General features: G+C 39.8%; 2 long non-coding RNA genes across 2 annotated transcripts; one reads left to right on the top strand and one right to left on the bottom strand.

Moving 5' to 3' along the window:
• Positions 1-15,393: 15,393 nt before the first annotated feature.
• LOC120521771 lies at positions 15,394-20,213 on the bottom strand. The gene is made up of 3 exons (XR_005632189.1): positions 20,137-20,213; positions 17,843-17,882; positions 15,394-15,479 (listed from the first exon to the last, which is right to left on the bottom strand). It is a non-coding gene; the product is annotated as an uncharacterized LOC120521771 (long non-coding RNA).
• A 21,345-nt stretch (positions 20,214-41,558) lies between these two features.
• On the top strand, positions 41,559-61,157 carry LOC120521772. Its single transcript, XR_005632190.1, has 4 exons — positions 41,559-41,651; positions 49,392-49,419; positions 50,859-50,898; positions 61,076-61,157. It is a non-coding gene; the product is annotated as an uncharacterized LOC120521772 (long non-coding RNA).
• The last annotated feature ends 10,932 nt before the right edge of the window (positions 61,158-72,089 follow it).

Below are 72,089 nucleotides of genomic sequence, written 5' to 3'. Positions count from 1 at the left end.
TTAGCTGTTTTCCATGCATTGCACACTGAGGGGGTTTGTGACGACAAATCCTGGCCGCTTGGGGGGCAAAGACTCTTTGAAAAGAGACTCCCACCCCACCCGCCTGATTGGGCCTCCTTTGTGTCAAGAGCATTTTGATGAATGTCTTTTATTCAGGTCTGTGAAATGTACTTCTGCATAAAAAACCTAAGGTCTCGGGAGTATGGTCATCGTGAATAGTTAATACAGAAAAGAGAGTACAGAACACACGCCGCACTTGTCCTATCTCTTCTGAAAAACCTGAGGTGAATTTTGAACATCATGTCCTATGACTGGTTAACACTGCGGACACAGGATTAAAGATTATAGAATCTTTTGCACTCTCCATTACGAGATCCATAGCCCCCGCAGGAAGTTTGACAATTAAGTGAAGACCCTTTAGTTTGTCAGAATCACGGGGTTAGCGCCTAGGTCCATATTCTAAAATATCTTATATCTATTTAGTTAGCATGTCAGCAGCCCCAATTTCAATATATGTGGTATATTTCTTTGACCAGGGTCTTCTTGTCAAAAGGTTAAAATAAAACAGAGATCCGAGATACTCCTATTGAAACAGCAACAACATTTGTTAAATAGTGTAGAGGTTTTTCTTGCATTCTAATTCTGAAAGCTCTATCAAAATGCCACCAATCATTTTGTTTATAACTAAATTAAATAAACCTTATAAATAGATCCCGGTGCTTGATAAAACTTAACACTAATTGATATCATTAAATGGTACTTCTGTGTTTCATTCAGGTTTAATATTTTTAATTTGCCTTTTTAAGTTTAAATTAAAGACATATTCAGACTATTCTAGACTGCGCATGTCAAAAAAGCTAAATATTTATTTCAAAAGGTTTCTTTTCATGCTGGTTTTGTCACCTATCAATGTTTTTTATACATCACGGCGGTTTGTTAAATTGTAATAACTCCTTTATAACTCCACTTTTTCATGTGGTTATTTACTTCATAATTAACTCTTTATTTATTTATTTTCGCACAAATGTCGTTACCATCAAGACTACCAGTCTAGTTCCTATTCTAAACTCCAATATTTAATGCTCTTCCCGAATCAGGAGGAACACAAGCTTCACTTTTAGTGCCAGATAGGTTTCTAACAATAACAGGCTAATGTTAATTAGCCTCATACTAGCAGATGTTAAATAATGTTTTCCCCAACTCTGCAACCCCGTGGAATTGGCTAAATAGATGACAGTTTAGCTGATAATATACCTCCGAACACGTAGGTTCTGTTGTAGTGGGCTGTGAGCTTGGGGTGATGCCTTGTTGATCCGGTCTTAATATGTTTTTTAATCTCCACTGTGACTTAGTATTTGTAAATTTTAGTTTTTACTATCTTATATTTGTGATATGGGCGAGTCAAAGTTTCATTTTGGAATAATGATGTCTAGCTTAACTCTGCACCTGACTATGATCACTGCACAAACCCTGGTCCTTTGACTCGTATTCAAGACGTTTGCAGACACTTATTGACTCTTGGAATCATAACTGATGTAAAATGGAAGGCTATTACCAAGTATTAGCAGAATTTCTAAAACTTTGTATTATACAAAGCACCCTGAGTACCAAAGTGGTTATAGCCTGTTGATGAAAATGCTGTTTTAAATTAAAGCCTGAACAAGATATTTGTTTTCTATTCAACATATAAAATGTTTAGTAAATAAAGAGAGTTGAAATACAATTTATAACAAAAATGGAACACCAATGGACAGCTGAATAACCGAGGAAATCTAATTTAGCAGAGTGTTTTACAAATAACCCCCTACGTCAGTGGTTCTCAAACTGTGAGGCGGGCCCCCCTAGAGGGCACGAAGATATGAAAAAAGAAAACAAGAATCGAAAATATGAAAAATACATCTATTGAAACCAAAACAAATTAACTTAAACTACATTCTGATACTAGAAAAATAATATAGAGTTAGATAAATGTCGATAAAAGTTAAGTAGTTATAATAAAATATGCAAATAAAGTGCAATGAGAATCAAATCTGATTTTTTTTTTTTTAATTTATTTATTTATTTTTTCATGATTAGATTTGGCATTTGAGAAAAAATAATCGTACATTTATGTTGTAAGCAGAATCTGAATGACTTGGGATGGCAAGAAAAGATATATGGTAGAAGATATCTGATGTCTCCAGTTCCTTTATGGACTTTATACTGGCTATTATCATTTAAAATGAGTACAGAAATTAAGTTCTATGCTATGTTTGGGGTGGATGTGATCAGAAAGGCCCTGATGATTCCAAAAATCAGTCAAGTAAACTGTTAGAAAAATGGGCGGAACTCTTTTGGAAACAAGGATTTTTCTTATGATGTTTTAAAATTTGATCTTTACAAAGATGCTTTTAGATGCTTTATTTTCTAAAGATGCTTTATTTTCATGTTAAAGCAACTGGTCATTTTACTTGGCTACTGAAAATGCATTTTGTTCACTAATGCTTTAGTGTTTCATTAAGAATTACCTGAAAATGTGTCTGACACTATCTGTCAGCGGAGCTCCGGTTCATACAGTATGCAACTTCTTGCTATAGACCCGTGCAGGGCGATGGAGGGATTTGTCTGCTCCTCTGAGATTTCCGGTCAGCGTGTATTTCGAACTACAAGCCCTTGCCGGCGAGTACGCATAGAGCTTCAGCCGCCGGGGCATCTCGCAGCCGCGTGCCTGCCAGCTTTTTTCAGCACTGAGGCTGTCTGCTGTCAGGTGTCAACTGTGTAGAGAGAGAGAGTGAGAGAGAGTGCAGAGGTTACTAACAGCAGGTCAGCTTTTTAGAGCCCATGTATTCTGATGTATAGAGAGAGAAGCGGCACATTGCTTTCTGTGAGTTGGAAAATTCAACAACTGGACATTTCTGTGAAAGGATTGTCAGTGATAAGGTAAAAAAGATGTTTTGACTTAGATAAATCAAAGGTTAGATAGCTATTTTAAATAATAGATAGATACGTGTGGACTTACCCAAAGTGATATAGGCAGGAGCATGTGCGTCTGTGTATGTCCTCGGAAGAATTGTGCCTGGAAGTGAAGGCGTCAACCAACATGTGCTGTCCCCGCCTCTGGGGCTGCCTGATGGAGGGGTCCTAGGCAGGGTCTTGATGCCGGGGCACATGTAGCTTGGTCCGGCAGGGTCTGGGGCTGCCGACTGGAGGCCTTGGCAGGGACGGCTGGGTCTGGATAGAAACTTGCCCGGACGTGTCAGAACTTGTCTTCGGAAGAGGGGGGCAGGGGTCAAAGAGGGGGGCAGCCATCCATCAAGTCTGCTCTTGACAGTTTCCTGGGCCTGGGGCAAACAGGTGGGTGGGGGAGGGTTCAAAGAAGGGACAGACATCCTTCAAACGGATCTTAACCGTTTCCTGCGGAAAAAACAGGATGGGTGGGAGCGGGTTCAAGGAAGGACCAGACATCCGGCAATCGGATCTTTGCCATTTCCTGAGGAAAAAACAGGAAGGGGTGTGGGGGTGAGTTCAAAGAAAGGTCACATTAATGACGTCAAAGGAAAGAGGCGGGACTTCCAGTCTTCCGGTCATCCATCAAATTTGATTGACATTTTGATATTTGCCGCATGCATATAACTACTGACTTACGCTTCTTTTTATATAGCGAGGGGCCATAGCAGCTGCAGCACATTAGCCACGGCGGGAACAATCACGGATGTGGGCAGTTCCTCACCTGTGCACTCGGTGAGAAACGCCCACACCGCAGATCGCCCCGTGGCTTGCTATGGCCCAACGCCCCCTCGCTAAGGCACCACGAGAGCAGTGATTATTTATTTTAAAAAAATGGCCTTTGCTCAGCGAGCTGTGGACCCATAACACCACAGGGTTAAGACCAATACAGCATAGTGTTACTATGGGGTGACGGAATACAAATACTTGGGGTATGTAGTGGGTGGTAGGCAGATAAAGCTTCTGTGGACCAAAGTTGCTGCCATTCAAGACTGGCCCTGGCCACAAACCAAGAGGCAAATACAAGCTTTCTTAGGGCTTGCTGGATACTACCAAACATTTGTGCCCAGATTATCTGAAATGGCTGTGCTCTTGACTTTGCTAACAAAGAAAAGGGTACCCAGTACAATGGTATGGACCCTTGATGCTGAGGTGGCATGCAGTGACTTAAAATCGACCCTTACAGCAGCACCCTTATTAAAAGCCCCTGAATCCTCACTGCCTTTCTTTCTCAAGACCAATGCGTCAGAGATCGGTCTAGGAGCTGTGTTGAGTTAGATTGTCGATGGAGCTGAATACCCCATATTATACCTCAGCCAGAAACTGCTGGACTGGGAGATTAGGTAAGCATCCATCGAAAGGGAAGCCCTTGCCATAAAGTGGGTGATTACGCAACTCCGATATTACCTGCTGGGGTTGGAGTTCACCCTGGTGACGGATCACACACCCCCTCTGATGTTGTCACTCACGGAAAGATTCCAATGTCACGGTGAAAAGGTGGTTCCTGAGCCTTTAGCTCTATAAAGTTGCAGTGCTGCATTGAAAGGGTTCCCTACATGGCTAGGAGGGGGGCTGCCACTAACATGTTTGTCTGTTCTTCCTTCCACAGCTCTGAGAAGAAGGCCCCAGAAGCAATGTAGCCCTGCCTCTTTCAGCTCCCCTTTCATTGTTCCATAAAGGTTCTGAAGATTCGACGTTCTCAGCTCAGAGATGGTTTTACATTTATTAAAGAACTTATTGTGTGGCGATTGGTTACTTGGAGAAAGAAATGGAAGGACAGGAACTGGGGGTTAGTACGTTTGTAGGAGATATTACTGCAACAATAAATTATTTCATAGAGGGTCACGCATGGCACAGCAAGCAGGAGGCAGGAACAATCTCTGGACGGGGTGCCAGCATGTCGCTACCAATGTGCCACCATGCCCTCATGTTTAATACGTGCTTTAAATCCTATCATCACGAAAATCATGTGAAGTATACATCTTAGTATTTAAATTGTTCAGAGATCTGTAATATCATGAATGTAATATATTCTGTGTCCTATCGCATTTAAGAAGGACATAGTGATTCACATAGAGCACATAGAAGAACATATAGAATGTGAAACATTTAATGTGCTATTTTAGTTACGATGGGATTTGAGAAACTGGTAAATTAAATGATTTTAAGATTAAGTTTACGATGTGAAAAAATAAACTACAAGATTGAAGTGGACATTTTGACCTTTTCTTCACTGTGTCCTTATTTTTTTTCTTTTCTCTTTACCCCGGGGTCTCCAACACGTTACTCGTGAGCTACCGGTAGCTCGAGCTGCCAAAGGGTTAATGAATCCTACATAAATTTGAAAACTTGATTAGTCAAATTAGGGGTGGGCAATCTTTCCAAAAAATCAAATGGCGGTCCACAATCTGAATTGCAATCTATCTTTTCAATGTGGCGTACACTTAAGAGAATATCCGGACTCAAACTCATCAAGACCTAAGTAACACTTTATTTTAAATATCAAACCAAGTTGAATTCAATTGTTCTCTCGTTCGCTAGCTAACCGGAGTTTAGTTACATGCCCCAAAGATGGCGAATGAGTGAGGAGAGCCCTCCAAGTTGCGTGGATCTCAGATTCGGTACCACAAGTGAAATGAGAGAAGTCACAAAATCAACTGTAATGTTCAAGCAAATTATAGAAAAAAACTGATCTAAATCTGTTAAGAAGTTCTCTTGTGTAAAGTGGACATACATACAGACAGACATACACTGGATTTTATATATTATATATTAGTAAACCTTGAAAATAATGTGCAGTTAAAGTCACAACAGCATTCTCAGCATTTTTGGAGCTTAATAGAGCCAGAGAACTATAATAATCTTCACCAAGAAGCTCTGAAAGTGTCTGCTTTGTATGGGTCTCCATACCTTTGTGAGTCAGCCTTTTCTGACATGAATGTCATGAAATCAAAGTTCAGAACAAGACAGACAGATGAACACTTAAATGACTCCATAAGAGTAAACTTCAGTGGCTCCACTCCACCATACACCTCAGTGCCAGTCATCTGACTAACTAAAACGCACATCACACATGCAACTGGACCTGTGAATAAAGTGACACAGTGACATGGAGCAAAATGACAAATGAATAAGTAATATCTGTGTATATGTAATTGCATTGTTTTGTTTTAACAGCATTCTTGTTTTAATTCAATAGTGTGAGAAAATGCATATAGACATATAAAATGTACTTGCAGGTGAACAAAATATTTTTTGTGGTGTTTTAATGCAAAATGTGAGTTGTGGACACCAACATTTTGTAAATGTTCAGGCCAAACAAGCCCATTCAGTTTGTTTGAGTTGAAATAAGCTATGAGAATAAACATTAGAAAACATGAATAGCTCTTGCCCATTTTCATTTTGTAAAAGTAGCTCTCAGGGAAATAAAGGTTAGAGACCCCTGCTGTAGCCTAATACACCTCCGTATGATACTCGGACAACAACTCACCTTTTTATGGCGACTCTGATATTTGACCACTTCTTTTTTATTTCGGGCACTGTGTGACTTTCTGAACTTGAACTTTTGAGTTTATTCGCACTCTATATCACTCGAAAGACTTCCTTTTGTTGTTTATACCACTGCTTGAGCCAACAAATAGTACATTTTCTTTGTCTCAACTTCGCCTTCACTGAAATTCTGGATCTGGATTTTTTGTGTGTACACACCTTTCTGTTTTTGTCCGTACGCCATGTTTTAGTGTGAATTATAAGCATGGCATTATACATGAGGCCCCTGGTCCTCAATACCACCAAGAAAGTGGAAATGATCATTGACTGCTCTTATTGTTAATATCATACAATAAAAACATACATTTGATATTCGTCTGTAAATTTATAGTACTTGTCCAAGTTAGCATTTCTTTATTCACTTTTAATCTCTCACTCACGTTCACGCTCCCAAACTGCCTTCAGCTGTGTGTCTGTCTACGGAGAGTGTGTCAACTGTGTCAAGAGGTTTACTTGACTCGGCAGCAACATTTATGTCTCTGCTGACTCTTTCTATGTAGTCAGTAGATGGATTGCAAGAGCATGGGGGTCATGAGGACACTGGAAAGGGGTGCGTTCCTCTCCCAATATCTCTGCAAAAAGATGAAGGTCAATGTCCTTAGAGTCCTGGTTCTTCCTGTTTTGCTACATGGTTGCGAGACATGAGCACTTTACAGTGACCTGAGATGAAGACTGGACTCCTCCACTACTGTGTCTCTTTGAAGAATACTTGGATGCCACTCGTTTGACTTTGTGTTGCTCACGGAATTCCGAATTAGGCACATTACCTGCATTGTGAGGAGATCTACTCTAGAGAGGAGAGGAATGAAGATCAGTAGAAACAAGAAAGAATACATGTGTGCATGTGTGTAAATGAGAGGGAGGTCAGTGGAATGGTGAGGATGCAAGGAGTAGAGTTGGCGAAGGTGGATGAGTTAAAAATACTTGGGTTCAGTATTACAGAGTAATGGGGAGTGTGGAAGAGAGGTGAAAAAGAGAGTTCAGGCAGGGTGGAATGGGTGGAGAAGAGTGTCAGGAGTGATTTGTGACAAACGGGTATCAGCAAGAGTGAAAGGGAAGGTCTACAGGACGATAGTGAGACCAGCTATGTTATATGGGATGGAGACGGTGGCACTGACCAGAAAGCAGGAGACAGAGCTGGAGGTGGCAGAGTTAAAGATGCTAAGATTTGCACTGGGTGTGATGACGATGGATAGGATTAGAAATAAGGACATTAGAGGGTCTGCTCAAGTTGGACAGTTGGGAGACAAAGTCAGAGAGGTGACATTGCGTTGGGTTTGGACATGTGCAGAGGAGAGATGCTGAGTATATTGGGAGAAGAATGCTAAGGATAGAGATGCCAGGCAAGAGGAAAAGAGGAAAGCCTAAGAAAAGGTTTATGGATGTGGTGAGAGAGGACATGCAGGTGATGGGTGTAACACAACAAGATGCAGAGGACAGAAAGGTATGGAAGAAGATGATCCGCTGTGGCGACCGCTAACAGAAGCAGCCAAAAGAAGAAGAAGAAGAAGACCATAATAAGAATCAGAATCACATTTATTGGGCAAGTGTGTTCACATACAAAGAATTTTTTTTTTTATGATTACTCTCCAAGATAGTTACATCAGCGTTTCTCAACCTTTAAGTATTTGCGACCCAAGTTTTCATAACAGTTTTATTCGTGCCCCCCCTAACATTTTTTTGAAATGTAGGTGCATATTTTATTATACCTTAACTTTTATTGACATTTATCTAACTCTATATTTATTGTTCTAGTATTAGAATGTAGTTTAAGTTAATTTGTTTTAGTTTCAACAGATGTTTTTTTCATATTTTTGATTCTTGTTTTCTTTTTTTCACATCTTCGCGCCCCGCTTTTTGTTACTAAGGCGCGCCAAGGTTGAGAACCACTGTTCTAAAATGTTACTGATGAGACCCTGACAGGTTTAAAAGACATTTAAACAGATCTTGTAAGTGACAATTTACTTTTTTGCAATTTCAAGTAGTATATTACATCTGTTGCCCACTGAGATTAATGAGTTGGCCCGGGATTATTCCAACTTTGTAGCTATGTGCTAATAGTGAATGAATGGCAATTACAGTTTTTTTGCCCTTCTCCACTTTAAGTCCCTCTGTGAGCCCACCAAACACAGCTGTTAGTGGATTAGGAGGGATTGTGACACCAAGGATGTCTGAAAGGCATTTAATCCCTGTTGTGAGGCATCCAGTAAATTTAGTCTTGATACAAACCTTTAATTGCTTGATAACCAAAAAATAAGGTGTATAATTAGACCAAGGGATAAAACAAGACCCTCCACCAGGGGCATCTGTAAAAATATATCACCAGTTCAGAAAGAAGCATTCAGTTTTAAATGCTTCTTATTGAACATTCGCTCTCTTGGCAGTAAAGCTGTTTTGGTAAATGATATTATATTAAGTACAAAATCTGATCTGTGTCTTCTCACTGAAACCTGGCTTAGTAAATGTGACACTGTTCCCCTAGCTGAGGCGTCACCAGATGGATACTCGTTCCTTCATAAGTCTAGAGATTCTGGTCGAGGAGGAGGACTTGGAATAATTCATTGTAACAAAATGCAAATCACTTCTAAAATTTAGGAGAGGCATTCATTTTAAATATTAAAACAGATTCCAACACAATTATAGTGCTAGTCTACAGACCACCAGGGCCATATTCATTATTCATGACTGAATTTAGCAACGTTTTATCCGATTTGGCTCTAAATTATGATCACATAGTACTGATGGGGGATTTTAATGTACACATTGATGTGGAAACTGACACTTTTAGCAAATGTTTTACTTATTTGTTAAATTCAGTAGGATTTTGTCAGATTGTCAAAGGTCCAACTCATAATCATAACCACACATTAGATTTAATTATAACTTACAAAGTTGAAATTCAAAATGTAAATATTACACCATTAAATTAAGTTATTTCCGATAACTACTTAATTACATTTGATTTAGTTCTGCCCTTGCCAACACACTCACAGATTAAAACAAAGACAGTGCGACATCTAGATTGTAATTCTGCTTCAAAAATTTATAGATACTTTGAGTAAGTGAGTGGAATTGTGGAAAGCATTTAGATCAGTTAACATCAAATGTAAACGTGGAAAACAATTTAGATCAGCTAACATCACATTATAATGTGACCTTGAGTGGCTCTACACTGGTTAAAACAAAAGTGATCAAAGCACATAGAAACTTCCCTGGTTTAATGAAAACACTCAAGCTCTTAAATTAGAGTGTCAAAAACTGGAGCGCAGATGGAGAACAACAAAGCTACATGTCTTTCAAATTGCATGGACAGAGAGTGTTAAAAAATATAAAAAAGCCCTCTTTAAAGCTCGCTCAGAATACTATTCTACAATAATAGATAGCAATAATAAAAATCCTCGGGTACTTTTAGAACAGTGGCTAAATTAACAAATGGGAATTCAGATCTACAGTGCAAAATACCAACAGATATTAGCAGTACAGACTTTATGAACTTCTTCAATGAGAAAATTAAAAATATAAGATCCCAGATCTCAGCATCACAGTACAAACCAAATACTAGCTTAGCAGACCCTGTCTCACATTGCATTCAGCACTTTAGTAATTTTAATCCTGTAACTGAGCAGGAAGTCTTAACTTTAATTTCTAAAATGAAGCCCACTACTTGTTCCCTAGATCCAGTGCCAACAAAACTAGTAAAAGTGCAATGGATGTTCTTGCAGGCCTATTCTAACCATTATCAATAGTTCATTATTGCATGGCACAGTACCTGATGCACTAAAAGTGTCAGTCATTAAACCTTTACTTAAAAAGTCAGACCTAGACCCACACATACTAAATAATTATAGGCCTATTTCAAATTTACCATTTCTCTCTAAAATACTAGAAAAAGTAGTCACCAGTCAGCTTCAGTCACACCTTACGCATTACAATTTATTTGAGAAATTCCAGTCTGGTTTCCGCACTGGTCATAGTACAGAAACAGCACTAACGTGGGTTGTAAATGACATTCTGATATCCTCTGATGAAGGAAATTCCTAATTATGTTGTTGGACTTAAGTGCAGCATTTGACACCACTGACCATTCTATTGTACTGCACAGGCTAGAAAATAAAGGTGGGCTTACAGGCACCGTGCTCGCTTGGTTTAGTTCTTATTTATCAAATCGATTCCAATATGTACAGAAATGTGCTGACAGTACTCCATCATTATACACAGAAGTTTAATATGGTGTCCGCAGGGCTCAGTACTGGGACCTTTACTGTTTTCACTTTACATGCTTCCACTGGGATCTCTCATTAGGAAACATAATGTTAATTTTCACTCATATGCAGATGACACCCAGTTATACCTTTCATTTAGATCAAATGAAGTTTCTCCGATGTTGTCTTTAATTAGTTGTGTTAGTAAATTAAAGGAGTGGATGAATGAGAACTACTTGTCTTTAAATACAGATAAAACAGAGATGTTAATTGTTGGAGGGAATGACGCTGATAACAACAATATTTTTCATCATTTGACTCAGTTGGAATCCCCATTAATTTTACTGAATCAGCCCACAATCTAGGAGTTATCTTTGACTCTAGTATGTCATTTATAGCACACAGTATAAAGTTGTCAAAATCATGTTTCTTCCATCTTAAAAATGTTGGGAAATTAAGGCGCTTTCTAAATAAACAGGATTCTGAGAAATTAATTCATGCATTTATTTCTAGTAGGATTGACTACTGCAATGCGGTGTTCACTGGATGTTCAAACTGTTCTTTATACAGCCTCCAGTTAATCCAAAATCCTGCTACAAGAATTATTACAAGAACAAGAAAATACAAACACATAACTCCAATTATAGAGTCGTTACACTAGCTCCCACTTAAGTTTAGGGCAGCTTTCAAAATCCTCCTTTTACCATATAAAGCATTAAATGGCCAAGGTCCGACTTACTTGTCTGAACTTATCATGACTTACAAACCAAAGGGCACATTAAGACCTCAAGATGCCGGTCTGCTTAGGATTCCAAGGATTAATAAAATAACAGTGGGAGGTCGAGCTTTTAGTTACAGGGCCCCTAAACTGTGGAATGGTCTGCCTGCTACTATAAGAGATGCCCCTTCGGTCTCAGCCTTTAAATCCCGGCTGAAGACTCACTACTTCAGTTTAGCATATCCTGACTAGAGCTGCTGATTAACTGTACAGACTGCATCTCTGTTGTTAGTCATTAGCACTAAAACATAAGTAACATGATCGTTATAATTTGTTACTAACCCTCACCTATTCTGTTTCTCTTCTCGGTACTCAAATGTGGCACTTGGTGCCACGGCCCACCTGCCAAGTTGTTTTGCCTGCCTAAGGTAAAGTCATCCCTGATGGAGGATCGCAGGAATCATGGGAAAGAGGGGTCCTATCATCAGATTGGCTGGCTGAGCGCTGTTTTAGCTGTGGAATGGCCAGATGAGGCAGCTTGATGGATGAGGTCTCCAAGACTATAAACAAATCCAAATCATATTATGTGATATCATCTACTGTTAAATTCTGCTCCATACTTCTAAAAATGTTTATTTTGTTCTGTTCTGTGTATTGTATTGTATAGACCCCCTTCTTTTTGGCACCCACTGCACGCCAAGCCAACCTGGAAAGGGGTCTCTCTTTAAACTGCCTTTCCTGAGGTTTCTTCTTTTCTTTTTTCCCTACAAAGGTTTTTTTGGGAGTTTTTCCTTGTCTTCTTAGAGAGTCAAGGCTGGGGGGCTGTCAAAAGACAGGGCCTGTTAAAGCCCATTGCGCCACTTCTTGTGTGATTTTGGGCTATACAAAAATAAATTGTATTGTATTGTAATAAAGATTTTGGCCCAGAATGATGTTAATTTGGTACACACCCAAAACATATGTATAGCCCAGTGAGGCAGGAACTCAATTGAAAAGTATGCAGGTTGGATCTTGCCATGGAAAAATTTTGGACAATTTCAAGTTAGACAGATGTGCTCGATAGAAGATTTTAAGTTGAATAATTGTATGCTTTGCACATTTGTAGTTTGAGTGAATTCTGTGCATAGCTGCCTTCCACTCCTTTTCTGAACTATTGAGTGAGAAATCCTTTTCCCACTGCACTCTGGGATATTTGAAAGGAAGGGACTTTTAAATGCTTTTACTGTATATATTTCTTCCATATTACAAATGAAGTTGTTTTCTAAATATGCTGGATACTGAGAAATTAATTCATGCATATATTTCTATTTGGATTGACTACTTCAATGAGGTGTTCACTTTATGTTCAAATTGTTCTTTATACAGCATCCAGATAATCCAAAATGTTGCTGCAAGAAATATTACAAGAACATAACTCTAGTTCTTAAATCCTTACACTGTCTCACAGTTAATTTTAGGGCAGATTTCAAAATCATCCTTTTAACATACAAAGCCTTAAATGGCCAAGGTCCAAGTTATCTATCTGAACTTATCATTATTTACACACCAGAGCACACATTAAGATCTCAAGATTCCAGTCTGCTTATGATTCCAAGAATTAATAAAATAACAGTGGGAGGTTGAGCTTTCAGTTACAAAGTCCTTAAACTGTGGGATGGTCTGCCTGCTACTATAAGAGATGCCCCTTCAGTGCCAGCTTTCAAATCCCGGCTGAAGACTCACTTCTTCATCTTAACATATCCTGACTAGAGCTGCTGATTAACTGTCTATACTGTATCTCTGTTATTAGTCATTAGCACTTAAATATAAGGAATATGATCGTTATAATTTGTTATTAACTTTCACCTATCCTTTTTCTCTTTTCTGTACTCAAATGTGGCACTTGGTGCCCCTGCCCTACTGCCAAGTTATCTGCCTGTCTAAAGAAAAGTCATCTGTGATGGAGGAGCACTAAAATCATCGGATAGAAGGGTCCTATCATCATTTTAGCTGGCCCAGCTCTGATTCAGCTGTGCAATGGCCAGTAGTGGGAAGACAGCTTGACGGCTGAGGTGTTCAGGACTCTGAACAAATCTGAATCAAATTTTGTGATATCATCTACCCTTGCATTTTGCTCCGTACTTAAAATATTATGATTCCACTATTATATTGAATTGAGGAATACTTGTGTTCTGTTCTATGTATTGTATTGTATTTATCCCCACCCACTGCATGCCCGACTTACCTGAAAAGAGACCTCTCTTCGAAATATCTTTCCCGAGATTTATTCCATTTATTTTTTCCTAAAAGGGTTTTTTGGTGGGGTTGGGGGGGGGAAGGGATGGGGAGGTTTCTTGTCTTCTTAGAGAGTCCAGGCTTGGGTGCTGTCAAAAGATGGCACATAACAGCACTCCTTGTGTGGTTTTAGGCTATACAAAATTAAATTGTACTGTATTGTATAATTAGTCAGCCACAAAACACATGGAAAGGAGGGTCATCTATATAGACATATATACATAATGATGCAAAGATAATGATTTAAAAACAACAAGAATATCCATACATTGGTGGTCCCAAACTTTTACCATTTCCTAATTAATGAGTTTACTGTGGTCCTGGGAACTCTCAAAGGCAGGAGCAAGTTCAAATAGACTGTAGCATGGCTGACTGGAATCCATGAAGATTCTGGTGCCTTTCTTTAGGCAGCGTGTATTAACCAAAGTAATGATGCTAAAGTGGGTTAGATCTGCTCATATTTTTCTTTTCTGGTTAACTGAACTTATTGCCACTGATTGATGTCTTTCTTAGTTGGTTTGGAGTGCATTATGGTAATCTAGTCAGCTAAAGACAAAATCTTGAATTAACTTCTCAGCATCTTGCAATGTTAGGAGAGGTGTAAGTTTTGAAATGTTTCTTACAATGCTGTCAGTTCTGTGGTTAGTCATTGTGTGTATGATATTTCCTCATTTAAGTCCATACCACAGTGGATTTCTAACTGGCTTTTAAACACTCAAGAATTTCATGTAATGACCAAAAGATAAAACCTTGAACCTTGTGGTATAAATGCTAATAGTCTTTAAAAGAGACTCTGTGAAGTGGCTAAGGTCATTAGAAAATGGTTTGCTTTTCCAACACACGTGTGTTATATATGTCCTGAACTGAAGAGAGCTGGGTGCCAGTAATATTTTATGCCAGCTTCACCAGTTTTTATGATGGCCTGCAGCCTTGGGCTGAGCAGGAGCCTTACCGTGATATAATGGTCCTATTCCAAAATGCTTGTTAAAGCTCAATTGGCAAATCTAAATCGGTGCTGCTGTCTGGTTTGTACATTTTCCCAGATATGGACTGTCACCCTATGAAGGAGTCAATGTTGTTGTGCATCTAATGCTGTCAGGATAGGTCGGCAGTAGTCAGCATTCCTCCATGGGGCTAATAGGATTTTACGTGAAAACCCTGGTGTTAGAAAACATTGCCAGTGGTGTCAGGCTACGCTGCCATTACTGTGATTGTGGTGGACTTGATATTGAATTTTATATCTGTTGGTTTAAATATTGTTGACAGAAGCATTAATGGTTTAAATGCTGATGGGTCCATTACAAATGTATCACTAAGTAGAGTAAAATTACACATGTACTCTGTGAAAGAGGGAAAAGAAATGAGAAAGAACATTTGGTCCAACAAACAGAGAATTACTGAAGCACAAGGAAGACACCAACACAGAAGATAAAAGGTGAACCTTAAAAGAGCAAAACCAAAACTGGAGAAATCTAGAAGAGCAAACAAAAACTGAACATTACTGAGGGAATATGAGTAAGAATTGCTTATTTTTACAGGAGCCATCCAATTTGCTTATTGGCAGACAATTGTCAGAAATCAAAAGAATTGCAGAGAGTCATCATGGTGGATTAACCAATTTGTGATGAATACCAGAGCTGGAGTGATGACAGAAGACACAAGGAATAGAAATGCATGACTGTTTTATTTTAATGGATCACACAATGTCTGTAGTGGTTACAGGCTTCAGCAGATGTAGCTCATCACTTCTCCTACAAAAAAAGAGATAAAAAGATAAATGACCAGACTGCAGTGAATGTAACAATTAAACGTTTACTCAGATGACTGCAGGAGGTCGTATGGTAAAGGTCTACAGTTGTCAGAAGAGGAAAACAAAGAGTTTATATGAATAATAAGACACAAGAGATTTTAACAAACATACGACACTAAATAACCAACAAAGACTTTTTTGGTTTTTTCATTTTTGGAGTTACATTTTGAAACAATAGGGAAAGAATTTAACTATTTGAATTAGAGTGAGGCATAGAAAACATGCAGGACAATGACAGAGTCCTATTTCACATATTACCTCTAATTATCGGGGCTTATGCAACAATAAAACTACAGTCTCTAAAAAAGAAGTTCATAAATTCTAAAAATGAATTATAAATATCAGACCCATAGAAGACTACAGTTAGTTTAAGGGGACGTAAATGAGGAGTGTACAGAAACAACTAAGGGAACGGCCTGGTTAATACTGTAAATGGACGGACAAGTCATAAATTAAAAAAGCACGGAAATTTACAACCGGTTGTTAGCTGTGTAGGCCACCATACCTTTGTCAGTCTGTGTGAAAACAAACAATGAGCACTGTAAGCGAACAGAACTTAAAAACAATTAATAACTGAAATGTTTTGAGTGCACATGTATTCATCCCCTTTGCTATGAAACCCCTAAATCAGATGTTGTCAAACCAATTCAGTTCAAAACTCACATTGTTAGTTTTTCAGGGTCCACTTGTGTGCCATCAGAGTGCCACATGATTTGTCACATGATGTCAGTATAAATAGACCTGTTCTGACAGGCCTCTGACTCTGCTACACCACTAAGCAAGCAACATGGAGACCAAGGAGCACTCCAAATATAGTAGGTCAGAGACAAAGTTGTGGAGAAGCAGAGATCAAAATTGGGTTATTAAAAATATTCCACGGAGCATCATTAAATCTATTATAGCAAAATAGAAAGAATAAGGCACCACTGCAAATTTGAGAAGAGAAGGCTACCCGTCAGAACTCACAGACTGGGCAAGGAAGACATTCATCAGAGATGCAACAAAGACACCAAGGGTAACACTGAAGGAGCTGCAAAGATTCACAGATAACCCCTCAAAAATCCATTTTATTTCCCCGTTGCAATGCAACAAAACACGGCAACACATACCAAGGGGAGGTGAGTACTTTCACAAGGCACTGTAGGTATCTTCTTGTAAAGCGAAATGTACTTCATCAGGTGTACATAGTAATTAGATTGATATTAAGAAGCAAGTGTCAAGAACATGAAACTACAAGACATGTAAGTTATGAAAAGTAAAAGGAATGTGTGAAACATTTTTCCCAACTGTAAGGCAGACAATTCAAAAAAGCACCCTAAGGCAGCAAATACACTCACATTTCTGTAATTAAGAATTTAATTGGAGTAAAGCAGCTGGAAGTTCTTTGCGGAGTGTATCTGCACACTTTGATTGCTGAATGACATGCTTGGCTTTTAAAATTTTAGGTGGCACAATAGTTAGCGGTTCTAGTTTTGTGATCCTGCATTCAAATGCTAACTTGGTTGCTATCAGTGCAGATTTTGCAGGTCCTCCCTGTGTTTGTTTAGGATTGTCTTCCACATCCCAAATGTGTGTTTTAAGTTCCTTGTTGATTCTCAGTTTGCCTCGGGTGGTTTGAGTATGTGTGAGTGGGCACTGCAATGGCATGGTGCCCATCCAGGGTCATCTTGTTCTTTGAACTCCGTGATGTCAGCAGAGACTCTGCCTCTCCAAGACCCTGAATTAAATGAATCAGAATTAAAAGTGTTATGTTGTGGCATTTACAGACCTTGGAATAACACTTGTTTAATATTGATGCTCAAATTAAAATGATTTGTTTAAAATAATTTGTTTTCCTGTGACAAACATGTTTTTCTGTTTTGCTGTTTTAATTAGCGCACTGCTGTCTGCAAAGTACATGTTTTAATAATAAGGGAGCTCCCTCTTTGTCTGAGATGTTCTCTCTACATTATACAAGATGAGTCAAAGGTTTTGTGACGCGTGCTTTATGCTGTCCACTTGAACTTTCCTTTATAGGATTTATCTCCTTGTGTATTACGCCAGCGTTTTATTGAAATAATTCTGGTAATGGAGTTTTTTTCTCCTTAGCTTGTTTTGTGGTTGCTTCGTGACCGACTGCTGTCTGAGTGCCAGTTAAGAATCTTGTGAAATTTACATGGCTACACAGACTTAGAGGAAATCATTACAAAACACATCATGTTCACTAATTCAGTGTTTCAAGGACTGACACTCCAGACTAGCACTGCTGTTCTCCTTTTAAAATTTTGTAAATGCTTAGGTGAACATCTTAAACATACAACTTACAATGTTTTCTGTTTGCAGAATCTGAGTAATCTGGACATGCCTGAAAAAGAGAAATATGCAACTGATGAGATGAGTAAGGCTTTGGACAAAAGTGTTCTTTAACAGTGATGGCTTCACTCAATAAGCAATAAATACTGAAAGAAAATGAAATTGAAAAATATGGAATTTCTGCTACTTATAGGATGAAGCTTTACTCTATTTTATTAAAACTATGGTGGCCAAAATGCTGTCATTGTCACCGACACTTTCAACTCTAAGGAATTCCCATCAGTCTCAGAGGTAGAACATACAATGAAATCGTCTGTCATCATGAAATGGCTGCCTTACCTTTTCCATGCTGATCCTCCCCTCAGGCTCTTCTCAAGAAGTGGCGTACCACTTGCCATGACTAGGAAGCCAAGCATACCTTCAATTGAATTAAATTGAACTGTAGGCCTGAACACCAACCTTCATAAGCCAGCTTCTAGAGAAGAGCTTTGCCTTCTGACACAGTTCTGTAAAGGTGACAATCTCACCTTTAAATTCAACACAGCCAAGGAAACGCTTGTGTACTTCATAAAGCAGGAGCTACACTCCCATCTACACTTGGCAGATATTGTGAAGCAGTCAATGACATTCACTTTTTCAGAGTCTCAATCACTGTGGACCAGACGGGGGGTACGACACATCTCAGCTCTCATCAAAAAGACTCACTGGTGCAGTTGTTTTCACAGATGACAAAAACTTCGGTACCTACTGCTTTGTCCCACAAGTTCAAAAGGTGCACAGTTCCATCTCTCCTGACCGGCTGTGTGACATTCTGTTAGGGCACCTGCTCAGCCCAGGGACACCAGGCACTACAAAGGGAGGTGAAGGTAGCTCTGAATATTAGTGGTGAACAGCTCCCTTTTGTCCAAGCCATCAATAACACATTCTGTCTTATACAGGTAAGTTTTAAAATCAAACACTGTTGTTCACTGTCGCTGTTCTTCTACTTCTGTTCAGAGCTATTAGTCCCACTTTATTAGATTTTGGGACAGTTTCTATGTGAAGGTCATACGGCTGCTCAATAGTCTCTCATATCTACATCTTCAGAAGTGTTTCTTATCTATCATATACTATTGTTTTCATGGTTCATCTTGTGTTCATTGTCTGTTGTATGTATTACTCTACTGCCACTCGTCTGTAGGAGAAACGTATTTACAAAATTCAATCAATTGTGTACTTCTTTGATCTGGTTATTGATGTGATGATATGGATGGTTATCTGGTGCAGGCTTTGAGCTGATGACACTGTGTTAGGTGCACCAGAAAAGAGAAAGTGGAGAGTAAGTTGGAAGAATGGAGAAGGAGTTTAGATATTAGAGGGTTGAAGATAAATAGGGCGAGGACAGAATATCTGAGGTTTATTGATAAAGAGGATTCAGAAGTTATGTTGCAGGGAAAGCTATTTACAAGAGAGCTCAAAATGGAGAATTAAATGCAGAGATAACTAAGAGTGCAGTTTGGATGCATCAAATGGAAGGTTTTAGGACAACAGTAAGAGTGCAGGAGAAGAAATTGTATGTTGAAGAAATGATAATGTTAAGATAGATGTGTGGAAATACTCAAAAAGGACAATGAAAAATGAGACAGACAATGGTACAACAAAAGTGGGAGAGACGATTAATAAGTACAGAAAATTCGGGTGAAGTTGTATGGAGAAGTGATGAGGAGAGATAATGGCTGTGTGGGAAAATGAGTGATGGGAATTGAAGATCGCAGGAAGAGAAAGCAAGGGAGGCCAAAGCAGAGATGGATGGATAAAGTAAAGGAAAAGGGCCTGACTGGTGAGGAGGTGAAGGACCAAGTTGTTTTGGAGAAGGTTGATCAGGCACATGGAGCACATGGATAGACGTGGGAAAAAATCAAGAGCAAGAAGAATAAATTGTGTGTACATGACTATAGACCTGAACTTCAGTGTAAACCTTCACAATGTTTTAAAAGCAGCAGACGGTTGCTTTTGTCCTTTGGTAAAATTTTATGTTTTTAATTTGTGTTTTAGAATATTCTGCTTGACATACCAATATCATTTAATTTGCTTTTAAGAAGAAATAAACATGAAACACCACTGTTGTTGAAGGCCAGTCCTACTGCTAATTTTAAAGATTTAGATGTAGACTAAAAGTTGAATTCTGTTTTCAGTCAGCATTGAGAGCCATTCAGTGTGCTATAATACTGTGTCTGATAGTCTGTCGTATTCGTGTATTTTAGAGTAAACTATCTGAAATGACCAGAAATATGGAATAGATCTCCTAGCAGAGCATTAATACTCACCACAGCTATTGCGACCAGCATAGCGAGGGTGGCAAGGAGGCAAACTGCTTTCTCAATGAACATGGTGATCGGCTCAGACGATGAGGTCTCAGGGGTGTCTGATGCACTTTTGTAAATTCAACTATGCAAATATTTCAAATAAAATTCAAAAATTCTGATCTCATTCATTTGCATTGGTGTGCAAGACAGACACTAAGCAAAACATTTGGCTCTTTGTCAATGATTGTTTTTAACATTTTAAGAGCCATTTGCACATAAACTTTTTTTTACTGATGGCCTAAAGGTAGTTTTATTAAGACACATGATTGTCACAGAAGAATAAAAAATAAAGAAATGAAGCATTCTGAGGTACTTATACCACGTCTAGTCTTTAAATGATCAAGAAAGACGGCAGAGACATCAAGAAAGGGTGAAATAAATTATAAAGAATAAAAAATAAGAACATTACTATGGGCTCAGTCCATTTAAGAAGGTCATGATAATGCAAGCAAAAAAAATGAAATACAAAGACTTGAAGGGATTAGTGAAGCAGCAAGACATGGAGACCAACAAACACAGAAGAGCAGCTGTATACTGGAGGAAAGCCGTTCCAGCTGGACTAATGCAGTTCAAGTCCTTTTTAGGTGCATATAATGTGCAAAGCACCTTTTAGGATAGCCATGTCTGACTGTCCGACTGCATGAAACAACTCGCCACCCTGTTGTGAAGCAAAGTTGTTGAAATCTAACAAACTTATTCCTCAAGGAAATTTTTCTGAACAGTTCAGTTTTTCTTAAGATATGTCGAGCAGACTGTACTGCACATAGTTTTGAAACTTGAAAATCTCCCATTGAATGGAAATAAAGGTTTTTTTAATTTTTCACAATCCTTCCCAAGCAAGCACAGCCATTGAATACACAATCACAATCCTCTTCTATTCTGTCTATCGTCCTGGTGAGGGTTGCCCACTGCCTCTCAACTCTGACTCTCTGATCAAAGTGAGACGCCTTCTTTTCATGTTGGATCCAGGAGTACTTCTGGTGCTACAGTATTGCACAGCGGAAGCATTTCAGGGTCAAAAAGATGTACTCCACTACAGGGAGGTCATCTGCTGGCAGCGTCTCCTGGTGGCAGCCAGGAACCCCAACAGGGCTACTCTTCAAAACTACTGGTTGCTCGCAATTCTGCTAGTATCTAAACTGGGACCATGGCAAAGAGGCACTACCAGTGTCACATATTGTACTGCTGGTTGAATGGTCCTTGTTAGATGAACTCCCCCATTTGATCCATTAGGCTTTATCCCTTTCACATCTATCTATCTATCTATCTATCTATCTATCTATCTATCTATCTATCTATCTATCTATCTTAAAATATATAGTTGAACTACAAAGATTTAAATTTTATTGCAAGATATGTCCACATTTATTTTGTATATTGCAATACATTTGAATTTTTTAAGGACTCGCCTGGCCCAAACATGCCCAGCTTTGGAAGGACTAACAGTTGTGAAGTGGAGAAGTTATACCTTCAACATCTTCTGCACATCCCATACTTTATCATATTAGAGGAGCTTCAAGAAGTTTCATGAATTTAAAATAGGATGATGGACAGTCACAGTCATATCAATCTATGCATATTAGATATTTTAAACTGTTCCAGTAAGAGGCCTTTGTGAGTTTCTTGTCAAGATGAACAGAAGTGCAGTTACATTCTGGGGAAACAGGAACATGAAGCAGCTCTTTAAGGGTATTTATTTAATTCTGCTTACCTAGCTGGGGATCTTATCCAACCTTGAGCTGCTGATAAAAGTGTCTGAAGCATTCACAGGGTTGTGAGAAGCTGCAAAAGGTCAGGCCACCCAGTGTGTGATTGTTCTCCTGTTTGGGTGAGATGGGGAGCTGATGCTGGAGGACACGTTCTCAGCTGATAAACAGTTCTATGTCTCTCTCTATCTGCATGTCTTTTCTTTGCTTCAGAGCACATCACTTGTAGGAGAAGAAGATGCTTAGGATCAGATTGATCATTGGCATCTTACTACTTCTGGTTGGCTTGAATAAAGATGTAAAGTTCCCATGTTGTATAATTTTGTTTATCTCTGCATATCTGCTGTTATTGATTTTAATGAAAATTAATATAAGTAAAAGCTTAAAACTCAATTCCTTTGTCTATTTCTTATTAGCACTGACAAAAGCCTGGATTGTCCAGTCCATGTCTAGCTAAGGTACTTTAAGGCCACTTGAAGATGCTGAGGTGAAGTCCTCCATTGATGGTGAAGCTGACTTGAAGTAAAGGTCTGGAAATGAAAGACACTCCCAGTCAGCAAGATGTCTGTCATTAGGGGTCCCACGGGTTACAAGACATACAGAGAGACAAATAAGAGCTTACAGGTAACTCAGTGGTTCTCAGCCTGTGGGGCGGGCCACCCTAGGGGGGCGTGAAGTAACATAAAGGGAGGTGCGAAAATTGTGAAAAAAAGAAAACCAAACCAAATTAACTTAAACTATATTCTGATAATAGAACAATAAATACAGAGTTAGATAAATATTGATAAAAGTTAAGTAGGTATAATAATATATACATCTACATTTCAAAAGAATGTTAGGGGGGGCGAGATTAAAACTGTTATGAAAACTCGGGTCGCAAATACTTAAAGACTGAGAAACGCTGAGGTAACTGGTATTGACCTTTCTTCATATCCACCACTTACAAAGAGAACATAAGAGGTCAGTTGGTATCATTTGTGTTAGGTGGACTAATAGAAACATTAATCAGTCTGTTTGTTGAATTTCAAATTAAAGATCACTCACAAAGAAAAAAAAAAGAATTAATTAAACTGGCCATCTATCAGTTCAAGAAACAATAAAGGCAAAAAGAAAAAAAACTCTACCCCTTAGATCAAGCTTCATAGAAACGATGCAGAGTGAGGTCTGTTGGTTCAAGTTTTAACACTCACAGCAGAGCCCGGGCAGCCTTGAGGTGAACTGCAATGGTGGCTAACATGGTACTCGGACATGGGGCACAAGTGTTTTAGGATTTATTTTATTTATTGTGCAGATAGTAATAAGATTGAAAAAAACTCAAGGGTGTGAGAGAAAGAAGAAGTTACTGAATTTGCATCAGCCTACACTGTGGCTATTCCATGGAATATTTAGATCTTTTATTTCAATATTGCTAATTTTCATTGTGTCATTAAAGACCTGAAGCCAGTTTTGTGAAGCCGCACCTTTTAAATTTTATTATTCGTAGTGTTATTCAGGATCACACTCCTAGACTATTTACATATATTTTTTATAACTGCAGCTCTACAGAGTTAAGTGACCCCCTCAGGACCACAAACTGAAGTAAACACATTAAATGTCTTGTGGGTATTAACTAGATAGAGGATTTGACCCCACAGCTCTTAAAGATGGACTTTTGTTAACTTGAAGAAATTAAAAGTTGCATACAGTGCAGACAACTCAATGTTCTTGGTTTTCTGACTGACTTTATTAACCCATTGTACACCTGATAAGGGAATTCAGGACAAGTTGTGGTGTCAGGACTGGCATAGCTGGACTACTGATGTGACTTTAGTTAGGAAACTCTGACAGTGCAACTGTGACGATGAGACCACTGAAGTTAGTCATTTTATTCATGGGATTTCACTGAGATATCAGAATTCATACTCTTAAAAAAATAAATTAATACATAGAAACTAGCACCTTGTAGTCCACATAAGTATGGGGTGCCATTTGCAAAATGGTGTACTTGCTTCTTTACAATCATTTATTGTACATTTACAGGATGGCAAATGTAAAAATGTTCTCTTTTACTCAAATGTGTGCATTTTTGAGGTGTAAAATCTGAAATCACTTGTTTAAATTGCAAATATTTAACATAAATGGTGAATCTCTCTGCTAAAAGCTTAGTGTTGAAATTAAATGCTAGAAATTTAACATAGTTTCTATATGTCTCTACTAAATGATAAATGTTGCACTTAAATGATACATTTCACACTTAAATGCTACATAAGTGCACTAAATAATAAATCTCTAACATAAATGGCTAATCACGGGTGTCAAACTCCGGTCCTGGAGGGCCGCAGTGGCTGCAGGTTTTCATTCTATCTATCTTCTTAATTAACTTCTTTTGTCTCAGTTTTATTTAACTTGACTCAGGCCCCTTTGTTGTTTCTTTTTCCTTTATTAGCTGCCAAACAATAACGAGCCACAAAACAAGCCACCACATCACCAGCTCACCTGTGTCCATCACACAGTATCTGAAAATAAAGAAAGGTGAAGGTCTCAATAAGGCTGATCTCTCAGGTCACCAAACATTTTGACAGTGTTCTTAGAAAAAGAAAAATCAACAGTTTTGGAAATTATTGCTGTGGCAGAATGAGAGCAGCAACAAGCCATGGAATTAAATAACGGGTTTAATTGAAAGCAAGAATTGGCTTCTCATTCAGAAACTGGTTGGAGTGAAATTGGTTGGAGTTTGAAGCCCCAATTTAGCTGGTCGTCTGTTTTGGCTGCCATTTAATGAAAATAAGAGTCCATTCAGAGCCCTGAATCCATAAAAACAGGGCTATTAAAATGAAGGGAACAATAATTAAATTACAGCGGTTCACTGAAAATAAGACCTACTCCGAAAGTAAGCCCTGGCATGATTTTCAGTCATTTCTGTAACATATATCCTAACCCAAAAATAAGCCCTAGTCAAGATCATCAGCTGAAAATGAAGGTGCCTAAGGCCAGGTTTATACTTCACGAGATGCGACACGTGTGCCTGAAACAGCCATTAAATTCCAAGGACACTTTGCCACAATATCTCTGAACAGGATGTTTAATGATTACATCCATCAATCCGGGGATGTGCCCATTCCAGCAAGCATTGGGTGCAAGACACAAACAAAATCCCTGGATGAGGCATAAGCTCATCGCAAGGTGAACACAAGCACACACACACACTAACGTCATTTTAGTGTCACCAAGTCCCCAAGCCTTCATGTCTTTCAGTGGAAAACTGAGCCCAACTGTGGAAACCCATCAGGAAAAACATGCAAACTCCAGGCAGGGATCATAAGTGACATCACTCACTATTGCAAGGCAGCAATGCTACTGCTCTGCCACCGTGCCACCCCATATGTGTAACTATTAACAGTATTCATTATTTAAACAAAGTTAACAATTTATCTGTAAATGTAACATACCAACAGTTGGAAAACTTTGTCATCATATGTAACAATGTGAGAGAGCAACAGAGGGGAGGTTCCAGTCCCATCTGAGGATATCAATGGTGTATCTCCCACCAAACTCTTCATTCCTCAATGCCATCAAAGAGTTTTTTTCAGAATGTTGTTGGAATGTTTATGACTATAATTCATATTTTCAGGTCGTGCTCATTAAGGCCATGGATACAGTCTGTGATGACATCAATGCAGAGGCACGCCAGGCTTGATTTTGTCACACAAAGCTTTTTCAACTAAGGTGTCTTGCAAAGAATGATATTAGGTGTGATGTAGATGAGAATCTGTAGCCTAATGGAAATGACAGGCAGGGCCGTCTCAGTCCTCTAATCATCCTCATTGCTCTTCTCTTGATAATTTAAGGACATGTTGTTTGATTGAATTAATAGCTCAGATGTAGACATTACCCTTTCCTGTGGAGATCTGGGGAGTCGGACAATTTACATTCTTCATCAAATTTACAAATAAGATCAGTTCAGTCTGTTCTAAATTAATACAGTAAGTTTCCTTTTATCTTTTATGTGTGATTTCAATATATCCCAAAGGGTTGATTACAAAAAAAAAATAATTCATTTGTGAAAGTACATATTTGAAAGAGCCATTATTTACTATTTATCTCTAAATCAGGAGGATTTGTTATTCTGAATGACATAAAAAGGGGAGTCTGGACAGATGGAAGGACAATCGTGGACATCAAAGAAGAGTCAGGGAACAAGCCAGGTCATCCATTTTTATCTTAAAGTAAATGAAAACAAACAAAAAAATGCTAAATGATGTTACAGGAAATTAAATGAAAACAAAAACAAGTCTTCATGATGCTCTTTAAAAGTATTTAACTCAGTAGAGCAGGGATTTGTTGGGAGCTCCATGCAGCTGCTAGTTCAGGCTTGAAATGAGATATGTTTTTCTGGGGTGTCCACTCTTTTATTGTTGTCCAACAGGTAGGAGTGAAGTCATTTGCCCTTGCAGTAGGTGACCAAATTGATGACAATGTTAGTGACTGCACCCTCTCTCATCCTGGAATGGTATCGCTTGCTACCAATAAACCTGGAAGATGATCCTCCTATGTCAGGGGTCCTCAATCACGGTCCTGGAGAGCCGCAGTGGCTGCAGGTTTTTGCTCCAACCCAGTTGCTTAATAAAAAGCACTTATTGCTAAAGTAACACTTCTGCTTCGCTTTAGTGATTTTGAGCCCTTATTGCTTAATTTTGTCTTAAACAGCTATTTTAATTGCTCCTTATTATCAATAACATGCAAATGACAAGAGAGAGCAGCATTTCTCCATTTAGCTTATTTACATTTACACCTGTGTGTATTTATCTGCACTATTGGGTTTAATTAAATACTTGGAAGAAAAATGAAGAGAAAAAAGTGAAGGACTGAGAATTACTCGTCCATTTTAGCCTTCAAATCATTTGAATGATAGAAAGGGAAAGAAAATCTAGGATATGAGAATGACCTGACATAGCAGAGTTAATTTAATTTCATAGCTTGTTAGTGCTTTATTGGCAAGAATTGCTTTCTAATTAAGCAACCAGGTCAGAACAAAATCCTGCAGCCACTGCGGCTCTCCAGGACTGGGATTGAGGACCCCTGTCCTATGTGAATGCATGAGAACAGCAAAGATTCAACCAATGATAATAATAATAATAATAATATTAATAATTATTTACATCTATATAGCGCTTTCCTCACTTCTCAAAATGCTTTACATAGTGAGCGGGGAGTCACTTCAGCCACTACTAATGAGCAGTATCCACCTGGATGATGTGATAGCAGCAATTTTTGCGTCAGTATGCTCAGCACACATGAGCTATGAAGGGGTGAAGGACAGCCAATTAGAGAGAGGGGAACATTAGGGGGCCAGAATGACCAGGCCTTGGTGGGCAATTTAGCCTGGACATCACGTTACACCCTACTCATTATGAAGGGATCTTTAATGACCTCATAGATTCAGGACCTCAATTTTAAGTTTGGAAGTGCAGGTGACCCAAAAAATATACTTATAATAAAATCTTATTAAGTGCCTTTGAACAAAGAAAATTTAAATGACTGGAATTTTACCTGAAAAATTAACTGAAAAGTAGTTGAAGTCTCACTTTCATGCTAAATCCTACCTATAATATAAAATTTCTTTTTTTGTAGTTTTATAAACCTTTTGTTACAATAAAATCCATTGCTCTCAAATCATAAAAATGTACACTTTGCTATATTTTGTAAAGCAAATGTAGAAGAAGGTGTCATATTAGAGGTGTCATCAATGCACGCTCTGGTTTGTAAGTAATGAAAAGTTCAGATAAGTAAAGAAAATATGGAGATATTTGAGTGTCAAACGAGAATAGAACCCAGCAGCATTTCTACTTGGGACCAGGGGCCTTATGCATAATGCCGTGCATAGAGTTCACACTAAAACATGGTGTACAGACAAAGGTTGAAGTATTTCAGTATTTTTTTTTTACTCTGCTAAAACTATAACAAAGAAGAAAAGAATATTTCCATCCTCTCCATTTTTACATTTTAAAGCAATGCTCATTGTTTAAAAGTACTAAAGAAAAGGATGTATGGAGTCAGCATTAGCTGTCTTTTTCTTCATTTACTTACGCACCTAAGTGGTCATACAAATGAAGAATCATTTGTTTTTTATTCTGTTAGAGAATTCAGTAATTATTTACTGCTCTGATACTGAGCTTTCTGATCATAAAATAGATCATTATGATAGCAATTTACAAGAAGAATTCATGATTCATTGCAGAATTATGGTATTTGAGAGTTCCTCTACAGCGCCTCTTTCTCTTGCATGATTTGGCTCATAAACTAATCAGCACATCTTCATCTCATAACAGCTTAAGTTTCAAGTTTGGTATTTTTTCATCCAGCTGTTTTAGCTCCACACCATCCTCAAGATACTGTCACACATATGCACACACACACACCCATCATCGAGATATCGATGCTTTTAGTATCAGGGGACACTAAACTGTCAAGATCAGTCAAAAACCAGAGATCGATATTTTTGACGAATGAAAAGCTTTCGTACCTCCCACATAGATGATAGGTTACGGTGGGCATGGGGGTGGGTGCAAAGCAAAAATATCGAGTTGTCTGCACTGTATGAAAGTTTTTGATTGATTCAGGTTAACAAAACACCATTTTTAAGAGCTCTGTGGTGTGGTGGCTAAGACAGAACATTTTAAGCCACAAGGCTTCCAACTTGACATCTTTACTTCAGTTTGTGGTCCTGAGGTGGGTCACCAAACTCTCTCTAGGGCTGAAGTTATAAAAGAATGATGTAAATAGTCTAGGACAGTGAACCTGAATAAAATTTCCTGTCAAAATTACAATAATAAAATTAAAAAGGTGCGGCTTCATAAAACTCCCTTCAGGTCTTTAATGACACAATGAACATGAGCAATATTGAAATAAAAGGTCTGTGAGATGGCCACAGTGTAAGCTGATGCAAATTCAGCAGTTGATTCTTTCTCTCACACCCTTGATGTTTTTGCATCTTGTTGCTATCTACAATGTAACTGCGTTCATCCAAAATTACCAAACTTCTGCAGCTTTTACTTTGCTTCATAGGACAATTCTGGCAATAATGTGACACATTTTCAAATAATTCTACAAACCAAATATGTTAATTTTAAAAGTTTTGGTGAAAAAAAAAAAATCGCCTTTAATGTTCCCATAGCACTGATCAAGCACTCAGTTGTGATGAACTGGGTAAATGACGTATACGATAGATAGATAGATAGATAGATAGATAGATAGATAGATAGATAGATAGATAGATAGATAGATAGATAGATAGATAGATAGATAGATAGATAGATAGATAGATAGATAGATAGAACTTTATTTGACCCTGGGGGAAACTTGATATTTTTACAGAAGCTCTTTCAATACCTAAATACATACATAGTTACATACATAAATACATATATGCTACACTATGGTTTGAACACACATCAGGTTGAACTGTTATGATCAGGTCTAAGTAATCACTACTTTCTTCTTCACTGATGTCATTCCATGACAGATCACTACAAATTAAAAAACATAAAATAACCACTATATATTTTTTCTTTCTTTTTTTAATGAATGTTGTACAATGGCTGAAAAAAAACATTCAAAGCAAAACAGCTCACACAGAAATAGAGAAAAAATGATATTACAAAAAAAGAAAAGTTCTTGTTTAAGGAAAATTCTATTTAAGGTTATTTATCTTATTTTATTTCTCTGTACGTTTGGTCATACAGTCAGTTGGCGAAGGCTAAAGAAAAGGCATATGATGAGTTTTATGAGAGGTTGGACACTAAGGATGGAGAAAAGGACCTGTACCGATTGGCTAAACAGAGAGACCAAGCTGGTAAAGATGTGCAGTAAGTTAGGGTGATAAAGGATAAAGATGGAAACGTACTCACAAGCGAGGAGAGTGTGTTGAGCAGATGGAAAGAGTACTTTGAGAGGTTGATGAATGAAGAGAACGAGAGAGAGAAAAGGTTTTAATGATGTGGAGATAATGAATCAGGAAGTGCAATGGATAAGTAAGGACGAAGTAAGGACAGCGATGAAGAGGATGAAAAACTGAAAGGCTGTTGGTCCAGATGACATACCTATGGAAGCATTGAGGTGTTTAGGAGAGATGGCAGTGTAGTTTTTAACCAGATTGTTTAATGGAATCTTGGAAAGTGAGAGGATGCCTGAGGAGTAGAGCATAAGTGTGCTGTTAACAATATTTAAGAATAAGGGGGATGTGCAGAGATGTAGTAACTACAGGGGGATAAAACTGAAGTTATGGGAAAGAGTAGTGGAAGCTCGGTTAAGAAGTGAGGTGATGATTAGGGAGCAGCAATATGGTTTCATGACAGGAAATAGCACCACAGACGTGATGTTTGCTCTGAGAGTGTTGATGGAGAAGTATAGAGAGGCCCAGAAAGAGTTGCCATGCGTCTTTTTGGACCTGGACAAAGCATATAACAGGGTGCCTTGCGAGGAGCTGTGGTATTGTATGAGGAAGTCAGGAGTGGCAGAGAAGTACGTAAGAGTTGTACAGTATATGTACGAAAGAAGTGTGACAGTGGTGAGGTCTGCGGTAGAAGCGACGGATGCATTCAACATGGAGGTGGGATTACATCAGGGATCAGCTCTGAACCCTTTCTTATTTGCAATGGAGATGGACAGGTTGACAGACGATATTAGGCAGGAGTTCCTGTTTACTATGATGTTTGCTGATGACATTGTGATCTGTAGCGACAGTAGGGAGCAGGTCGAGGAGATCCTGGAGAGGTGGAGATATGCTCTAGAGAGGAGAGGAATGAAGGTCAGTAGGAACAAGACAGAATACATGTGTGTAAATGAGAGGGAGGTCAGTGGAATGGTTAGAATACAGGGAGTAGAGTTGGCAAAAGTGGATGAGTTTAAATACTTGGGATTAACAGTACAGAGTAATAGGGAGTGTAGAAGAGAGGTGAAGAGAGGATGGAGTGGATGGAGTAGAGTGTCAGGAGTGATTTGTCACAGACAGGTATCAGCAAGAGTGAAAGGGAGACAGTAGTGAGACCAGCTATATGGGCTAGAGACGGTGGCACTGACCAGAAGGCAGAATGCAGAGCTGGAGGTGGCAGAGTTAAAGATGCTAAGATTTGCATTGGGTGTGACGAGGATGGACAGGATTAGAAATGAGTACATTTGAGGGTCAGCTCAAGTTGGATGGATAGGAGACAAAGCCAGAGAGGCGAGATTGCATTGGTTTGGTCATGTGCAGAGGAGAGATGCTGAGTATTTTGGGAAAAGGGTGTTAAGGATAGAGCTGCTAGGTAAGAGTAAAAGAGTAAGTGAAGGTTTATGGATGTGGTGAGAGAGGACATGCAGGTGATGGATGTAACAGAACAAGATACAGAAGACAGGAAGATATGGAAGAAGATAATCCACTGTGGCAACCCCTAACAGGAGCAGCCAAAAGAAGAACAAAGAAGAATTTATATAACGCCTTTCCTGTAATCAAGGTGCTTATTTAAACAGCAGGGAATACGTAACAGTGAATACAAATATTTCTGCATAGAACACTAAACAGATAAACACAGGAGATATGAAGCAGTGTAAAATACTAAATTCAATACTAAAAGAAAAGCCTGAACAAATCACATCAGTTATGATACACACACACACACATAAATTATCCTGAGCATCTGGACAAAGAGGTAAATAGAAAGAAACGGGCAGAATGTTACGTTAAGTTAAAAGCCTACCTGAATAGATGAGCTTTAAATTGTTTTTTAATGGAATGAATGCAGTCAGCTGATGTCATTAATTTCAGGAGGTAGTTCCAAAGTTTCAAGGCCTTGTCACCCATTGAGTGCAGGTTAGTGTAGGGCACAACAAGATGGCCAACATCAGAGAACCTTAGTGAGCGAACAGGAGCAGAGCGATGGAGAAGGTCACTTATGTAGTTCCGGTGTGAGGCCATTTAAAGCTTTGTAGGTAAATAATAGAATTTTATATTCAATCCTGTAAGGTGCAGGGAGCCAGTGGAGCCAAAGCATAATGGCTGTGATGTGCTCGCTGTTGCTGGTCCATGTCAAGACTCTTGCAGCAGAGTTTTGACTCCACTGGAGCCGTAATGTAAGATTAGAAGTGGCACCTGCTAGTAGGGAGTTACAATAATCGATGAGGGATGTGATAATAGCAGGGATAAGTGCTAGAAAAGGACGAGAATGCGCAAACACGGGATATGTTGCGGAGGTGAAAGTAAGAAAGTTTGGTGGGTGGAATAAGAAAGGGAGGAATCAAAAATAACACCAAGATTCCTTGCATTACAAGAAGATCTGATGAGATCATCATCAAGAGTGAATAAGAAGGAGCTTATTTTCTTAAATTGTACCTTAGTGCCAATTTATAGAAGTTCAGTTTTGTTACAGTTTAATTTTAAAGAATTCTGCTCCATCCAGGTTTAATTTCACTAAAGCAAGTCGTGAGCTGACAAAGCTTTTAACACTTTTAACACTGAAATTCAGTTGTGTATCATCTGCATAAAACTGATAACCCAATCCAAAGCTACAAATAATATGGTGAATGGGAAGCAAAAAGATACAGAAAAGCAGAGGGCCAAGGACAGAGCCCCGAGGGACTCCTTGTGTGACTGGCACTGAGCTGGATCTGCTGTTGCCAAGACTAACAAACTCTTGCCTATCAGTCAGACTGGACTTACCCAGCATGTTCTCCATTCTGGACAGTAGACTTTTCAAATGCTCCACTGAGCTCTGACTGAATTAATACGCTGCCATAAGAAAATCATTGATTACCCGAAGTAGAGCAGTTTCTCAGCTGTGCTGTGCCATGAAACCAAACTGAAAGGGTTCCAGCAATTCATTTGACGTTAAGTGAGTTGGGAGGCTACAACACTTTCAAGAAATTTTGACATCGAAGGTAAGTGAGAAATAGGTTGAAAATTGTTAAGACTGTTAGTGTCAAAAACAGACTTTTTAACACTGGGGTTACAGAATTGATTTTAACAGTGGCTAGTACAAAGCCGGTGCCCAGGGATGTATTGATTATTGTTTTAACAGTTGGGATTATGGCATGAAGTTAGGATTTAAGAATTATGGTGTGGATGGGGTCGAGTACACAAATAGTCAGCGTCATCTTACAAAGAAATTCATTAACAGATGCAGATGTGACTGGTGAGAGTTTAAAAAAGGAGCTGGAAGTTGAGGGAAGACAGGGAAAGATAAAAACAGATGATGTATTTATGTTAGTGGAATTATTTAGATCTTTAATCTTATTTATGGAAAAAGTGGATTAATTTTTCTTAAGTAGAGAAAGTAAACAGGACAGATGCAGGTTGAAGTAGTTTATTAACTACAGAGAACAAAACCCTTGGGTTATCATGGACACGTTCTATTATTCTGCCCATAATGTGTGTTCTTGGCTGCCGTTAATGCATCCCTGTAAGCCCTTTGGTGGTCAGAGAAAGCCTGGATGTGCACAGTGAGGCCAGTGTTACGTGACACTCTCTCAAGGTGTCAGCCAGCTCCTTTCATATAACTTCATTCTGTGGTGTACCATGAAGATGAATGCTTAAAAGAAATCTCCTTATGTTTTAAAAGAGCTGTTTTCTCTAGTGTTGAATTAAGGGCTGAGTTATACTAGTCAACAAGACTATCTAATGTTGGTGGAACAGGAGAAGACAGAAATGGATCCAGCAAGGATAGAGGGACAGATATTTTTAAGATTTCTGAAAGACATTTTACGTTTAGAGGTAAGAGGAGAGAGAGGATATGAGACAGTGAAAAGTAAGGCTTTATGATCAGAGAGGCCCAGATTACTGCTATACTGTTGCCAACAGATGAGCCAGATGTACAGATCAGGTCTAATATATGACCACCAGAGTGAGTAGGAAAATCAACATGTAGCACCAAATCAGAACAGTCCAGAAAGGGCAAGAATTCATTCAGTTAAGAAAGATTCATTGTGGGGATCGATCTGTTCTTAACATAATTCTTTTTTTTTTTGCAAAAACTTGATTGCTATGTATGGATGTTGGATGATGGACAACAATAAGTAGAACAGGACTACGTTTAAACTGCGCTTAGGGGACTAACGACTTTCTTGTCCTTCAACTCAATCACAATTATTCTGCCTTTTTGTCACACAGCTGTTTGCACCATTCCGAACCTTCAGCCAACTAAATTCACCAGAGATTTCATGGTTCATTGGTCGTACAGTGCTGTATGCATCAGTTTCACTACCCGTGTCAACATGTGATCAGTAATTCATCCTTATTGCGTAATTCAACTAAGGGTTCAGCTTCAGTTTGTTCTAAACTGGCTTTACAGCTGCTCGTTTATACACCTTTGTGTTTTGGTTAAGGGCTCCACCCCACTTGTGAATATTCATGAGTTACAAAATGTTTAGAAATACTCATATTTTTTTTAGGTATGATGTTATACAGAATATCCAGTAGAAGGTGGCCCTGAGAGATATTCGTGCCAGGACTGTAAAGCACAGTTTCTTAATCTATGGGTCGCAACCCATAATCTCCTGCGGTTCCGGCATTGCATTGGGCAAAGAGTCTTGTGATGGAGGGCCATGGGTTGTTTAGTGTAAGCAATGACTTAGCTCCATTAGGACGTCAACAGTCATTCTTTAAGGTGCACTCCCCTTACTGCAAAAAGTGTTAGTGGCGAATCTCCAAAGGAGAACCACTCCCACTATGAAGGTAAGAAGGTCAAAAGTGAGTGTAAGAAATCCTACAGTAAAGTAGGTCATTACATGTCACCTCATGTCTGTCTCGGGCTTAAATGTATTTACGTAAAATTCCAAGCCCGAGTCACTCTCAGGGTTAAAACCAAGGAGTATAATGATCATTGAGGTGTTCTTACACCTTTTCTGAAGTCTACCTGTGGTCAATTCAATTGATTGCAAATGATTAGGAGAGGCACACACTTGCCTATAGACAGTACCACAGGTGATAAGAAAAAGGCTATGAAGTCAAAGGAATTGCCTGCAGAGCTTAGAGACAGGGATTTCTCGAGGCTCAGACCTGTGTAAGACTACAAAAAATTCTGCAGCATTAAAGGTGCCCAAGAAGCACAATGGCAGCCATAATTTACAAATAGAGGAAGTTTAAAGCAACGTTGAATCTTCCTAGAGTTGGCCACCCAGGAAAACTGTGAAATTGTTGGAAAAAAACCTAATGGCCTTTCTAGCTCAGCTGCAAAGAACACATGTAGAGATGGAAGAAACACCCAGAAGGAAAACCTTTATTCAACTCTCTGCTAATCTGAGTTTAATGGAAGAATGGCCAGATAGCAGCTTCTTCTCAGTAAAGACACATGAAAGTCTGCTTGGTGTTTGCAAAAAGGCACCTAAAGGACTCTCAGGCTTTGAGCAACAAGGTCTTTCTTTACCAGGTTGAGATGAAAATGGTGGTTTTTCATCGAGGCTGCAATATCAGTGAGACATGCAAAGATTCTAGTCAATTACCGTGTGGTCCTGTGCAGGGAATGACAAGTACAGGTGTGTATCATCACAATAGCACTGATAATGAAGTCATGAGACTCGATGATAGGGTCTAGTGATATAATCATAGACAACATGGGTTGGCTGGCATGGTTTGGATGGATGGTTCCTGACCTGGCTGAGAGATCTTTTCAATGAATTTATGTGTGTTTGTTAGTCATACCTATCTGAGTCAGGAGGGATTTATGATTCTCCCATTGATCTTAGCAATGCTTGATAGGAGAGGTGTATGGGCTTTTCCATCAGTTTATCCCAGCTTTCTAAAGTGGTGTTTGTTACTCATTCTAACCTTTGGAAAATTACATGGGTTGCAGATACGTCATGTGCTTAAGCTTTAAGTTACATATAGTTAATCCTTGAGTTACAGTAAATACTTTTCCTAATGGCTAATAATTCATTCTGTCACAGCTTCATCTATACTAATAAAAGGCAAAGCCCTCACTGACTGACTGACTCACTGACTGACTAACTCATCACTAATTCTCCAACTTTCCGTGTAGGTAGAAGGCTGAAATTTGGCAGGTTCATTCCTTACAGCTTACTTACAAATGTTAAGTAGGTTTCATTTCGAAATTCTACGCGTAACGGTCATAACGGTCGACAATGTCCGCCATGTTGAACTTTCTTATTTATGGCCCCATCTTCACGAAATTTAGTAGGCAGCTTTTCTGCGCTAACCGAAACCAATGTACGTACTTATTTCGGTGGTATGACGCCACTGTCGGCCACCATATTGAACTTTCCAACGGTCTTTGTTACTTATGGGCCCATCTTCAAGAAATTTGGTACGCGGGTTCCCAACGCTAACTGAATCCTACTTATATACATATATACGTCCATAGCCTGCAGTTCGGTCACAGTGTGAGGCGGCATTGGGTCCCCCATCCCAACGCCTCCCACATTGTTGGCTGCCTGCCTATATAAGGCCGTCCGTTGCTCCGGTCTCTTCATTCCCTTCCTTGCTTCACCACGGGATTCCATCTCCCTGCTGATAACTGCAGCCTTTTTATTTAATCCACGGCTTCTCCGCTGTTTTATTGTTCATTTATTACGATTATAGTTATTGTGTAGGTATTTTAGACTTACTTTACATTGTTCAGGTACCCATTTTCTTTATCGTTCCAACCGTACCCCCATTAACATGTCTATCAAGATGATCACCATCGATCAAAGAACTGTCACTTACCGAGTGGTTTCCATGCCCAGAGATGACACCTGCCTTTTCCATTCTCTTTGTTACATATTGCACGGCCATATCAGGCTCACTCTTGATATCCGGAGGAACATTGTGTCTTATGTATTGAATGACTGGGACAGGTTCAAGGTGTGGACTGATGACGGTACAGGAGATAATTAGACTACACAGGAGCACTAGAAGAGTGAAATGCTTAAGCCCTTCACCTATGGTTCTGCATGTGAATTGATTGGCTGCCGCTGAATTGTTCGGTTGTCACTTTCAAGTGTACGAAATGGCCAAATATTTTACAACTTTCGACAACCGCCAATGCCTCTTAAACATCTTAGATTCACAGGTGACGATTTCAGTAGTGGACACTTTGATATTTATGAATGTTTAAACTCTCAAAAGCTGGACGTGAAGTTATCAATGAAACCGGTTGTATGCTTACAATGCTTGACAGATGCCAAATGTCACTTCAACACAAGTCTTGCAAATACTGTCGTAATTGAAACAAACCATGAAACTCAAACCGATTATGACAGCAGCAACTCAAGCTGTGAGATTTGAAACAAGATTTCTTTTCACATGGCCAACTGTACGTTGCATGCTCAAGAGTAAGCTCAGCGCACAGCTTGGTCATATTACAACCGGAGGGCTGAACTGACAATGTGGTATACAAAGAGATCCTTAACAAATAATTATTGGTATATTTTCCCTCAGTTTAAAAAGGTTTTAATTTTCTTCTTAATAAAATATTTGAAAAGCAGTACTCCACAATCAAAATGCAGGTCAAAAACATGCAAAGCGCTGGTGTTTTGCTAGTATACTACATATATATGCATATATAAATTCCCAAGCCTATAAGTATATATAAATTCCTAAGCCTATAAGTGCAACGATTTTATGTCACGCTTTAAACTGGGCTTATTTTATATGTTTGGTATCATTCTTTTCAGAATTTATCGAACTTTAATGTGATGTTCGATTTTCAGATTCTTATTCCGTTTTTAAATTATAAACTAAAAACTATCAAGAGACAAGACTTTGTGCCAAGAGATTTAACCACGCCCAGGGCCGGAAATAAAAGACAAAGAGTAGGACAGCTGCTGTATAGGCTTTCTAAATGTTCGAAATGCTGTTCCAGCAGCTAATTGAGCAAAGAGGAGGTAAAAAAAACATGTATTTGTTTCCCATTGTATCACCATTTAAGATGGGGTTCCGGAAGAGCGACACATCTCCTTGGGGTGCGTTCAGCCCCCTGTCTTCACAACGTGAGCGGCAAAGATGCGAAGTGGAAGGGGCGTAGCGCAGGCCAGGGAGGTTGGCTAGCGTAGCGAGCAGGGGGTGAACCACCAACCTAGTATATGTATATATATATATATATATATACTGTATATATATAGGGGTGGCACAATGACGCAGTGGGTAGAACTGCTGCCGCGCAGTTAGGTGACCTGAGTTCACTTCCCGGGTCCTCCCTGTGTGGAGTTTTCATGTTCTCCCCATGTCTGCGTGGGTTTCCTCCAGGTACTCCAGTTTCCTCCCACAGTCCAAAGACATGAGGGTTAGGATCATTGGCGATTCTAAATTGTCCCTACTGTGTGTGTGTGTGTGTGCGCCCTGATGGTATATTTCCTGCCTTGCGCCCTGTGTTGGCTGGGATTGGCTCCAGCAGACCCCCGTGACCTTGTAGTTAGGATATAGCGAGTTGGAAAATGGATCGATGGATGTATATATATATATATATATATATATATATATATATATATATATATATAAACTGCTCAAAAAAATTAAAGTAACACTTTGAAAACACATCAGATCTCAATGGGAAAAAGAAATCCTCCTGGATATCTATACTGATATAGACTGGGTAATGTGTTAGGAACGAAAGGATGCCACATCGTTTGATGGAAATGAAAATGATCAACCTACAGAGCCCTGAATTCAAAGACGCCCCAAAAATCAGAGTGAAAAAATTATGTGGCAGGCTAGTCCATTTTGCCAAAATTTAATTGCAGCAACTCCAAATTGTACGCAGCACTTTGTATGGCCCCTGTTTTCTTGTATACATGCCTGACAACATCGGTGCATGCTTCTAATGAGATGACAGATGGTGTTGTGGGGGATCTCCTCCCAGATCTGGACCAGGGCATCACTAAACTCCTGGACAGTCTGAGGTGCAACCTGGTGACATTGGATGGACCAAAACATAATGTGCCAGAGGTGTTCTATTGGATTTAGGTCAGGAAAGTGTGGTGGCCAGTCAATGGTATCAATTCCTTCATCCTCCAGGAACTGCCTGCATACTCTCACCACATGAGGCCAGGAATTGTCGTGCACCAGGAGCCACTGTACCAGCATAGGGTCTGACAATGGGTCCAAGGATTTCATCCTGATACCTAATGGCAGCCAAGGTGCCTTTGTCAAGCCTGTAGCGGTCTGTGTGACCCTCCATGGATATGCCTCCCCAGACAATAATAAACCCACCACCAAACTGCTCATGCTGAATGATGTTACTGTACATAATGTTCTCCATGGCTTCTCCAGACCCTTTCACTTCTGTCACGTGCTCAAGGTGAACCTGCTCTCATCTGTAAAAAGCACAGGGCACCAGTGGTGCATCTGCCAATTCTGGTATTCTATGGAGAATGCCAATCGTGCTGCATGCTGCTGGGCAGTGAGCTCAGGGCCCATTAGAGGACATGGGGCCCTTGGGTCACCCTCATGAAGTCTTTCTGGTTGTTTGGTCAAAGACATTCACACCAGTGGCCTGCTGGAGGTCATTTTGTAGGGCTCTGGCAGTGCTCATCCTGTTCCTCCTTGCCCAAAGGAGCAGATACTGGTCCTGCTGATGGGTTATGGACCTTCTATGGCCCTCTCCAGCTCTCCTAGAGTAACTGCTTGTCTCCTAGAATCTCCTCCATGCCCTTGAGACTGTGCAGGGAGACACAGCAAACCTTCTGGCAATGACACGTATTGATGTGCCATCCTGGAGAAGTTGGACTACCTGTGCAACCTCTGTAGGGTCCAGGTATCGCCTCATGCTACCATATATATATATATATATATATATATATATATATATATATATACACACAGATATGTGTGTGTGTGAGTTTGTATATATATATATTGTGATAGCAAACCCAGACAGGAGACAGGTTTTGCACCCAGCGCACAGTTTATTTACTGTCTTGTGCACAGTACACCAACACAACACAAGGCTCACAGTCCCTTCATGCCGCCAGTCCTTCCGCCTCCACTCCTCCTTAGGCTTTGTCCTCTTCCTCCCAACTCTGGCCATTGAGTGGTGGTGACTGGCTCAATTTATAGGGGACCCGGAAGAACTCCAGATGCCAACAACCTTCTTCCGGCAGCACTTCCGGGTGTGGCGGTAGTTCTGGCAAATAGGGGCCTGTAAAAGTCCATGCGCCCCCCCTGGTGGTGACCATGGCCCCCAGTAGGGTTGAGCTCCCATGCTCAAGAATTGTGGCCCCACTGAAAACCAATGGGGCTGCCCTCTGTCGGTCCAGGGGAGAAACTGTCCTGGCATCCTGGCTGGTTAAAGGCCCCCGCAGTCCCCCAGAATATATATATATATATATTGTGTAGCCCGCAGCTCGCACAGCCCACCCTAACCCCAACACAGACAGGTAGGACACAGGTTCAACACCCACATCCGGTTTATTTACAGTTCCACGGTGCACAAATCACCAACACAGCACTCAATACTCACAGAGCATAATACAGTTCCTTTTGCCGCCAGTCCATAGGACTCCACTCCTCCTCAGGCTTTGCTCTCTTCCTCCCAGCTCTGGCCGCCAAGTTCTGGCAAATGGCCCCTTTTTATAGGGTGCCAGGAAGGACTCCAGGTGCCCAACAATCTCCTTCCGGGGGTGGCGGAAGTGCAGCCAAATAGGGCCCAGCAAATGTCCATGCGCCCCCTAGAGAAATGGGCTTGAAAAAACTCTCCCCCCTGGCCTTTTCATTATCAGGGCCCTGGCTCTCTGCCACAATATATACAGTATAATATATGCACTTATAATACATAGTAAAATATTATACGTTTATTAAAAATTCCATACCTTCTGGTGTTCTTCCCATTCTGACACCTGTAGGGCTGCATAGGAGTTGGAGTTTTGGTGAGCAGCCCTAATGGGGTCCTCGGGTGCCTCCAGGAGAAGCTGCAGGAGGCAGGCTCTCTTGTCACTGGGAGGTTTTGCCTGACTTTCCTAGATGAAATGTGACAGACTTGAAAGTACTCCTGGCTCTAAGATGAAACGAGCTGCTGGACCTCCTCTGGGTGAGTTGGATTTGGCTGGAAGAGGGTAAAGCTCACCCGGGAAGAATGGAACGAAAGAAAAGAGGAGAATTGTGCTTGTGTTGGGGTTATTATTACAAAGAAGTACTTTGTTAAGGTAATTATTATAATAAACTTTTTATATGAATCTGGGGCTTCTGTCACTGTGGTAGTGTTTGGGGTACTGCAATGTCCCCTACTTGTCGAAGAATGAGGCCTGCTATGCATGGCACACAACAAGGAGTGCTGCCAGATGTGTATTCCACTTGAGCCACTGCTCAGGTCAGGACATTCGGTTCCCACTCCAGTCAGGTCCACTGCTTTTTTGAAAAAATTTGACAGCCTTAGCTCATACTCACTGATTTATTTAGGCTTTTTGTCTTATTTTATTGTTTCTTAGGTTTATTGCTGTTTTATAGGTTTCTGCCTTGATCATTTCAGAAGTAAACGCTGCCTCTGCACTTAAAATTGCATCATTTTTTCTCCTTTGTAAAACTCCTGTAATAAAGAAGTGGTTTAATAAAACTACCTTCAGGCCCTATATAGTCAAATCTTTTGCATTGGTGATAAAGAACCAAATTATTTATTATGTTCCCACCTTACATGCAAATCCAAATTAGTGAGATCACTTTTTTGTTTAATAATTGGTGTATTTGCATTTGTCTAAACATATAAAAGTGCATAACATGCCCAAGTGTTTAGAGATCCTGAGACCTCAACCTCTGAGACAATCACCATGTTTGCTGTGAAAGCAGTTTGCCTCCTCACCACCGTCGCTCTGCTTGTTGCAATGGTGGCTGCGGTGAGTATTAATGCTCCACATTTCTGGTCAGTTTAGCTGATTTACTCTAAACCTGAAATGAATACAGCAGGGTCTTCTCAGACACAACAATTAACTGAATGAAATGCTTTTATATTCTTACTGATTCTTAATTTTTAGTTTATATACCGTATAAACAACTATGGAGATAGCAGGAGAGCAGTACTTGTATACTTTTGACATCTACAGATTTCTTTACGTTGTTGTTACAGTGGGCTCAGAGTGTGTTCAGACTCCGTCCACTTTCTGTACACATTATTGTGTCATACATTTAATATTTGAAATGGAGAGGTTTTGACATTTTTGCCCATCAATCTACTCTCCATAATCCATAATGACAAAGTGGAGACGTGTGTTCAGAAAGGTTTGGAAATTGATTCAAAATCAGTTTAGAAATAGTCTGATCCCTTTGCTGAGATCTCTGCCTCACCACAATTACATTGCAGACCACACAACTCCATGGATTGATCAGGTGCCAGGCCATCACATTACAAAACCGGTGCAGATGGACTCCACAGTGAGCACAGACGGCATATAAAATCCAGTGGCACATAAAGTGCTGGTACTAAGGTGTTAAAGGATAAGTTCGATATTTTTCAAGTTAAAGTAATTTTTTCACAAACGTGCACAAAGTGCTTTCTATAAATTTCTAAAAAATATTTTGCCCACACTGGCACTTTACGAACGTGAATTTCGGCAGAGTTTCTTTGCAGCCTTTGTCAATTTTCGCAAAGCATTCGATGCCCTGTGGGACATCCTGAGGGTTCGCGGGATCCCCTCGAGGTTGCTGGATATCATGGCCGGCCTGTACCCTGGTACTGTGAGTGCTGTGCAGAGCGGAGGCAGGACCTCTGTGTTTTTCCCAGTTGATTCTAGTGTTCGTCAGCGATGTGTTCTTCCTCCTACTCTGTTCAATACTTGTATGGACTGGGTGTTGGGCAAGGTCGTGGAGTCCAACGGCTGTGGGGCATCTGTTGGTGAAGAAAGATTCACTAATCTTGAGTTTGCTAATGATGCTGTAATCTTTGCGGAGTCAATGGAGGCTCTGATCGGGGAACTCGAGACTGAGCGAGGAGTCTGAGTGTCTGGGCTTGCGAGTGTCCTGAATAAAAACCAAAGATCCAGGCCTTTAATGACCTGTTGGGCACAGCCAATCAGCAGTGTGTCTGTTTGCTGAGAGAGTGTTGACCTTATTGAGAGGTTTACTTACTTTGGCAGTGACATTCATGTGTCTGGTGACTCTTCCTCTGAAGTCATTAGACGGATTGGGAGAGCATGGGAGGTCATGAGGCTGCTGGGAAGGGGTGTGTGGCACTCCCGATATCTATTCTATAGGACGAAGGTCCAAGTCTTTAGAGTCCTGGTGCTTCCTGTCTTTTGCTATATGGTTGCGAGACATGGACGCTATTAGGAAATCCATTCCTAGGAATTTGGGAATACTGCATGTCATTCCCGGGAATCCAGGGCTTCCAGGGATGACACAGTACACGGGCATCTCACATGTGAATGGTTTTAGAACGGCCGACACTTATTTTTAATAAAACTACTGCAATATGTTGACACCAATAAAAGACTAACCTTATCTACAAGCAGTTCATGCTGTCATATAAGTACATGTATCTAGTTCAGGGGTGTCCACACTTTTTCGGCTATCGAGCTACTTTTAAAATGACCAGGTCGAAATGATCTACCTACATTAAAAATGCTATATATATTACTGTCAAATAATGCAAAGAGTACGCGACACGTGTTTCGCCCTTTACATTGCGCCTCAGCGTGTGGTTTGTTTATTTGACAGCATGTAGATCGGGGTAATTACATTCATGGCATTTGTAGTCTGAATCACAATCTGATTGTATGGATGGTTACCTACCAGGTATTGCTTGTGTCGGCAAACATCCGCCACGGTGCCCTCTTCAGTTGTGAGAAGCAGATCATAGAATGTTGCAAAGTTTTACTGTCAAATAATGCAAAGAGTACGCGACACGTGTTTCACCCTAATTCTGGGCTCATCAGGCATACACACTGGCTTGTGGTTCGTTTATTTGACAGCATGTAGATCGGTGTAATTGCATTCATGGCATTCGTAGTCTGAATAACAATCTGATTGTATGGGTGCATGTGGGATGACCAGTGTGTTAGAAGAAAGGAGATCTCAGACTGGCCGCCCTGTATGTCAATCAAGTGGCAAATGCCATAGGGAGGATATATGATAGACTAACGTTTAAAAAAAAAATTTTTTTAAATGCAACGCGATCTACCAGATCAAATAATGATACACTTGTTCTAAACAATGCCCGCGCTTGCCGTTGCTCTGAAACACCGCCATTTCAGCTTTTACTGATGCATCCAGTTTCTTGTCATCATTTTGTGATGGCAAATTTCTTGGCACAGATAATGTGGATGCAACAGACTGACGAATTGCAATTTCAAGTTGCTGTTCAAAGCTGTTGTCTGACAGACGTCAATGAAGTCTGCCCTGTCCCGGCATTCGTGAGTTGCCAAGTGCAGACTCCTCCCAGTCCACTATACTCAGTCTTAGTTGGAGCCAGGAGACTGACAACTGCTGCTGGTTGACTGAATTAATCTGCAAAACACTACACCGTGGGCCAAAAAACTGTGCCACTTAATTATTTTCAACTATAACTCTGTTATTTCTTGATCGATTTTTAGACTTTTACATGCTATATATGCGAGCTTGGCCATTCCCGGTTTCCCGGGAATGCGGGAATGAAAAATGTCCGGGAATCCTGGGCTCCCGACTACTGATTCCCTAGATGATATCCAGTGACCTGAGATGAAGACTGGACTCCTTCGGTACTGTGTCTTTCCAGAAAATCCTTGGGTACCATTGGTTTGACTTTATGTCGAATGAGCAGCTGCTCATGGAGTCCTGAATGAGGCACATAACCTGCATTTTGAGGGAACGTCAGTTACGGCACTACGGCCATGTGGCGCTTTTCCCTGAGGGTGATCCGGCTCATAAGATCCTCATTGTTGGGGACCTGAGTAGCTGGACCAGGCCAAGGGATCGCCCATGTAACACCTGTCTGCGGCGGATAGAGGGTCATTTCTGGAGGGTGGGACTGGACCGCGTGTCTGCCTGGGGGGTTGCAAACCGGGATCCTGAGTTGTTTCGTCATGTAGTGGGTGCGGCAACTCACTGTACCAGTGCATGCTCCCCAATTGACTTGACTTGGCACTTTACATTGTTGACTAGGGGGTATGAAGGAAACTCTTAAAAACCTACAGAATACGTCCATTTTTCAAGCTATGATACAGTAATTGTCAAGTATTGATCTGCATCTTGTGATTATCCACACATTACAAAATACATGTCCCTTTGAAATAAAAAATACTGGAATAATGCGAATCAGCTGTCCTAAAAGAAGACCAGCTGTGTGAGATGGCTCATCGCTTAGTCTTCCTGCCCAGCATCATTTCACATGTTCCTGGTTGCGGTTTCCTATCAACTGACCAACGTTGACTTTTCACACCACACGGTTGGTTTAATTTTCTATTTATGTGAGAACTCGCACAAGAGAATAGAAAATGTACCTTTACCATAAGAAAAAGACATACCAGGAATATGAGATAAAACGATTATTTCCAGATTCCTTTTTTTGTCATAAATATGCACTTCAAACAAGGAAAGGCATGGGTCAATACTCACAAATGTCTTGGCCTGAAAAAATGAACATATTGGGAAAGTTTTATCATTTTTCCTCCATGCCCTGTACACTACAATGTAAAGGACCACGGTGGGCAAGATATTTCTTTTATAATATAGAGAGCACTTAACTTCAGAACACAATTTCATATGGTAAATACAAATATACAGACATAGATGAATTTGTCAGTTCCCCTTTATGAAAAAAGATGAACCCATAATTGTCTCTGAAATAAACTGAGAAAACTAATTGGCAGCAATCACTGTTTATTCTGTGTACAACAAAAGTCAGACTTTGCTTTAGTGTTTTAATTCAATAGAATATTTCAAATAATAACACAAATGAAAGTGGCATGGACAAAAATGATGTTACCCTTAACCTGTTGTACAACCTTTAGAATTTGCAAATACTGCAAACAAGCGATTCCAGGAGCTTCTGCACCCGTCCACAAGTTGTTTGGCCCACTCAAACTGCTCCTGAAGGGGTCTTCTCCACACTGCATGTCTCAGTACTTTTCACAGATGTTCGATAGGATTCGTATCAGGGCTCCTAGATGAAAACGTCAGAATTGTCCAAAGTTTTCTTCTTTGCTGTTTCTGGGTGCTTTTAGCTGTGGGTTTTTAGCTCCATATCTAATTGGAGGATCCAGGACTTGTGACTGACACAGAGCTTTCTGACACTGGGCAGTAGGGTGTTGTACCATATTAGTCATTATGAAGGTAGTGAGAAGTCAAGGCAACTCAGGCTCCTACTTCAGTTGCTTCGAAAGCTTGCATATTGTAATCTTTTTAGTTAGCCAATAAAAGGGTTCATTTTGCTTGACTTCTTATGACACTGGGCAGTAATTTTAACTCCAGTATATCTTGATAGTCTTGAGACTTCATTGTTCCCTGCACAGACTTAAGGCACCCAATGCAGGGAACAGTGCAAAGCAGCCCTAAAACATAACCAGACCTCCTCCATGTTTCACAGTAGGTCTGGTGTTCTTTTCCTTGAAAGCTTCATTTTCTTGTCTTTGGACACAGATACAAATATAAAGACATAGATGAATTTGTCAGTTCCCCTTTATGAAAAAATATGAACCCACAATTGTCTCTGAAATAACTTGAAACTGAGAAAACTGAGATGAAGTGACTTGCTATAAAGCTCCAGTTTTGTCTCATCTGTCCAAAGGACTTTCCCCCTGAAGCATAGTGGCTTATCAATATGTATTTATGCAACTTCTGGTCTGGCTTTTTTATGTTTTTTGTTCAACAGTGGAGTCTTCTTTCATTGAGCCCAATGTCACTCAAAAAGTGTAAGGAGATACTGATGGACTTTAATCTTGGAGTTCAGCTTTTATCTCTCTGGACGCTGTCCATGGTTTTTAGTCTACCTTTCTCACTGTCTTTCTGCGCATTCTGGGGTTGATTTTCTTCTTGCAACCACATCTAGGGAGGATGGCTACAGTCCCAGGACCTTAAACATTTAATAATATGTGCAACTTTTGTCAAAAGAACATCAAACTGCTTGGAGATGTTCTTCTACATTTTGCCTTTAACATGCTTGACTATCATTTTCTTTCTGGTCTCCTCAGATGTCTCTCTCCTTTGCTTTCTCTGGCCCATGTTCAGTGCGTGTCACACTATTACACCAAACAGCAGAGTGAAGATTTTTCTTCATTTAAATCGGCTGAATGTGGGATTGTATGATTAGAGACGTAGTGACGCACATTCAAGAAAAGAGGAAGTTTGAAAATCCACTTGAATCCAATTACTTAGGGTCTTTTCTAGGGGTTCCAACAAATGTGTCCAGACCATTTTAGAAGATCTCTGTAGAATAAGCATCACGTGTTCTTTATTCAAACTTTAAACGATGACATATCAAAGGCATGCAGATTCACAGGTGGCATGTCATCACTTTTCAGGGGGCAAACAGCACTTTATCAATGAGCTGGAAGGGTACCAACAAATGTGTCTGTGTCTGTAACATGTTTGTGAAGAAATAAATTCAAGTTGAAAAATACCAAACATCCTTTAAACACTAAATTCTATTAATGGTAGTCTAGCACAGCAGCTTTTATTATCCAAGTGTTCCACAATGGTGAGAAGTACAGAGGATTCAAAAAGTATTCAGACCTTTTACACATTTTGTTATGTTGTTGCTAAAATCATTTGCATCACATTTTTCTTACATCAAGCAGCAGTCAGTATCTCAGAATAAAAGCAAAAACACTGATTTCGACATTTCAAAAAATGTAATAAAAATAATAAACTAAAATCTCACATCGAGACAAGTATTCAGAATATTTGCGATGACACTAGAAATCTGGCTCAGGTGCACCCCATTTTATTATCGTCACTGAGATATTTGTACATCTTGCTTGGAGTCCACCTGTGGTGAATTCATTTGATTTGACTGATTAGTAAAGGCACACACAGATGTCTATAAAATGTCCCACAGATGAACAGAAGTGGTGGTCCCATGGCTAAGGACCTGCACTGGTATCTGGAAGGTTGCCAGATCAAATGGTGTTACTGCCAGAAGGGATCCGACTCCATTAGTCCCTTCACCTAAACATTGCTTCAGGAGCGCTGTACAATGGGTCACCCTGCACTCCCAAAGGTTGTGTGAAAAGACAGTTTCTTCTTGGGAATTAATAAAGTATAGCAAAATCAAAAAATGAAAAACCAAGGAACTACTTGAACAGTTTGGAGACAGTATTGTGTCGACACAGTTCTGAGGAAAGCTAGAAAAATATTACTGCAGCATTGAATGATCCCTAGAACCCAGTTGCCATCAAAATGTTTAAATGGAAGAAGTTTGGAACAACCACAATTCTCCCTAGAGTGAGCCACCTGGCGAATCTGAGCAATTGTACGAGAAAAGCTTTAGTAAGGGAGGTGACCAAGAACCTTATGAGAACCTGCATGGAGATGACAGAAACTAACAGAAAGAAATCAGTTCACCAATGTGGACTTTATGACAGAGTAGACAGAAAGAAGCCTGCTTGGAGTTTACAAAAAGGCACCTAAGGGACTCTCAGACTATTAGAAATAAAATTCTCTTGTCTGATGAAACCAAGATTAGCATCATGTTTGGAGGAAACCAGGTACCACTCATGAACTGGTGAATACAATAGTGAAGTATGGACTGGTGGCAGCATCATGCTGTGGGGTTGGGGACAGGCGACAAGTCAGGGTTGAGGAGAGGCTGAAACAAAGTGCAGAGATTTCCTTAATGAAGATCTGCTCCAGGGTGTTCTGGACATCAGACTGGGCCAAAGGTTTACCTTCCAACAGGACAATGACAGCAATCTCCCTTCAGCCAGACAGAGCTTGAGAGGATCAGCGCAGAAGAATGTCAGAAAATTCTCAGATAGGGTGGTGAAGCTCGTCGCAGCAGGCCCAAGAAGTCTGCAGGCTGGAATTGTTCTTCAGCTAAGTACTGAATAAAGGGTATACATTCTTACAATAATGTGCTACTTCAGATTTGTATTTTTAATAACTTTGCCAAAATATATTTTTCACTCTTAGTCATTCTCGGGTATTGGGTGTTGCTTGATGAATAAAAAATTAGCTGAGACGATTTTAGCACAAGGCTGCAACATGGCAAATTGTAAAAAAGTGGAGGGGTCTGAATACTTTCTGAATCCACTGTACACGTGAAATGTATTGACCTGTTGATGATATTCCAGAAGTCCACATTTCACTTAATTTTCAATATGTCGGCTTCTCAAGGAATTTAATTGTTTTCTTTTGGAAAGGGCAATTGTGATTACAGAGCAGGCAGAGACATCGATTCTGTCAGTGAGGTCTTCAAAATGTGAGCCAAAATGGTAGCTGATTGATCACCACAAGCTTTTAAAATGTACTGAGACCCATCATGGAGTATCTGCTCTCTTATAGATGTGAACATCTCTCAGTCATCTGAGTGCTAGTCAGGGATTCTTTATTTTTTATTTTATTTCATTTTCAATGCTCTGTGATTATCATGTGAAGTTATCATTGACATTATAAACCTAAGTCCAATGCTTTAGTCTTCTGATCAGTCATATTTTATTCTCTTTCAGGCCCCTCTGAGTGAGAACCGTTGTTCAAGTAAGATGTTTTTTACATTTTGATTTGTAATGTGTTCCTTGAATTTTTTCACAACAGAAAAGCAAATTCAGTTCTCTCCATAATGTTTGGGACAAGACACATTTTTCTTTGATATCCCCCTCTGTTTTACAGTTTAAAGTTACAAATCAAACAATTCAGATGAGACAAAAATGCTCATTGTAGACTTTCATGTTTGGGTATTTGCATACATTTCAGTCACACCATGTAGAAGTGACAACACTTTCTATGTGGTCACCCCATTTCAGTGTGTCATAATGTTTGGGAAACCACAATGGCAGGTGTATTAAATCCATCATATTTAGGACCTTGTCGCATATCCATTGCATGCAATGACTGCTTGAAGTCTGCAATTTATAGACTTCACCAGGTGATGAGGATCTTCTCTGGTGATGCTCTTCTAAGCCTCTAATGTAGCCATCTCATCAGCACCTGCCTGTTTGGTCAAATTCCAATGACAAAGGGCAAACGAGACACTCCTTAAAAAGATACTGAAACAAAACACAGGAACCAATCAATAGTCATGTAATGAGGACGGACTAATGCACTGAGGACACCAACAAGAGTGGTCAACCAAAATCAGCTTTCATCCCAGCCACCTCAGCAGTTATCCACTGGGGTGCCCAAAGCCTGTCTCAATCATCCCACCACCATCCCTTGGCACTTGAGGGATGATCCTGAGAGGCAACAGATGTTCCTGCCCCTTCCAATGTCAATAGGAGAGACCATCCCCTTGAGTAAATTAGCCTCCAATTCCCAGCATGTCTTGCATATCTGTACAGGTAGTGTTGCCCAGGGATGCATCTACCTAGCATATTAGGATATGAGTTTTTCTTTGAAGAAGGTTCTGTAACCTATGGAAAATAAAGAACCGTGAGCTTCTGCATTCAGTGACAGTAGCGATGATTTGCCTAGTGCTGTAAAAATGGTGCCGTCCTTCTGATGAGACATAAAATCAAGGTCCTGATTTTCTGTGCTCATAAAAGATCCTTCGTAAACAGTAGGTTGTATCCCAATGTCCTTGCTAAATTGACTGCCATGGCCTAGTCCTGCTGGCCCCCTAACTGGCTAACTATCCCTCACCCTGTCAGCACCAAACAGCTAATGTGTGGTGTTCATACTGGAGCAGAAATGGCTACCATTGCATCATTCAGGTGGATGCTGTACATTGGTGGTGGTTGAAGTGGCTCCCTACTCACTACGTAAAGCCCTTTCAGTAGTGGGGAACGCACTATATAGATGTAAAAAATTGTTAATATTATTATTATTATTAGTGGTTGATTAATTTCCTGGGTCTTATCTAGTGTAGATGCTTTTAGTCAGATATGTTTGATTTATTTTTTGTTTATTTTATTCCTCAGTAGAATGTTGGTCATTTCTTTATCAAAGTATGTCATTTTAATGCTTTACTTCTCTTACAGGGATACCTTGGTTGGCGATCATGTGTGTCAATCCAAATTGGTAAGGCACTGAGTTTAAGATACCATACGACTCTATCGTTGTTTTTGCTCTGTCTGTGTCCCTGTCAACTTTGGTTAGCATCCTAAGCGCAGCAAAAATGGGCATAAAGCAGATCAGAGAGCAGAGGTTTAGAAAAAAGGATTGATTTTTATTTTCATCAACAAAAATACTTTTATTTTGTGTTAGAGAAACATATCTTCCAAAACATTAGCAGAATCAAAGTAGGAAAAATAAGTCACGTGTCCACATGTCCTTTTTGCAACATTTCTTGAAACGGTCACCAATGCACATAGACACTGTTCAAGCAGTTATCGAAACATTTTTTTAAAATATTTTTTTATGTTTCCGCTGCATGACAGGCATCATGCATGTACACCAGAGGGTCATCTTCCTGGCTCTCTTAAAGTAAGTAATACCACCCTGGGATGAGAGGGTGGTACGCCACTTCTCTTCTTCTTCTCTCAAAGCCTTCGAGAAACTGCCCCTGGAAGGTACCGAAATGAAAGAAGCCCCACCTGTCCTGAGCCACCCGATATAAAAGGACACCACCCTCCTGAAGGATGGCATATCAGTTTAGATGTTGTCCAGGCTTCTACGCTACCCAAAGCAAGTACTACACCCACCTAAAACGATTGATTGAAATGACTGTTTATTGACAAGTGATCACACATTGAAGTGCTTGAGTTTTGCTCACTTACTTTCTTTTTGTTAAAATTAAATTTTTTTTTTTCGCCCACCTGGGACCCCAGGCAGCCTGTTTTTTTTTTTTTTTACAGTATTATTTCGCCACAAAGTAGAATGTTAGTGCCTGACACACATGATCAATGCAGTCTACCTATTCTAACCTACCACAGCACCAGGCTTAGTGACTTCCCCATTTTTCCTAACAAGATCATTGACAGTTGCTGATTGTGAGAAATGCTGGGGAGGCAGACATCTTATTTGTCCTTCCACTTCATTGCAATCATTTTGCCTTTTTGCCTCACATCTACTTCACCACGCCTCACCTTGATGTGTTCAGAAAACAAGAATCACCAGGCATGTCACGGCAGTTCAGTCATAAAATACAATACAGTTTATTTTTATATCACCCAAAATCACACAAGAAGTGCCACAATGGGCTTTAACAGGCCCTGCCTTTTGACATCCACCCATCCCTGACTCTCTACGAAGACAAGGAAAAACTCCAAAACAAAATAACCCTTGTAGGGGAAAAACAATGGAAGAAACCTTAAGAAAAGCAATTCAAAGAGAGAACCCTTTCCAGGTAGGTTGGGCGTGCAGTGAGTGTCAAAAAAGGGAGTCAATACAATGCAATACACAGAACAGAACACAAGTAATCCTCAATTATAGTGCAATAGAAATATTACAAGTGCAAAGCAGAATTCAACAGTAGATGATACCACACAATAGGATTTGGATTTGGAGTCCTGGAGACCTCAGCCATCAAGCTGCCTCCCCCTAATGGCCATTCCACAGCTGAGTCAGTACTGGGTCAGCCAATACGATGAAAGGACCCCTCTACCCAACAAATCCTGCGCACCTCCATCAGAGATGACTTTACCTTAGGCAGGCAGAACAACTTGGCGGGTGGGCAGTGGCATCAAGTGCCACATGTGAGTACAGAGAAGAGAAGCAGAAGAGGTGAGGGTTAGTAACAAATTCTAACGATCATATTACTTATATTTTAGTGCTAATGACTAACAACAAAGATGCAGTCTGTACAGTTAATCAGCAGCTCTAGTCAGGGTGTGCTAAACTAAAGTAGTGAGTCTTCAGCCGGGATATGAAAGCTGAGACCAAAAGGGCATCTCTTATAGTAGCAGGCAGACCAGTCCACAGTTTAGGGGTCCTTTTTTTTTTTTTTTTTTTTTAATTTATTTATTAATTTTATTATAATCAATACATAGTAATCAAGTTTTACAAAAAAAAATTATGCTAAGAACAGATCGATCCCCACCCTTGAGAGAGAGAGCAAGCCAAATGGTGTAAAATTTAAGGCTTGTAAAAAATACCTAAATCAACAAATTCTCTGTGCTTTATAAACTCATTTCAAAATATTACTGATTAGATCCTGCCATGTTTTGAAAAAGTCTGCACAGATCCTCTAACTGAGTATTTGATTTTTCCAATTTCAAATAATATAACACATCAGTTTCCCACTGACTTAAAAGAGGAGAGTTTGGGTTCTTCCAGTTTATCAGAATAAGTCTGCGTGCCAACAGTGTAGTGAATGCAATCACAATTTGTTTGTCTTTCTCCACTTTAAGACCCTCTGGAAGAACCCCAAACACAGCTGTTAATGGGTTAGGAGGGATTGTGAGTCCAAGACTGTCTGAGAGGTAATTAAAAATTTTTGTCCAGAATAATGTTAATTTGGTGCAGGCCCAGAACATGTGACCCAGTGAGGCTGGGGCTTGGTTGCAACGTTCGCAGGTTGGATCATGCCCTGGAAACATTTTGAGAGTTTTAGTCGAGACAGATGTGCTCGATATATAATTTTGAGTTGTATAATTGTATGCTTTGCATATGGAGCTTGAGTGAATTCTCTGCATTGCTACTTTCCACTCCTTTTCTGATATATTAATTGAGAGGTCATTTTCCCAGTGTCCTCTTGGATCTTTGAAAGGAAGGGATTGTAAAAGGATTTTATATATTGTAGAGATGGAGTCTAACTCCTTGAAATTGAGCAATAATTTTTCCAGCGTGGATGAGGGTGCAAGATGAGGAAAATCTGGAAGGTTCTGTTTAACAAAGTTCCTGATTTGAAGATAGTGAAAGAAATTTGTAGCTGGAATGTTAAATTTGGAATGTAATTGTTCATAGGATGCAAAGGCGTTGTCTATATAAAGATCTCTAAGCAAGTTAATTCCAAATTTTTCCAGATATTAAAAACTGCATATGTTTGTGAGGGTTGAAAGAGGTGGTTCTTTTGCAGGGTGCCACAGAAAGAAGCTTCTCCGTCTTAAAATGCTTTCTACATTGGTTCCAGATTCTAAGTGAGTGGAGCACAATTGGGTTATTAGTGTATTGCCGATAACGTGTGTTTATTGGAGCACAGCAAGGAATACAAAGAAGTACTGCAGGATTTTACTTCTATTGCGGTCCATGCCTGTGTATGTTCTTCTATTTGTGTCCAGGTTCTTATCGCCTGTATATTTGCCCCAGTAATAAAACTGGAAGTTAGGTAGAGCCATGCCACCTTCTGCCTTTTGTCTTTGTAGGGTCGCTCTTTTGATGCGTGGATGTTTAGAATTCCAAATAAATGAGGTTATTGTTGAATCTAATTGCTTAAAGAACGATTTATTAATGTATATTGGTATGTTTTGAAATAAAAAGGAGCTTAGGAAGAATATTCATCTTAACAGTGTTAATTCTTCCAGCTAGTGTGAGATGAAGGGTTGACCATCTATGCAAGTCTTGTTTAATTTTTTCCATGCAGACGAAAATTTTGTTGATATAGAGCTTTATGTTTACTTGTGATGTTTACCCGAGGTATTTAAACTGTTCTGCAATGATAAAAGGAAGGGTGTCTAATCTAATATTATATGCTTGCGAATTCACGGAAAGAGTACACTTTTATTCAGATTAATTCTGAGACCAGAGAGCTTTTGAAATTCTGTGAGTGCTGCTAAGACTGCAGGCACAGAATTTTCTGGGTCCGATATATACAGTACCATGTCATCTGCATATAATGAGATTTTCTGTTCCAGTCCTTCTCTGCTAATCCCCTTTATCTGATCAGTATTTCGACAATGTATTGCCAGTGGTTCAATGGCAATTGCAAACAGCAGTGGTGACAAAGGGCATCCTTGTCTTGTGCCACGTTCTAGTTTAAAGTAGTCTGAGCAAATGTTATTGATGCAAACTGAAGCTTCTGGGTTAGTATACAGTAATTTAATCCATGCACAAATGTTGGGCCAAACCCAAACTTCTCCAAAATAGTAAGAGGTATTTCCATTCAATCATGTCGAATGCTTTTTCTGCATCCAATGATAATAATATTTCTGGGGTGTTTGATTTAGTTGGTGAGTATATTACATTAAACAGGCGTCGAAGATTTGAAGATAAGTGTCGGCCCCTAATAAATCCAGTTTGGTCTTGTGATATTACGAGGGAGCACTTTCTCCATCCTTCTAGCTATGATTTTAGAGAGTATTTTAACGTCGTTATTCAGAAGTGAAATTGGTCTGTATGATGCACATTGTAATAAGTCCTTATTTTGTTTTGGAAAGACAGTGATTAGTGCTTTTTGGAAGAGATTGGTTATCTCTGGCTTCTGTAAATGTTGCTAATAGGAGATTAGCTGAGCGGAGAATTTCTTGTAAAACTCTGCAGGGTAGCCGTCAGGGCCTGCTGCTTTTCCACCTTGTGACTTTATAGCATCCAGTAATTCTGATAATGACAGAGGTTTATCGAGTTCTCCACACTAAAAGCTGTGGTATCTGTAATTTATCCAGAAATGCATTAGATTGTATATTGTCTTCTTTAAACTCAGTAGTATATAGGGATTTATAGTAGTCTCTAAAAGTGTACATTATATTTTTGTGTTCGATGATTTTATCTCCATTCGTGAGTAATTACGAGATTGCGTTGCTTGCTTGTGAATTTGTTGCTAAAAGCTTATTAGCTTTCTCTCCATGTTCATAATAATGATGTCTGGATTTGTAAATTAGTTGTTCGGTTTCTTTAGTTGTCAAGAGGTTTAATTCTGAATGTAGAGCCTGCCTCCTCTTATGTAGAGTCTCGCTTGGTAGTCTGGCATGTTCTTCATCTATTTTAGTAATTTCACTTTTTATCTCTGCTACTTTCTTCGCTTCGGATTTATTTCTGTGGGAAAGATATGAGATAATCTGTCCTCTTAAGAAGGCCTTAAGAGTTTCCCAGAGTATTCCTGCAGAGATCTCAGGGGATGTATTTGTCTCTAGAAAGAATTCAATTTGTTTGGATATAAATTCAGTACAATTCTCGTCAGCTAATAGAAGCGGATTGAGGCGCCATCTGTGGGGTGAGTGTATGGGGCTTAGTAATTTCAGCTCCAAGATCATCGGAGCATGGTCTGAAATAACAATAGCATCGTATTTACAAGATTTAATCTTAGGCAAGAAGTTATTATCTATAAAGAAGTAATCAATCCTTGAGTAGCAATGATGTACTGGTGAGTAGAAAGAATATGTTCTTGAATTTGGGTTTAAAAACCTCCAGGGATCTGATAAGTTGTGATCAGTTATAAACTTTGTAATTATCTTTGCGGTGTTAGTTGCGTTCCCCTGTGGAGGAAGTCTTATCTAAAAGTGGATTTAGAACACAATTAAAGTCCCCAGCCATTATAAGTTTATGAGTGTTCAGATTGGGAATGGATGCAAATAAATTTTGTATAAATTCCTTATCATCAACATTAGGTGCATAAACATTTATCAAAATCATTTTACAGTTAGATAAGTCTCCCATGACCATCACATATCTCCCTTCAGGATCCAATACTACATCTGATGCTACAAATGGTACTGTTCTATGTATAAGAATTCCCACCCCTCTAGTTTTCTTTGTAAAACTAGAATGGAACATTTGGCCAGTCCAGTCTTTTTGCAGCCGGAACTGATCCTTACTTAGTAAGTGGGTTTCCTGTAAAAATACTATTTTAGCATTTAGACCTGTTAGGTGAGAAAGTACTTTCTTTCTCTTTAATTCGTGATTCAGGCCTTTAACATTCCAGCTTACGAAGTTAACTGTCCCATCATGGAGACACTGATTCTGAGTTTTTGATGTCATTTTATAGTCTTAACTGGAAGTGAGATAGTTTAGGTTTTAATTTCCTATTCCCCCAAGAGTTGTTGCCATGCAGCTTATTATTACGTTGATAGTTATAATTATAAAGATTGAGATGATAGATTAGATATAGATCAAGCCTGCTCTCTTTCTCTTCCCCCCTTAACCCCCCACCCTCCCTTTTTGCCTCCCCAGGTGAGGCTAAAACCCACTTCACGCAGTCCCAGTCCTCTGACATACCCAGAGACAGAGCACGTCCAAAGCACATCAAGCCCCCATGCAGTGGCGCTTTAAGGTTAAAAGATAGAGATATCTGTTACCAATATAGTCTTTAAAAGAGGAAAAAGAAAAAAAAAGAAAAAAGAATTTTGCACTTAATATATACATATATATATATATACACACATACATATATATATATACATATACATATATATACATATACATACACACATATATACACATACATACATACACATACACATACATATAATCTTCAGCAATTTTAGTGCATTAAGATGATATCCCCAGATAATAAACCCAGGTGATGGTGTTAAAGATGTGTCCAAAACAAGCATAACAAGTCTTAATGCAGTAATAGCAATAACAGTAAACCAAGGGTATGATATTGAACAGTCTCATTTAGGGTACACATGAAATAATTAGAAAAGAAAAAAGAGGAGGAAAACGTAATTAAGCACAATAAAACATAAACATTTAGCGCCCTAGAGTTTAGGGGTCCTTTAACTTAAAGCCCGACCTCCCACTGTTATTTTATTAGTCCTTGGAATCATAAGCAGAAGAGCATCTTGAGAACTTAATGTGCACCCCGGTTTATAAGCCATGATAAGTTCAGACACGTAAGCAGGACCTTGGCCATTTAAGGCTTTATATGTTAAATGGAAGATTTTGAAATCTGTCCTAAACTTAACTGGGAGCCAGTGTAAGGATGTAACTAGAGTTATATGTTCGTATTTTGTTGTTCTTGTAATAATTCTTGCAGCAGCATTTTAGATTAAATGGAGGCTGAATAAAGAACAGTTTGAACATCCAGTGAACACTGCATTGCAGTAGTCAATCCTACTAGAAATAAATGCATGAATTAGACATACAGTGTCATATGCATCAGTTTTCTTTGAAGTAAAATCTCATGCAGTTCAAGTGCGGTAGAGAAACTGTCCGTCGTTATACAGTCACCTTGGTCAAGCAAAGGGTCCACCTGTGACAGCACAGATGATGTATTGACTGTACACACCATCTCAGTTGTCCCTCTACAGTAACATGTTAAGTTCCAGATGTACCTTGAGCTTGGTTTGGGTGTAATGTAGAACTTAAAACCAAAACATTCCCATTGAGAAGGAAGGAATTATTAAGGAAAAGATTTAGCAACACATGGCAAGGGTAGGAGTTATACTGAAAACTCAGAATTAGTTCAGAAGAGGGAGGTTGTGTTTAACTAACATGCTGGAATTCTACGACAAAGCAAAAAGAGGATACGATCAAAAGGGGAGTGTATGATATTATTTATCATGACTTTCAGAAAGCATCTTGTAAGGTGCCACATGCCATATCAAGGAACTGAAAAAACCCACCTGTCGTCTGCAGTGACTGCGACAATAAAATAGTTTAATGTGACTTTTACGACACTGCTCAGCATAGCGGTTCATTTCAAAAACTATTCTCTCCACCAGACTATTAAAATCATAAATAGTTCTGAAATTAATATCTACTGACAGCTTTAGTGTGGACTCTACCCATAAATGGGCAATAAGAAAGTCAGAAGGATTGTGAACAGTCGTAAAAAGAAGACACCAAATACGAACATCACTGAAATATAGCAGGTCGGAATCTACCAGAGAGGTGTTAGTTTCACTAAACATGTCAACGTTTGATGACCGATTCACATCATCATCGCTACTGCACAAATCAAGCAATGATTCCATTTCAAACTTGCTCCAGGGCTTTTCATTTGCCACTGTGTTTTTGGCTGAAGGTTCTGCACCAGTCATAAATATTGATTAATTACAATAGAGTTACCATAAAGTGGTAGACAAATAGAAAGATGATTTTTTGCACCATGATGTTATTTCATCCACTAGATGGCAGCAGAATACTGTCCCTAGAGTTATTTTGGCTTAACGGTATAAAGCGGATCATTACATGTCACCTCGAGTCTCACTTTAACTGTTGTAATGAAAAACCCAACAAGCATAAAGATTTGTCTTCTAGTCTGCAGAGAGGGTAGGAGGAGAAGAGAAGAAGAAGAGGCATTAGTACAATGTCACCCTGCAGACTGATGAGCCTTTAATCCGCCTCCAATGTGTACGTGTGTGACAGCGTAGTTACATAGAATTCTGAGACATTTTCTGAGTCATTCTCAGGGTGTATGCCACGGAGGTTAACTCACTTTTCTTTTTATTCCTAATGACACCTTTAGATATTTTTAGTTTGTTGTTTCACATTTCACAATTACATTTGCTTTGTCTTTGCTAGTCATTTGTTCACACTTCAAATTTTTTCTGCTTTTCTTTGTTCACGATCTTACTGGCGGTAAGTTTTGACTCTAAAAATGAAAGAATTGTTTTTGGATGAGAACTGAGTGTCTTACATGATCTTCAGAAGATATTCAGGCTCCTTCATTTACTTCACATTTTATTATTTTGCAGATTTCATTTTGAATGGATAAATATTCCATTTTTGCCCATCAGTCTACACTCAATAACCTATAATAATAAAACAGAAGCATGTTTTTTGAAATATTTGGAAAATTTAATCAAAATCAAAAACTTATTTATAGAAGTATTGTAACTCTCAATTCAGTACTTTGTAGAAGCCCCATTTGGCATGTTTGTGTCTTCTTGGGTAAGTCATTGCAAGCTTGGCACACCTGGATTTGGGCAGTTCATCCCATTCATCCTGGTAGATCCCTTCCAACTTGGTTAGAGTGGATGGAAATCATCTGCCGTCATCAGATCTCTCCATACATGTTCTGCCAGGTTCAAGCCTGGATATTGGATGGGTCACTCAAGAACACTCAGAGACATGTCCTTAGTTCACTACAGTTTTGTTTTGGCTGTAAGCTTCAAGTCATTGTAATGCTGAAAGGTCTGCGGTGGCATGAATTCTGGAGCAGGTTTTCTTCAAGGACCTCTTTCTATTTGGCAGCAATCATCCTTACCTCAATTCTAATCTTCCTGCTTGTCCCCATAACATCATGATACCACCATCATGTTTCACCACAGGGATGGGATTAGGCAGGTTAAAAGAGTTCAGTTTTTTTGTCTCATCTATTCAGAGAATGTTTCTTCTCAAGCTTTCAGAGTCCTTTAAACTGTTATATGCCTTTTACTCAAGAGTGACTTCTGTCAGGCCACTCTACTATAAACTTCTGATTGATGAAGGGCTGCCGAGGTGATCATCCTTCTGACAGGTTCCCACATCTCAGCAGATGACCATTGGTATTTTGCTCCCCTATCTGTCTAAGGCCCTCCTCCTCAGGTTATTAATCAGTTCGGGTGGACGTCCAGCTTTAGGAAGAGTCCTGTGGTTCCCAATTTCTTCCATTTCATATTTCATTAGGTCACTTTGAACACTCATAGCTTTAGAAATGGTTTGATAACTTTGCCCTGACTTATGTGTCTCCACAATTTGTTTGTGGAGGTCTACAGAGAGATCATTGGACTTCCAGATTGGTTGTTGTCCTGACATGCATTGTGAATTCTGGGACCTTCTATACACAGGGATACATGTGTGTCTTTCTAAATGATGTTCAATCCAGTCAGTTTGCCACATGTGGACTCTAATCAAGTTCTCTGCACATTTTAAGGATCATTATAGCAAACTAGGATGAACTTGACCACAATGTGAAGTGACACAGCAAAGGATATGAGTGTGTCTAGGAATATATGAGAGATAAAATTGGGAAACCGTTCTGAAAAATATGTTCTCACTTTGTCATTTTGGGTTACTGAGTGTAGAGTGATGGGCAAAAGTGGCCAAATTACACTTTGAAAATAAAATTTGCAACACAATAAAGTGAACAGATAGTGAAGGGGACTGAATACTTTCTGAATCGAGTCCATTTCACACGGAGTTGGAGCAGATTAGCGATGAGCTAAATAAACGGGCTTGATGAACTGAATGGTCTCCTCTTGTTTGTCAAATTCCTTATGCTTCTTATGTTCTCTGCAAATTCTGTTTTGTGTGAAATGTTTCAGAAATTTCTACTTATGTTTGTTAAAAATCTTCTCTTGTGTGTCATAACCCATCTTTGCCCCTTAGTCTCATCCCCTCTCCTGATAATTGGTCCTTCTTGTCCATTCGATGTCCTGCATTCCTTTGACTGAATGTTTAATTGTTGCATTTGCTCTAATCTGTTCATTCATCTTCGTTTCTTTTATCTTCTCAGATGAAGAGACATCAAGCATCCACTGAAGACTACAATCAGTAAAAAACCAATGTAGTCAAATTAAATAAAGTAGTCAAACATACCTATTCCTTGTGTCTTCAATTGTCAATCCAGATTGAAAACATAGATTTGTCAATCCGCCATGATGGCTCTCATGGATTCTTTTGATTTCAGACAATTTCCTGAGAATTATCAAGTTTGATGGCTGTTATAGAACTACTGTAAGCACCTTGTGCATATACTCTTTATGGAGATATCAAACATTCTTTAATGATGAGGATGATGGCAGCAGAAGCAGACACTTTCAGACCAAGATCTTGACTGTCTTCTTGGAAAATTCAGTATGTCTGCTTTAGAGATAAAAAGACAGCCTATAATATTCATATAAAGTTTTGCCAAATTCCTGTTGCATGCATTCTTGCAATTTGATCAATGTGCAACTCACTAAAAGGATTTTTTTTGGTCTTAGAAGAAAGAAACAGTGGTCCATAATGCTCATTCCACAGCCAAAACCATCTTCTCTTTTCAATGTTGCCTCAATATTCCATGTCTCCGTCAATACAGCTCAACACTTTGTTCTTAGTATACTTGTCTGCCTGTATATATTGCCGTTTCCCAGGGGTGGATTCTACCATCAGCAGATTCAGGGTACAAACCCAGGGATGTGTGATGGCATGAGGCCTTTTTACTAAAACCAGCTCCCTTCCTCTCAATGTCACAACAGCAAAATGTCTGTGAGCTGAAATGACCGAGTGAGAAAGCCAACTCCTCTTCTGCTTGATGAAACAATCGAGTATCTGAGAGTTGAAATGATCAGGGGAGATCCTCGCACCCATTTCATTAGATAATTATCTACAAGTGTGGAGAAATCAAGAATGAAACGTACCATGCAGCAGTAAACAAGCCACTTTCCATACGCTGCATTGTTAAAAGTATGATCAACTCTCTATGAAGGAGCTAAGTCACCCAGGGGCTTGTTGGAGTTTTAATTTAGCCTTGTTGCTTTTCCTTTTCCATGCTCTACACCAGCAAAGAGTTTGCCCAAATATTGGTTGTCAACTACACAAGCAACAAAACAGAATATAATGATTCTTAAACCTGTTTTACCCATTTCAAACTCAGAAGTCACCGGACCCTAATGTGGGTAGTGAAATCCTTCACATCTTCTATAACTTTGTGATGGACTGTGATATTTTCTAAACTGTGGTGTGCTGGGCTGGAAACATAACTTCAAGAGAGGCCCACCATATCATTAAGATAAGTTTAAAGGGCAGGCTCATTTATGGGATGCACTGTGGACCCCTGGAGTTAGATGACGAGTGCCATAATGAACAATGCTGCACATCCTCTTTGTGACTCACCAACTCTGAGGACTTTTAGTTATTCTGGTGTGCTCAAAGTTATCTTACAACTATTTCCAGATGGGTATCCCAGGACGTAATCTACCATTTTTGCTTCCTACATTTAATCTGTTATAATTACTTATGTTAAAATTAATCTGCCACAGGACTCCCTAAGCCAGTATGCTGACCAAGTCCACTCTGTAACAATTTAGCTGAACGTTGACTGTCACCTAGTATGGTATCATCTGCAGGTTTTAATAGCTTATCGATTCTATTCCTGTACAGATGATTTAGAAATATATTAAATAGAGCAGTAGCCTCAGCAACTGAACCCTACTGGAAAGCTCACTTAGCATCACCTTATTCTGAAAAAGTTCCCCTCACCATTACATTTTACTTCCTGTTTTTGAGCCAACTTTGTACCCATCTACAGACTGCACACTAAATTTCTGCTTCTTTTAATTTGATTGCTAGCTTTTCATGTGGTATCTTCTCACAATCCTTCTAAAAATCAATTTAAACAATATAATATGAACCTCTCTGACTGTGTTCTCTTGTAGCTTCCTCATACAATTCAGGCATATTAATAAAACACAACCTCCCTCACCTGAATGTTGAGTATTTCTAGACATGTGCTGCTCAGTCTTTTCTTAAAAATTCCTTCCATTAATTTACCTGTGATGCATAGTAAGCTTACTGGCTTATAGTTACTTGAGTTAATCTGATCAAAGGATACTTTTTGCTCCAGTTTTTAGGAAATTAAAAAAAAAAAAAGAAAAACTGTACCAAGGGATCATATATGTACTCATGAACATCCTTAAACACTGGAGAATGAATTTTATCTGGTCTTGGAGGTTTGTTAGCATTCAGCCTATTTAATCTTAGCAGCACTTCTCCCTCTACAATTTCCAAGTCACTAAGTACCCCTTAGTAGTCCCTGTTACTTTTAGTAGGTTATCAACTTCCCTATCCCCTGCCCTAAATTCATGAGTCACTAGACTAGGTTGTGGGGTCGAGCTGGTTCTTTTTGCTTGACCCAAAAGTGAATATTGGTACTTAGGGAGATCAGGTGGCTATAAGTCTGAGACTGCCCCCCATCCATAGTCACAGAGGAATGTACATGAATTCATGGGCCTGGTCTCATACTATCGGAAGTCTTTGCAACAATTGTAGCTCCCCTTCATCATCTAAACGGCCATGGCACTGCTTTCTAGTGGGGAATAAAAGAACTAGGGGCATTTCAGCAGCTGCAGAATTCTTTGTGCCAAGCCCCTGTGCTGGCACCACCTGATCCAAGCTTGTCTTTTATACTGGACATGGATGCTAGAAATTTTGAGATAGATGCAGAACTGTCACGGTGTCACCAGGAGATAGAATGCATGATGGTGTACTACAGCCAAACCCAAAGCTGACCCGAGTGTAATTACTGCATTACATGAAGGGAACTTTTGGCTGTAGTAGAAGCTACTAGGTGTTTCAAGCACTATATTTGTGGTCTGTCCTTCATTGTGAACAGAGATCCTCCAATGGTTGTTGTCTTTTTGTGAATCAGAGGAACAAGTGGCCTGCTGGCTTGAGTGGCTTCAATCACTACATTTCTCAATGGAGCACCTGTCGTGGAGAAAATTTCTTCAGAAAACACACGCAGAGTCTCTGGATAGGCAGTCAGAATAGTCTTTATTACACTGCATAGAGAACCATTGCCGAGAACATAAAGCCTCTCGCAGTTCAGGGTGAGCCTCATATTTATTACAATTCTTATCTCAAAATATCCCCACTTCACATCATTTCTCATCATCCACGTCTCATGGTTTCTTATGACAATGACCTCACTCCATACTTTTTCTCTAAAAATCACCCTGTCTTGTAGGCTTTATCGAAACAATAACCTTGCCTCGCAGACTTTCCCATAACAATCTCGATCCCAATAGACCTACTCATACCAAATTCCTTCCTAATCTACACTTTCTCATAACAGCCAGTTTAGCTCAAAGGGCATATTTTCCACATGGAGGTGAGCATCACCCAATTACCCTTCCTTCATTCTCACATTCGTAATCAAGGGCTGTCAAAAATTGATGACCTTTTAGTTAATCAATTCTCACCATTATGTTGGAATCGAAGGGACCCACATTTGAAAACTGGACTGCTCAATTAACAATTACTAGTTGCACCAGAATCCCTTAAGGATAAAACTGTAGGCAGTTGTGTCGGTAAGCGGCAATGCGCAGCTTCAATGATATAAGGGCTAAGCTGCGGATTGCCTTGAGCACACCAGCATGGCATTTCCTGAACGCTTAGAAGAAAGAAAAACAACAAGCTGTGGCATACGGCCGGGGACCTTGCTTGGCCGAGATGCCTCTATGCTGGAAGAACCGGAGGTGGGAGCATATCCAGAGCATTACCTCCCCCGAAGCTCTAGATGGTAGCTCCCCTGGGCTAAAGCTGTGCCTTAACTCCCGCAGAGCTTCATAGGAACTGGAGTTCAGTGCAGCCCTGTTGGGGTCCATGGGCACTGCCAGGGGGTGCTGCAGCTACTGCTGAGCCCTGGGTTGCAGCACTTCTGCCACACCCAGAAGCGCTGCTGGAAATTGGTCAATGAGCACCTGGAAGTTATTAAAGCAGCCAGCAGCCACTACTCTGGAAGCCTGAGTCGTGTGAAACCGGACAAAGCTTGACAGAGGAATGGAGGCAGGAGAAAGCAAGAGAAAGAAGAGAGAGCGAGAAAAGGACTGTGAACCATGCACTTTGGTCCTCTGTACTGTGCTGTGCTCTCGGGAGCAAAGAAAAGTACGTCCTCAGTCCTGAATAAAAATGTGTTGTGTGCTGCACTTGTGTCTCTGCCTGGTGGTGCCGGGTTAGTGCAGCTGTACGCGCCCTGGTGGTCCACAAGTGGCATCCCAGATGGGACTTTCTGGCTGACAGTAGGCAGGAGTCCCACAAAACAAAATTTCTTGTGGGCAAACCCAACACCGTAGTACAGAGCAGGCACCGACTTGAGAAAGGAGGAAGCTCGCCTATGAAGTGTGGAAAAGGAAGGTGACTTCAAGGCTCTGGAGTTTTACTCTGCTTGTGACTGTTGATTTGGGTTTGGGAGCCTTACCCGAAATAAAAGGCTTTGTGTTGGACTGAACTGGTGTCTCTGCCTGTTTGTACACCCTTGGTTCCCACAAAGCCTTTAATGATGAACTCTTACAGAGTTTAAAGCTAGATAGTTTAATATGTTTTGCTGTGACTTGATTTATTATTATAATGATACATAAAGTGGCAGCTTAAATGCTGTCTAAAAGGTATATGCGTGCTGATGAGAAAAACTGCGAACACAGGCAGCTGCATCATTAGGCAGTGGCCCAGGCAGCCATACACTGTCTCTGACTTGACAGCACAGGGGCTGAGCTGGGCTCACAGGCATCCACTTTAAAGGGAGAAAAAATCCTAGCTTTTAGTAATCAACTCTTAAACTCTTATAGAGCTCAAGCTAGCTAACGCCATACATTTTACTTAAACTTGATCACCTAAGATATTCATAAGCCTTAATATATAAATTAAATGCCATCTAAAATGTTTATATGTTTATGCTCTAACATGAGAGCTTTGTTAGTTTTCATAAAAACTAAAGGTCGGTGAACACTTCTGGAAATTTGTTTATTCTACTGTTTAGTTGTCTGTTAGGCGGAATCCTCAGCAGCCACGTTCCCAAAATTAAAAGTCTGCTTTAACTCTCTCAAGAACACAATGTCCTTGGCTCACTGAAGTTTAAATCAGTAGGGGGCTTCGCTCCCTTCTCACTTCGCACACCAATCCCTGTTTTTGTTTTTCGCGATACACACTTTTAAGATTTTTGTTCCTTTGAATTGTTGCTATTTCATTAGTTTCACTTTTATTTCATAACTTCTGTAAAAACAATATTTGGAATCTTTCGAGTCCCAAAGTGCTGAATCTTTTTAATGAGTTCAGTGAGTGTTTAATGACTTTGTACCATAATTCAGGATAGGTTTCTCTGTTTGGAATTTCAGCACAGACAAAACGAAGTACATCATCAACAGTTAATAATTTCTTTTGCAAAGTAACCAATCAATACATGTGAGGTAAATTCTCTTGACTTAAACTTCAAAGCCTTACAATATTTACATACTTCTGACATATCACCTATGTATATATATTCAATCTCTATTCACCTTTTTTTATTTCTCCGAGTAGTAATTGCTCTTTCTTTGCTCTATAGCGATGTTTACTTAGTTTTGACACTGTCATTTTTTTCTGCTTACATACTCTCTCTTGCTCTGCATGTGTTTCGCGCCTACGTTTCTTTTTAAATCTTTTGAATTCTAGTTTTCATTATCTCTAACCTGCTCTGCATGTGTTTGGCCCACTTATTTTCTAAATTATTTATGATGTTTTACTTTGTTTTCTACTCTGTCTTTCATTTCTGACCTCGCTTTATCCTGCTTTTATTTCAATGACACCTGGGGCCTCATGTATAAACGGTGCGTAAGCACAGAAATGTTGCGTAAGAGCGTTTCCACGTTCAAATCGCAATGTATAAAACCTACACTTGCCGTAAAGCCACGCACCTTTCCACGGTACCTCATACCCTGTCGTACGCAAGTTCCCCACTCGGTTTTTCAGACTGGCGGCACCCAGCATCAAAGCAGTGCTACTATTCCTGTGTGGTTACTCTTTTATTTTACTGACGCGACTTTATAAATACGCTGAATCTAACCACATATTGTTGATTAGTGTAATGCATCTGATTGTAATTAACTTGAAACAATATAATAATCCAGGGAATAGCCATAGTATTCCAAATACCATAACTGCTTTAGCGTTGTTACTCTCACTGCACCTTCTTCTACTTCTTCTTTCTCTTTCAGCTGCTCCCGTTAGGGGTTGCCACATCTTTTTCCATATTACTCTCACTGCACCACTCGGAGTATTTATATCACTGTATCTGAGTGGGGAATCACAGCAGCAGCTGATCAGAAAGAGAATTATCGGTATACAGCTTACATTTGTAAGATGAAATGCAGCAAAATATTTTGATTATATTATACAGATAAAACTTTAACGTCATTTAAATAATCTGTATTGTTAATAATTAAACATGTGAGGACACGGTGCCACAGAGCTAGCTAGTTCACGTATTGTTCCTCCCTTGAGCTGTATATTTGCTGAGGCTGGCGTGACACTGGAAGGATAGACAGATAGAATAATTAAACACGTACTATGAAGATATTTCAATGTTCCTTAAAAGTTTTGAAGAATCGTCATTGTAGAGAAAAGCCAAGCAAAATGACACCTTTTATTGGCTAACTAAAAAGATTACAATATGCAAGCTTTCGAGGCACCCTTACAATAAATGACACTAAAATGATAAGTTTGAAGATCTAAAAACCACCTCATGACACCGGGATTAGACTCCTGGTGAAGGGATATCCACTGTAGGGCAGCATGATCCGTCACCAGAGTAAATTCCCGTCCCCATAGGTAGTACATTAACTGCGTGATAGCCCATTTAATCGCCAAGGCCTCCCGTTCCACTGCAGCACACTTGGTCTCCCTGTCCAGCAGTTTCCGGCTGAGGTACATAATGGGGTGTTCAGCACCATTGACGCATTGGCTCAACACGGCACCCAGTCCTGTGTCCGATGTGTCTGTCTGGAGAATAAAAGGGAAAGAAAACTCAGGAGATTTCAAAGCAGATGCTGACATAAGGGCCAATTTCAAGTCACAAAATGCCTTATCATCTTTATTATCCCATACCACTTTTAAGGGTGCCCTTTTCTTTGTCAAATCAGATAGGGGCGAAGCAATTTCCGAGAAACGAGGTACAACACGGCGACAGTAACCCGCTAAGCCAAGAAATGTTTGAACCTTCCTCTTAGTCATCAGACGGGGCCAATTAATGATGGCATCAATTTTGGAACATTGTGGTTTAACAGTGTCCCCCCCCCACTAGGTAGCCTAAATATTTGGCTTCTCTTCACCCATAAAAACATAATTTTGGATAAATACAAAGTCCCGCTAGTGCCAGTCTGGAAAGCACCGTCTGAACCTGCAATACATGTTCCTTCCATGTGCCAGAATAAATGACAACATCATCCAGGTAGGCGGCACTAAAGGAATTGTGGGGCCGTAGCAGTGTGTCTACCAGATGTTGAAAGGTTGCTGGTGCCCCGTGCAAGCCAAAAAGAAGAACTGTGTATTGCCAATGTCCACTAGGTGTACTAAAAGCATTTTTTTCTTTAGCTGAGACCGCTAAGGGAATTTGCCAATACCCTTTAGTCATGTCGAGAGTAGCTAGGAAGCGTGTGTTTCCAAGTCAATCAAGCAAATAGACCCATCTGGCTTAGGAACTAAAACAATTGGACTAGACCAGTGGCTATAACTTTCTTCAATAACCCCCTAATCTAGCATTTGTCTTATTTCCAACTCCACTTCCGCTTTCGTTGCCTCTAGGAGCCTATAGGGTCTTTCTCTGACAATTACCCCTGGGTCTGTGATAATGTCATGCTCAATCAGAGTAGTTCGTCCTGGTAGTTCATTTAAAACTTCCAGCACAGACAGGATAGACAGTTCTAGGTCTTTTTTTGTTCCGGGGTCAAATCAGGTCCGAAATTAAGGTCAGAGTGTGAGATAAAAAGGGAATGAGGCTGGCCGGAGGAGGGATCAAGTTCCTTGTCCTTCCACGGTTTCAGCAAATTTATATGATAAACTCGTTTACTTGGTCAATGATTTGGTTGTTTAACCAAATAATTAACAAATCCCTTTCTTTCCTTAATTTTGTAAGGGCCTTGCCAATGGGCCAATAATTTAGAATGGGAAATTGGAACGATCACCATTACACGATCACCCGGGACAAATTCCCGAATGGTGGTGTTTCTATTATAATAACGAGATAATATAATAACGAGTGCTGCTTGAGCCTTTTCCAAATTTTCTTTTAGAATGGGTCTAATTTTCTCCAATCTATCGCGTAATTGCATGATATATTCAAGTATATTTGAGGTAGGGAAGACCTCTTCTTCCTAACCTTCTTTTAACATATCCAATAGCCCATGGGGTTGTCTTCCATATAGTAATTCAAATGGATAAAACCCTGTAGAGGCCTGGGGGACTTCCCAATAGGCAAACAATACAAGTGGAAGTAACTCATCCCAGTTTCTTCTATCCGCGGGAACCACTTTAAGTAACATCTGTTTTAAAGTCTGATTAAATCATTCTACCAACCCGTCTGTTGGGGGGGTGATAGACTGATATTTTAAGATGTTTTATTCTGAGTAATTTAGCCACTTCCCTGAATGTCTCCGAAGTGAAAGGAGTCCCTTGGTTCGTTGGGGATCCCAACATGTGCGAATATCCCTACTAGTTCCCGTGCAATGTTTTTTGAAGTAGTTGAGCGTAAGGAAACAGCTTTGGGAAAACGAGTGGCATAATCTACTAGAATTAAAATGTATTTAAAGTTTTTTAACGAGGGTTCTAACGGTCCTACAAGGTCAATGCCGACTCGTTCAAATGGTACATCTATCAGGGGAAGGGGAACAAGAGGAGAATGGTCTCTCCTAGGAATATGACGAAATTGGCACTCGGGACAGGAAGCGCAAAATTGTCGGACCTCCTCATTAATTCCTGGCCAATAAAATCGGAGTTTTATTCTCTCTAAAGTTTTCTCAGAGTGTAAATGGGCTCTTAGAAGGTGAGCATGTGCTAGTTCACACACTTGTCACCAAAAAGTGCGTGACACTAGCAGTAATGCTCTCACTTCACCCCCATGTCCGGCCACTCGATATAATAATTCATTTTTTATTACAAAGAAAGGCATCGGTGGCATGGGATCTAGGGTTGTATGACTCTTGGTTGATAATATTGCATTCCTTGCCAATTTTAAGGATTCATCATTCTCTTTTAAACGAAGAAATTGGGCTGATAAATAATGAATGGGGTCTTTTTCGACCTCAATGGGAGTAGCTTCTGCCACCATGTCCTCTACGTTAACTGTATTAGCTCCCACAGAGAATAATGGGACATTGACTCCCTCATACTTGCTACCTGTATGGGTTCTAGTGACCGTAGTACACGGCATGGAGACAATCAGAGATAGAAGAACTCTCCATTATTAAGCCCAAACTCTTTTCAGGAACAGTTATGTTTTTACCGCTGTTAATTTCTTTCCAATCTCTCCCTAATATGACAGGAAATGGAGGATTTGGTAATACTGCCATGGTCATTTTGATCACAACGTGATCTGCCGTCACTACACATTTAGCAGTTTTATAATACCAGACGTCTCCATGAATACATTTTAGGCTAGTTTTTATTTTAAGCCATTGTCATGATAAAACAAATCGGTAAGCATCAATGGAAATGTTACTCCCGGAATCAAACATTGCCCTTACCTTCCTGCCATTTCTAATAACCGCACCTGTATAAGGAAGAGATAAAGGGTTAATCACAGTGGCACAATACCTTTCCCCCTTCATTAGTGAGCAGTCCATGGGCTTGTGAGTACAATTTGGGGACAGATGACCAACCTCCCCACATTTGAAACAGCGGGGAAGATTGTACTGTCTGTCCCTTTTACGGACGGCAGGCTCGGGTTGTCGGGAGGGCTCAGGGGCTGCCCCACCTGCCTGTTGGGTACAGCGAGAGAACCGTTCTGATCACCCCGACTTACAAGCCACCGAGTGATGCTCAGCAACCTTGATCAGTGTGTCCATATTATCAAAGTTTTGTCTCCGGATTTACTGGGCAATATCGTCAGGGTGGGCATGAACGAAGGTCTCACAGGCTAATAATTTGGCCATTTTATGGGAGCTGTTTATGTTGGGCCGTAGCCAGCGACAAACCTTGCTCCATGCCTAAAATTCCTGTGTTCTTAGAGGCCTTTCTGGATCGAACTTCCACTCCCTACATTCTCTCGCCTGCTGCTCGAGAGATATTCCGTAGCATTTAAACACCTCCATTTATAGAACGTCATAGTTGGTGGCCTGCTCCTTGGTTAAATCATAGAAAGCCCTTTGCGCTATCCCCTTCAGGTAGGGAGTCAGTAGGTACGCCCATTCCGACCTTGGCCATGCGTTTCATTTCGTGGTACGTTCAAAAACAAAAAAATATGTATTGATGTCTTCTTTTTTTTTTTTTTTTTTTTTTTAATTTTATTGTAATCCATACAAAGCAATCAAGTTTTTACAAAAAGAAAAATTGAGTTAAGAACAGATCGATCCCCACCCCGAGAGAGAGCAAGCCAAACGGCGTGAAATTTAAGGCTTGTAAACATACCTAAATTAATAAATTCTCTGTGCTTTATGAACTTATTTTAAAATGTTATTCATTAGATCCTGCCATGTTTTGAAAAAAGTCTGTACAGATCCTCTAACTGAGTATTTGATTTTTTCCAATTTCAAATAGTATAACACATCGGTTTCCCACTGACTTAAATGAGGAGAGTTTGGGTTCTTCCAGTTTATCAGAATAAGTCTGCGTGCCAAAAGAGTAGTGAATGCAATCACAATTTGTTTGTCTTTCTCCACCTTAAGCCCCTCTGGAAGAACCGCAAACACAGATGTTAATGGATAGGAGGGATTGTGACACCAAGGCTGTCTGAAAGGTAATTAAAAATTTTGGTCCAGAATGATGTTAATTTGGTGCAGGCCCAGAACATGTGACCCAGT

Source organism: Polypterus senegalus, unplaced genomic scaffold (genome assembly GCF_016835505.1).
Source record: "Polypterus senegalus isolate Bchr_013 unplaced genomic scaffold, ASM1683550v1 scaffold_4845, whole genome shotgun sequence".
Classification (NCBI taxonomy): Eukaryota; Metazoa; Chordata; class Cladistia; order Polypteriformes; family Polypteridae; genus Polypterus; species Polypterus senegalus.
Note: the sequence above shows the minus strand (reverse complement) of the source record. Positions and strands in the feature narration are given on the sequence as shown.